The sequence below is a fragment of the Loxodonta africana genome, chromosome 17 (assembly GCF_030014295.1).
Source record: "Loxodonta africana isolate mLoxAfr1 chromosome 17, mLoxAfr1.hap2, whole genome shotgun sequence".
NCBI lineage: Eukaryota > Metazoa > Chordata > Mammalia > Proboscidea > Elephantidae > Loxodonta > Loxodonta africana.
In genome coordinates, this window is record NC_087358.1 from 30,939,654 (window position 1) to 31,011,742 (window position 72,089).

Genomic DNA, 72,089 nt, shown 5'->3' on the forward strand with positions numbered 1-72,089 from the left:
AGTGGTTACCAGGGGTGAGAGAGAGGGAGAAACAGGGAGGTCTGATTTCGGGACATTGAGTTTGTGTTAATTGTGGTAGAATAATTTGGAAAAGGATAGCAAGAATGATCGCCCTACTTGAAGAATGTGCTCTATGTCACTGAATTATACATGTAGAAATTGTTGAGCAGACACAAGTTTTGTTGTGTATATTTTTACCATGAGAAAAAAATACCTGTAAGCAATCAAAAAACAGTTATCGTTTCATTTAATAAATTGAATGTTTACTTTCTCTACTTGACAATGGGCTTCCTACTTGCTGGGAGAATATTGAACTAGAATTTTTCAGAGCCTTAACATTTCATTTGAATTGTCATCATCATCTCCTTCCTTCCCTCGCCTCACTGAAAAAAGATAAGAAAATCACTCTTCAATGGTTAAGAATTATAATCAAGAAACTTGAAGCTGACAAACCAAGGCTCTTAAAAATATTTGATTCAAAATCTAATTTCTTGATATTATCTCATTCTTCTTTTGACATTCACATATTTTATATGTGGGAAAACCTTGTGGCGTAGTGGTTAAGTACTACGGCTGCGAACCAAAGGGTCGGCAGTTCGAATCTGCCAGGCGCTCCTTGGAAATTCTATGGAGCAGTTCTACTCTGTCCTATAGGGTCACTATGAGTCGGAATCAACTCCACAGCACTGGGTTTGGTTTTTGCTTTTTTTATATGTCTCAAGATATTGTTAAGTTAAATTATACTGCTACCTATTAGCTGCATTAGGCTTCAGCTCTTCATATGTTAACTAAAGATAATAATAGCATCTGCTTTATAGGAAAGTAATAAGAATTAAATTAATCAGTATAGCTGAAAGTACTTAGAACAGTGCCTGGTACATAATAAGCATTTAATGAGTGTTTTTATTGCTATTGTCATTATCAATGACACAACAAACCCAGTGCCGTGGAGTCGATTCTGACTCATAGCGATTCATAGGAAACCCTGGTGGTGTAGTGGTTAAGTGCTACAGCTGCTAACCAAGAGGTCGGCAGTTTGAATCCACCAGGCATTCCTTGGAAGCTCTATGGGGGAGTTGTGCTCTGTCCTATAGGGTCGCTATGAGTCCAAATCCACTCGACAGCAATAGGATCACTGATGCAAGGAGTGCAAAAGTCCAAACATCTCTGCCCAAAGTTTTCTATCTTTGCTTGGTGATATGTCCAATGGAAAACATTTGTCAAATCTGACTGAAATCTCAACGCTGACAAGAGGAATAACTGACAATTAGAACTACATTACTAAATAAGTTAGATGGATTGAACAACTTTAGTTAGGTGTGCATTGCTTACATAAAACACTTTCTCAACGTCTGCATTATTTGGGGAAAAACAACAGTATTTAAAACCTTCCTTTTTAGACTTTTAAACTCCATACTGTGCAATTAAAAAATAAGGAAATTTCCATAGTAGTATTTTTGTGTCTCGTTTTTAATCACTAAAGTATTTTGTCAGACACCTGGAATGAAATCGTGTCCCTCTGACGGGGGTGCTATGTAGGCCACCCTCAGGCTTTCTTCCCATCTGTGGTTTTCCCATCTTGCTACTTCACTTGCTTTCTAATAAGCCCGGGGTGTAAAGGGTAAGCATGCTGTTACATTGTGGGGACTGCAACCAATATCACAAAACAATATGTGTATAAGTTTTTGAATAAGAAATTAATTTGAGCTGTAAACTTTCACCTAAATCACAATAAAATTATATGTATATAATCTGAAAAATAGAAAGGAAGCATAAATGGAGGGGAAAGACACTACATGAAGATCTACAAAGAACTGACTAACAGAGACTGAAAAGAGACAAGGACTTTCCCCAGAGCTTACAAAGAGAGAAAGCCTTCTCCTAGAGCCAGTGCCCTGAATTCGGACTTGTAGCTTCTTAAACTGTGAGAAAAAAAAATTTTCTGCTTATTAAAGCCAAAAAATAAAAAGCTATATTCTTTCCCCCACGTTCCTCCAAATCAACGATGTGACTTTTTTGCTCATCAGAGCTCTAGACAAAGAAAACCTGCATTTTGATTGGCAATTGCTCCCTTCCACATTAAGTTCTGGGTTATGAGAAGAGAGAGAGATTATGTAGAAACGGTCCAGAATCACTAACTGATTTTAAAAAACAGAAAATCAGAGTAGTTTATGTATTGTGGCATCTTTAAGATGATCCTTGCTTTATTGTTGATCTGGTTTTTCATTTGTTTTAAAGAATAATATGTTACTAGAAGCACCATTTCTAGTGTTCCTGCATCACCAGCTAAACTGTGGTGTTGAATTCTTCCCAATCCATGAAATCATCAATGGAGCAATCCCTCAAATGGCTTGTTGGAAGAACTGGATACACGTGGTCAAAGCTTTTACAAATTACATTCGTAAAATATGCCACTTAGGAAGACAAAAAAGGAAAGGGTGAAAGAACACAATTGAGTCTCTTTGTATCTAGGAGAAAAGAGAAAACTTTGCTAAAAATTTACATTAGTTAGGTTTAGTTTTGATAAAAGTAAATATACTTAAGGTTCTTAATAAAAAAAAATGTACCTAAAATTAAATTTTTCAGTAAATACATTATGTGGCAAAATAAGGAAACTGGTAAAAGACAAAAGCAATCTCTGCAAAATATTTTGCCCTTTTATATTATAGTATCTGCCATCAGTTTTCATCAAAATTTCCTGAAAAGTGAAATTTAAGATATAGCAAAATCTACTAACTGTTTGAAAAGTATTTTCAAGCCTTGAATAAAAAGAAAGAGGACAAGAAGTGTTGGGAAAATTTGCCATTGAAGAAAATTATCCATATTCTACTGACATCATAACACACATCGGAATAAATTCTTATGCATCAAAGATATAACTGTGAATATTAAAACCATGAAGAAGTAATATCTGGGTAACAGAGCTCTTGTAAGTCACAAAATCTTTCCACCACATCAAAACAAATTTTAAAAAATCAATAAATGTTTAACTACTAGGAGAAATTTAATTGCTACAGCTCATAGAAGTCAACATAAAAACATTGCGGGTCAAGCCAAATGGGAAAAATAGTTACCATAAGCATGAAAATGGATTAATATCTTTTAAGCTCTTACAAGTCAAAAAAAAAAAAAATTCCAAAAAGAAACGTGAAGCAAAAAGCATCAGGTAGTAATTTATTAAAGTTAAACATGTCTTTCTATATATGCATATATGTACAAATTTATGTACATATATGTATACATTTTGAATATACAAACTTGTTAATAAAAATGTAAATTAAAATGAAGAGAGCACTTTGCAGCAATAAAATTAGCAGTAATTAATTTTTTAAATAGCATCAAATGTTGGCTCAGGGGTGGTATGATTAACAATCTAATGTAATATAATGACAGTGTAAGTTTCCATGACCTTACAAGAACGTAATTCATCGGTTTTAAGTCTTTGAAATTTCCAGAGCTTTCGCCTGAAAAGCTTTCCCTTTAGAAATCTGTCCTAAAATAAAGAAGCAAAGAACAATGTAAGTACTGAGATTTTCATATGTAATTATTTCTAAAAATGAAGAACGTAGGTATTTATTACTAAGGAAATGGCTAAATAAAAAACATCCGTACTATGAAATATTATATAAGCACTAAGTGATGCTGCCAGAAACTTTTTAATGAGGTGGAAGAATGCTCATTATATATTATGGAGAAAACAGGATGACACAATGTATTGCATTTTTTTTATTTATATTAACATATAATACTTTTCCCAAAACAGAACTTTCTGCATTACATCTCTGCACTTCCAAACTATAAACTACTGGAGGGAGAGACACAGACACACACAGACAAATTTCTCAGTCCTTGTCATAGTGCCATAGTGTGTAGCACACTTTCCATGCTCAGTAAATGTTTTTCAATCCCTTGAATGGGACAAGGCAAATAGTACTTATAAAAAGTGTGTGATAAAAAGAAATTCATCAAAGACTCAGCAATTGTGTGATCATGGACCTTTTCCTTTTTTTGAGTTTTTTACAATAAACATGTATTTCATAAGATATTCAAGAAATGTTTCTAGGTGTATATCCAAACAAGTTGAAAATGTATGTTCACGTAAATCCTGCAACCAAATGGTTAAAACAGCCACTTTATTCATAATTGCCCCAAATTGGAAGTTATCAAGATGTCTTTCAATAGGTGAATGGATAAACAAACTGCGTATATTCATACATTATTGTTGAAGTTGTTAGCTGCACTCAAGTTGGCCCTAGACCCATGGTGACCCCCCCATGCACTAACGGAACAAACTCTGTCTAGTCTTGCACCATGTCCATGATCTACTGGGGATTGGACTGTTGGGATCCATAGGATTTGTATTAGCTGAGTTTTTCAAAGCAGATCACTTTGTAGGGCTTTCCTTCTAGTCCATCTTAGTCTGGAAGCTCCATTGAAACTTGTCTAGCATCATACAAACATGCGAGCCTCGAACAACAGATAGATGATGATTGCCCACAAGGTGCATTGGCCTGAGTAAAACCTGGGTCTCCCACAGGGAAGGTGAAAATTCTATCACTGAACTATTATTCTCCTCTGTGTACCCATACAATTAAGTATTACTCAATGATAAAAAAAAGAAATGAGTTATCAAGCTACAAAAAGACATAGAGGCTTACATCCATATTGCTAAGGAAAAGGAGCCAGCCTGAAAAAGCTACATTCTGTACAATTCCAAACATATGACATTCCTGAAAAGGCAAAACTAGAGAGACAGTGAAAAGATGTATGGTTGCCAGAAGTTTAGGAAACAGAAGGGGGAGATGAATAGGTGGAATGCAGGCATTTCGGGACCAGTGAAACTATTCTGTATAATACTCTAATGATAGACGCATATTATGTATTTCTCAAAACCCATAGAACTGTACAACACAAAGGGTGACCCCTAATATAAACTATGTATTTTAGTTAATAATAATCTACCGATATTGGTTCATCAGTTGTAACAAATGTACCACACAAGTGCAAGACTTCAATAATAGAAGAAGCAGTGTGCAGAAGACAAAAGGAATATATGGAAACTCTCCATACTGCACAATTTCTTGATGAATCTAAAACTGCTCTGAAAAATAAATCCTATTTTTAAAAAATGAAGTGAGAGCAATAAGATCTTAAAAATATTCCGAACCTCAGTAGAAGACTGAGAAGATAAAATTGATAAAATCTTGCAGAAAACACATTTAAGAAATTAAAATAAGCAACTCAATTACCAACTGGAAAGATATGTTACGATAGCAGGCTGTAAAAAATAAGAAAAATTTGAGCAAGCTTTGCTTTCTTTTCTAGGTGTATAAACTTCACATTGCTGATGCAGTACAAATTGATATTTACAAAGTGGTTGGACAATTAAGAAATGAAAGACTGTGTGTTACCACCGTGTTTGGGTACCACCAACAGACAAAAACTCAATAGCTTCAGTCACAGTCCTTTAAATTACAGCTTAAAGACACCTATCAAAAAACTACAGATCTACAAAGGGAAGCAAACTAACAAACACTGGGTGAAATAAATAACCTTCAGGTTGAATCCTGGAGTCCCTGACTTACATGACTGCTGTTCACTCACAGAGAGGAACTTGAGTTCCAGTAGAGGTAGTTTGGTGCGTTCAAAAGAGAATTAAATCAGGAGGCAAGATAAGTTCTCTGCCACTCCCTGCGTGATTTTTGCAAAGGATTCAGCATGTAGCCTTGGTTTATTCCCAGCAAACGGGAAAGATAGAACTTCATCTGCTTCAAAGGAGCCCAATCTCTTGAAATATCTTCTAGCTAATTTATGGGTTCATTGCAACACCTGAGTTTCTTAATAAGTTTAAGAAATTCTTAGACTAGAATATTCACATTCAAGATACAAAAACAAAATGCACTGTTTTTAAAAGCCTTCAGTGAAGTGAAATGATGTCTTCATAAGCCAATACATACTTCATGGACAATACTGTGTATTATTTTTGCACTCATATTAATTTAATGAGCACTTCTGCTTGGTGCAGATTGGCTAATACATTTTTCATTTCCTATAGTTTGGGTCAAGCCCCTTAGCAATTGGTCCCTGGACAATTTTAGATTAAATGCAGTTTTTTATGGAGGCTAAGTAATTTGTGTTACTAAATAGTCAGTTTATGAAAGAAAATTTCTAATCTGATATTTGTGTCAGATAATGTACCTTGGAGGGTTGCCATCTGGTTCATGTATTTTTAATAATTTCAAGACTAGGTTACTAGAGTTCAGATCTATGGTGTTGTTTTATTTAGTTGGGAGTTAAAATCAGTCACCGTAAAACCAAATCACAAACTCTGTGTGAGTGGAAGGGATGTGGGATGCAGACGCACGATTTCACATGTAATGGGAGCATGTTGCTTTAAACAATATTTACACTCAAATGTAAGTTCAAGCAGAAATCAACAAAAAGGGACATTTTCTTTTAGCAATTTTATTAGCTATGAAATTTTCTAATACTAGGACATTTTGATTGAAAAAATATTAATACTAAAGATTTATAAAAGTGTAAGGAAAAGTTGGCAGGCTCAAAGTAGCATTGAAACTCCTTAATGAACTTTGTCAAAGAATATTAAACCTTCTAAGTAAGTATGTCGAGCACCCTGTATGCTACATTAAATCTTTCAGATCACTGGACAAGTACTGTGTTTTTTCACAAATAATGTGCACACTTTATTAACATGCCCACACATACAATGCGCATAGCACACCTAGGAAAATAATGTGTGAGGGGTTGTGTGGCTGACAAAAAAAAGCACGTAACATGCTTGTTATTTGCATAAAAATATGATGTTTCACTAAAGGGCATCTCAACTGACTTAAAGAATTAATGCTACTTACAAAATGATTCTTTCCTGTAAAGAAAATCAGTGGGAAATACAAAAATAATACCTTTTTGTGGTCTTGCCAACTGTTTTCTGGGTAGCGATATCAATTTTGTGTTAATTTTCTAAATTTCCTCCTTTCCCGATAATATCTTTTCGGAACTCATTATAAAATGTAGTAACAAATTTCACTTTATCTAAGTGCAGTTTGAAATTAGTAAAAAAAGGACAAAATACGTGTTCTGAAATCATTAAGTAAATCATAATTTTTCAATTGAAAATGAGAATATTTTAAAAATTCTAAGCATTACCATTTAGTATATTTCAGCATGGTTACCAAATGTCATGGATTGAATTGTGTCCCCTCAAAATACAGGTCAACTTGGCTAGGTCATGATTCCCAGTATTGTGTGATTGTCCACCATTTTGTCATCTGATGTGATTTTCCTATGTGTTGTAAATCCTACCTCTATGATGTTAATGAGGCAGGATTAGAGGCGGTTACATTAATGAGGCAGGGCTCAATCTACAAGTTTAGATTGTATCTTAAATCAATCTCTTTCTTTTTCCTTTTTTTATTGTGCTTTAAGTGAGTTTACAGTTCAAGATAGTTTCTCATACAAAAATTTACACACGTGTTGTTATGTGACTGTAGTTGCTCTCCCTATACTGCGACAGCACACTCCTCCTTTCCACTCTGAATTTCCTGTGTTCATTCAAGCAGCTCCTGTCCCTTTCTGCCTTCTCATCTTGCCTCAGGACAGGAGCTGCCCATTTAGTCTCATGTATCTACTTGAGCTAAAAAGCACAATCCTCATAAGTATCATTTTATGTCTTATGGTCCAGTCTAATCCTTGTCTGAAGAGTTGGCTTTGGGAATGGTTTTAGTTTTGGACTAACAGAGAGTCTGGGGGCCATGCCTTCAGGGTCCCTCCAGTCTCAGTAAGACCATTAAGATTGGTGTTTCTACTAGAATTTGAGTTCTGCACCCTACTTTTCTCCTGTTTCGTCAGGGACTCTCTGTTGTGTTCCCTGTCAGGGTGGTCATTGGTAATAGTCAGGCACCATCTAGTCCTTCTGGTCTCAGGCCGATGGAATCTGGTTTATATGGCCCTTTCTGTCTCTTGAGTTCATATTTTCCTTATATCTTGAGTGTCCTTCATTCTTCTTTGCTCTAGGTGGGTTAGAACCAATTGATGCATTTTAGATGGCCTCTTGCTAGCTTTTAAGACCCCAGACACCATTCACCAAAGTGGGAGACAGAATATTTCCTTTTTTTTTTTAATTTATTGTGCTTTAAGTGAAAGTTTGCAAATCAACTCAGCCTCTCATACAAAAACCTACATACACCTTGTTATGTAACCCGTAATGAGACAGCACACTCCTCCTCTCCATCATGTATTCCCCATGTCAATTCAACCAGCTCCTCTCCCCCTCTGCCTTCTCATCTCCCCTCCAGACAGAAGCTGCCCACATAGTCTCATGTGTCTACATAAGCCAAGAAACTTACTCCTCACTAGTATCATTTTCTGTCTTATAGTTCAGATCAATCCCTGTCTGAAGAGTTGGCTTTGGGAATGGTTCCAGTCTTGGGCTAACAAGTCAATCTCTTTTGAGATATAAAAGAGAGAAGTAAGCAGAGAGAGGAGGACCTTACACCACCAAGAAAAAAAAGCCAGAAGAATAGTGCATCCATTGAACCCATGGCACCTGCCTTAAGAAGCTTCTAGGCCAGAGAAAGATGGATAAGGACATTCCTTCAGAGTCAACAGCACGAGAAAGTCATCCGTTGGAGCTGACACCCTGAATTCGGGCTTCTAGCCTACTAGACTGTGAGAGAATAAATTTCTGTTTGTTAAAGCCATCCACTTGTGGTATTTCTGTTACAGCAGCACTAGATAACCAAGACACCAAAGAAATACATTTTTGTATCTACATTAGCCACCCCTTTCTGTCAGTTTGTCATACTGTGGGAGCTTGCATGTTGCTGAGATGCTGAAAGCTATACCACTAGTATTTTAAATACTAGCTGGGGCACCCATGATGGAAAGGTTTCAGCAAAACTTCCAGACTAAGACAGACTAGGAAGAGGGACCTAGCAACCTACTTCTAAAAAATTGGCCAGTGAACCTTATGAATAGCAGCAGAACATTGCCGGTATAATGCCAGAAAATGAATCCTTCAGGTTGGAAGACACTCATAATAAGACTGGGGAACAGCTGCCTCCTCAAACTAGAGTCAACCTTAATGATATGGATGGAGTCAAGCTTTCGGTCCCTTCATTTGCTGATGTGGCATGACTTAAAATGAGAAGAAACAGCTGCAAATATCCATGAATAATCAGAACCTACAATGTTTAATAATGAATCTAAGAAAACTGGAAGTCATCAAAAATGAAATGGTACACATAAAGATCCATATCTTAGACATTAGTGAGCTGAAATGGACTCATATTGGTCATTTTGGAAAGGAAAATCATATGGTCCACTATGTCAGGAATGATAAATTAAAAAGGAACAGCATCACATTCATCATCAAAAACAACATTTCAAGATCTATCCTGAAGTCCAACACTGTCAGTGATAGTGTTGGATACCTACAAGGAAGACCAGTTAATACAACTATTATTCAAATTTATGCACCAACTACTAATACCAAAGATGAAGAATTTGTAGTTTTTACCAACTTCTGCAGCATGAACTTTATCAAACATGCAGCCAAGATGCATTGATAATTACTGATGATTGGAATGTGAAAGTTAGGAACAAGAAGAAGGATCTGTCCATGGAAAATATGGCCTTGGCGATAGAAATGATGCTAGAGATTGCATGATAGAATTTTGCAAGACCAACGACTTATTCATTGCGAATACCTTTCTTCAACAACATGAGCAGTGACTATACACGGGGGCCTTGCCAGGTGGAATACATAGGAATCAAATCGACTACATCTGTGGAAGGAGACAATGGAGAAGTTCAACATCATCAGACAAAACAAGGCCAGGGGTCAACTTTGGAAGAGACCATCAATTGCTCATATGCAAGTTCAAGTTGAAGCCGAAGAAAATTAAAACAAGCCCATGAGAGCCAAACTATGACCCTGAGTGTATCCCACCTGAATTTAGAGACCATCTTAAGAATAGATTTGGTGCACTGAACACTAATGACTGAAGACCAGACGAGTTGTGGGGCAACATCAAGGATATCATGCATGAAGAAAGTAAAGGTCATTAAAAGGACAGGAAAGAAAGAAAGGACTAAAATGGGTATTAGAATAGACTCTGAAACTTGATCTTGAATGAAGAGCAGCTAAAAAGAAAGGAAGAAATGAAGTAAAAGAGTTGAACAGAAGATTTTGAAGGGCACCTCAAGAAGACAAAGTAAAGTAGTAAAATGAAATGTGCAAACACCTGGACTTAGAAAACCAAAAAGGAGGAACAAGCTCAGCATTTCTCAAAATGAAAGAACTGAAGAAAGAATTCAAATGTACAGTTGCAATATTGAAAGATTCTATGAGTAAATTATTGAATGACGAAGGAAACATCAAAAGAAGATGGGAGGAATACAGAGTCACCTTGCCAAAAAGAATCGGTCGACATTCAACCATTTCAGGAGGTAGCATATGATCAAGAACCGATGGTACTGAAGGAAGAAGTCAAAGTGGCACTGACGGAATTAGCAAAAAACAAGTTTCCAGGAATTGATGAAATACAAGTTGAGATGTTCCAACAAATGGATTGTAACACTGGAAGTACTTACTCGTCTATAACAAGAAATTTGGAAGACAACTAAACTGGAAGAGATTCATGTGCCTGCCCATTCCAAAGAAAGGTGACCCAAAGGAATGTGGAAATTATCAAAGAATGTCATTAATGTCATATGCAAGTAAAATTTTTCTAAAGATCATTCAAAAATGGTTGCAGCAGTACATGGACAGGGAACTGCCAGAAATTCAAGCTGAATTCAGAAGAGGACAGGGAACAAAGGATATCATTGCTAATGTCAGATAGATCGTGGCTGAAAGCAAAAACTACCAGAAAGATATTTACCTGTGTTTTATTGACTACACAAAGGCATCCGACCATGTGGATCATAACAAATTATGGATAGCATTGCAAAGTCTGAGAATTCCAGAATACTTAATTGTGCTCACACAGAAGCTGTACATAGACCAAGAGGCAGTCATTTGAACAGGACAGGGGGATACTGCATGGTTTAAAATTAGGAAAGGTGTCAGTGTTGTATCCTTTCACCATACTTATTCAATCTGTATGCTAAGCAAATATTCCAAGAATCTAGATTACCTGAAGAAGAACTCAGCATCAGTAGTAAAGGAAGGCTCATTAACAACCTGTGATATGCAGATGACAGAACCTTGCTTGCTGAAAGCAAAGAGGAATTGAAGCTCTCATTGATGAAGATCAAAGATTGCAGTCTTCTATGGATTACACCTTAACATAAAGAAAACAAAAATCCTCACAATGGGGCCAATAAGCAACATTATGATAAACGTAGAAAAGGTGGACGTTGTTAAGGATTTCATTTTACTTGGATCCACAACCAACACCCGTGGGAACAGCTGTCAAGAAACCAAACAATGTATTGCATTGAGAAAATCCTTATGCATCACAACAGAATATTGCCCAATATAGTGTTGGAAGATGAACACCCTAGATTGGAAGCACTACACCATAGACATAACAATGGACTTAAGCATACCAAATATCATGAAGATAGTGCTGGATCAGACAATATTTTGTTCTGTTATACATGAGATTACCATGAGTCATAGCTGATTGATGGCAACTAAAAATAACAATGACGTTTAAAAGCATAAAGACAAATTACATTGATTGAATCAAAGATGCAATCAGCAAATGTTTGCAGCGGGAACTCACCTATTTCTTGAACATTCTGGTGAATCTAACATGAGGTTTCCAAATCTACCAAGGGAATATGACTGGTTTTCCTACATGTTTGCTTCTCTCCTTGAACAAAGATAGCTAATAGGTCATATCATGTATTTCAGTTCTAATCAACTACAGCATCGTGTTCAGGATTCTGATTCAACAATAAGTAACATCAAGAGTTACAATGATCATTTGGCTATATCTGCCCTATGTGCAGGAAAAGGAAGCAACAGTCAAACATTTGCCACATCTCTGCCATTACCAATATTAAGAAAAGGGCATGACAGAAATGGTGGTGATGGGCACAGGAAGAATGGAGACAAATTAGTTTCCAGGTAGTGTGAGTCTAGTAAGCTTAATTAGCTATTTGCTGTTTGTAATGAGGGAAACCTTACAGCAAAAGAGAAGCCACCTTGAAATCTCCTCTTCACGAACATGAGGATTAATTTTTAATCTTCTTTTAAATAATGAAACTTCTGCAAATAACTTTTCAGTTATTTCCCCTTGTAGATTTATATCATAACTGTCCTCCAATATTTCAAATGTGATACATAAAAGGCTTTACTTTGTCCTCCTCAGTTCATGGTGAGTTTAGCTGACATGAACAAGCACTATAAATGTAACTACACCGGTTAATATGTTCCATTTGTCAGCAGCCCTAATGGTTGCAAATAAGAAGTGTTAACTACTACTGTCTGTTAAATGAGATAAAAATATAACTAAAAATTAAGAGTCATATCCCTCAAGAAAAGTAATTCTTAAATGGAATACACATATAAACCTGAAATAACTTTCATATCTTCTCAAGCAAAACTAATTTATTTTTCTTTAAAACATGTAATTTACTAACAGCTCTATAATCACAGCAATTCTAACATGAGCACAGATGACATGTTCCTAACTTTTTAGTCTAGCAGCCCATTGAACCAATCTTTTTGTATTGTTGTTATTTAGATCTTGATTTTAATATTCACATATCCTGAAAGAACATGACTGGATAAATTGTCTTTTACCCTTTGGAAGATCTTCATATACAACCTATGTATCCATTTTGAAGTAAAATCAACCCATAAATTAGCATTATAGCATGCATACTACAATTTTCAAGGCATATGTCAGACTTGTGGGAAAAAATAATTCATTACGATGCCTGAGAAAATGGCTCCTGAATCCATCCGCCCAGATCTTCTCAGTTTCATATCCATGTTTCCAACTTTCTGGTGGACCTCCCATCAAAATTTTATGCTCCTATTTTTATCACTACAGTATCACTGACCACTTCTAACCAGAAAACTCTATTGTTTTTTATTCTCTTCTATTTCTCCCATGCATAATAACTCACCAAGTCCTTTGTCATAATATTATTACACCCATTATTCCTTTTCTTTTGTGGCCTCTGCTTTAATCACCACACCAAATCAGGAGGACAAATCTAGTTATAAATCCCCTTCTACACTCTCTAAGGCACGAAAAGCACACAATAGATATCAAACCCATTACCCTCGAGTCAATTCCGACTCACAGCACCCCTATAGGTCAGAGTAGAATTGCCACATAGGATTTCCAAGGCTATAATCTTTATGGGAGTAGACTGCCACATCTTTCTTACATGTAGCAGCTGGTGGGTTTGAACCACTGACCTTTCAGTTAGCAGCCAAGCACTTAACCACTGTGCCACCAGGGCTTCTTAAAATAGCTATCAGGTATATAAACTCCTGCCAGGCTGCATTTAGCACTTCAGCTTAAAGACCCCAAATCTTCACATTCAACCCATGTATGCCTTTGGAAGTAAAAATCAATTCACAAATTAGCATTTACAGCATAAATACTATGATTTTCAAGGCACATGTCAGACCTGTGGAAAAAAATAATTCATTATGATGCCTGAGTTCTATCATGAAATAGCTCTCCCTATCCATTGTCACCACTAGTAGTATACTAACCTCAGAAGCCAGTTTTAGAAGCTAACTGTAGTGATACCAGGCACTGATCTTCATAACAGAGCTGTGAGAAATTTTTCAGGGTTCCATGAAGAAATGGCTGAGTCTACAACTGAGGCAGGAGATATATGAGATGAGCCTGGAACGCCTTGTAGTACTGGAGGGTAAGGAAATGTTCCCCCAAAATTCACAATAATGGGGATGTGTCAAAAGGACATGGGATCCAACTGAAAGCTCCCAATAGCCAAAACTACAACAACGTGAGCAATAAAACAAAGAAAGATTATAACCCACAGTGTGAAATAAATACCTATAAATTCATAGAAATATAAGTAAATGTTGGAGGAAATAAGTTAGTAAGTAAATAAATGAATAACTATAGACAAATCTCTCATTCAGGGCAATTCCAAGTTGATTTATGTGGATACTTCAGCACCAAAGAGGTAGAGCACTACTCCCCATTCCCTAAGGGTGAGCTGCACATAGAAACTTCCTTTTAAAAAGCACAATATGAGAAGAGGGAAATAAAGAGTAACTTCACAGTGGACAAACCTGAAAAACACTGCCTCAGCCAGGAGATCAAAGTTAACATCAACAGCAATAAGTCAATTTGGTAGTATGTACCCTTGATATGATGGAATGAGAATGGTGCTTTACCTCTGTGATCTTCCTCCCCCAAACCCATAATCTCAGTCTAATTATGTGAAAAACACAAGACAAATTCCAATTGAGACACATTCAACAAAATACCCAGCGAGTACTCTTCAAACTGTCAAGATTATCAAGAAAAGTCTGAAATATCGTACAGGCAAGGAGGGCCTAAGGAGATATGATGACTAGATGAAATGTAGTACCCTCAATGAGAAAACAAACAAATGTGAGATACTGGAGGACCGAAAGGATATTAGGTAAAAATGTTAGGTAAAAAAATCTGAATAAAGTATAGACTTTGGTTAATAGTCATGTATCAAAATTGGTTCATTAGTTATAACAAATGTAGCTTACTAATATGAGATGCTAAAAGTAGAGGAAACTGGGTGAGGAGTATAAAAGAACTTTCTATACTATCTTTGTAATGTTTCTGCAAATCTAAAATCATTCTAAAATTTAAAATTTATTTTAAAAATACTATTTCTTTCTTTTAGATGGCCATTCTCTTGACTCAGTGCCAACTTTCTGAAGGGGGCACAGCAGGAGACACACTCCAAGAAAATCAGTTTGAGCAATCAATGAGTGAAAGAAAAGATGTCAAAGTTAAATATTTCCCAAAGTCTTAGGCTGGGTTATCTAAAGGAGCAAAACCAGTGAAGTGTGTGTATATATATATGGAAACCCTGGTGGTGTAGTGGTCAGCAATTCATACCCACCAGGAGGATTTACCTCAATGAAATGGCTCACGTAATTGTGGAGGCTGAAAAGTTCCAAAGCCATGGGTCAGGATTTGGGCCAGAGGCTTCTCCTGACACGTGGTTGCAGGGGCTGATGAACCCAAAATTGGCAGGTCAGGCAAAAGGCTGCCAGCTGGCTCAAAGTGTTGTGGGAGCTAGTGAATCCCAAGATCTGCAGGTCAGGTAGAAGGCTGCTTGCCTATGTCCCAAGAACTGGAGGTCAGACGATGACAAGTTGGATGCAGGATCCAGAGAGAGCTTTGTCAAAACATCCATATACATTAGATTCAGGCCACACCCCCAAGGATATTGATTGGCTTTCAACTGATTGGCCTTTCAACTGATGGGCTGCTCACATCAGATCACAAAATGGAGGAGGACTACATACCTGCCAAACTACTGAGAATCATGGCCCATCCAAAGACACATAAACTTAACCATCACAGTCTACCCTTTGTCAGCTTGGCACCTGTACACATCTCCTTAAACAGTACGTAATCTCTAAATAAAGGCAATTATAAAGTCATACTTGCACCTAACATGATACGACTAATAGATATAAAACAGGAAACATTAGCCACGTTTACATCTTATATTTTATCATAAGTAATGTAATAAAGGATGGAAGAAAACAAAGATGTTATATACATACACACACACACATAGGAGCCATGATGGCATCGTGGCTAAGAGCTTGGCTGTTAACCAAAAGGCCAGCAGTTTGAATCAACCAGCAACACCTTGGAAACTTTATGGGGCAGTTCTACTCTGTCCTATAAGGTCTCTATGAGTCAGAATCAACTCGATGGCAATGGGCATATACACATACACATTACACATATAACAAAAACAAAACAAGAAATACTAAAAGCAATTACAATCCTCATTTACACAATTGGTCATATGGTCATACCTGGCTCATGTGGTTGTGGAGATTGACAAGTTCCAAATCCATGGGTCAGGATGTGGGCTGGAAGTTTCTCCTGACTCACATGTTTCCAAGGGCTGACAAACTCAAAACTGGTAGATCGGGTGGAAAGCTGCTGGTTCACAGTATTGTGGGTTGGTGAATCCCAAAATCTTCAGCTCAGGCAGAAGGCTGCGGGCTCATGTCCCAAGAACTGGAGGTCAGAGGATGACAAGTTGGATACAAAATCCAGAGGGAGCTTTTCCAGGACATCCATATACATTGGAAGCAGGCCACATTTCCCAAGAAAGCTGACTGACTGCTCACATCAGATCACAAAATGGAGGATGATCACATAATATCTGCCAAACCACTGAGAACTGTGGTCTACTGAAGTTGATGCCTAAACTTAACCACCACACCCAGTAAAGGTGTTCCAGGAAAAGGGAACTTTGTACTAAAAGAGGCCTGGGGAAAAAAGCAAAGATGTTTGGGATATTCAGATCTAGATTTTAAAAGTTTATTTTACTACAGGTCTTCTAAAACATTTTAACAGAATATTATGCCTTTTGAATATCCATGTGAAGGATTTTGTATGAGGCATTTCTCAAACTTACTTTTAATATGAACACTTTCTCACTAGGAAATTTTAGAAAAGTCTGGGAGAACGTGAAAAATGCAACCTCATAAATATCACCATAGTCACATCACCCTCAACTTTAGGAGCACAGGGAGGAGAGGTCAGGAGGCTCAGATCCTAGGATGCCCAGAATTTCAGATTGGTCCTGATTAGCAGAGAAAAATTGGGCTTCCTGATGTGTTCTTCTAGAGGAATAATCCTTTTAGGGATAACTTTGTGCATCCTTAATGTCTCCATCAAAAGAGTCTTGTCTATCCAGTAGTCTCTGCTTACAGAAACCAAAACTAAGTTTTTTTCTGTTTTTGTTTGTTCATTTTGAGTTAATTTTGAGTTGTATTTTCCTTTCACTCTCCTAACATAAAGAAGGAAGAGGCTTAGGTGAGAACTTTATTGCCTGTAAGTACCTCATGTCCAAGGAACAAAAGTCCCTGTAGAGTTGACGTGGGAGTGTAGGTGAAATATATATGGAAGTGATGTTCATGCTCCCATTCCCCACCATTCACCCAGCTCCCTTCAGTCCTCCATACCGATACATGCTTCTGTCCTGAGCAGTAAACTATTTCTGATTTTGCAGGATTCATTTCCAAATGCAAAGCAAATATTGGCCCATATTTGCATGTTCTGTCTTAAATAAACAACAGATACAATAGTAGCAAGAATAATTGTACTACGTTTCTAAAAATTTCATAAGGAGAGGTGGGGCCAAGATGGCTGACTAGGTAGACACTACCTCGGATCACTCTTGCAACAAAGACTCAGAAAAACAAGTGAATCAATCACATGCATGACAATCTATGAACTCTGACCATTAAACACAGATCTAAAGAGTTGACCTGAGTGACAGAGACTGAGAACTAACAACCAAGGGGAAGCAGCAACTGTTTTCGGAGCCTGGGGCCAGCGTCCCAGTCAGGAAACCTTGGCTCCGGGCTTTGGATTGGGCGCAGGGGAGCTGAACACAGCACCCTGAGATGGCGCAAAAACGGGGAGCAGCCCTAGCCACCTGAACTGACCTCGGGGGAAGCCCAGCCAGTGCACATAGGCAGCACAGCGATGCGGCTGACAGGATGAGAAGTCACCAGGAGGCAGTAACTGGTTTTGGAGCCGGAAGTGCAGCGTCCCAGCTGGGAAACTTTGGTGCTGGGCTTTGGACTGGGAGCGGAGGAACTATCCACGGCTTCTGAGACAACACAAGCACGGGACGCGGGCCTGACCATCGGGGACAACCTCTACCCACCCAGCGCACACAGTCGATGCGCCCCTCGGGAATCTCAGATAAAAGAGTCATCCCAAGCAAGATAAGTAACTTTGTCTATATTCTGGGGTGCTACTCTCCCCTGTTTATCTGAACCCTCCCCTCCCCTTCCCAGGCGGCTTCATTAACATTGGAATTTCCTGAGCCAGAGGGAGAACTGCTCCGCGCTTTTTCTTTTCCTTTTTTTTTTTTGTCTTTTCCTAACCCATTCTTCCGGCCTGAGAGAAGCAACCACAAAAAACCCAGGGACCAAAAATCCTTCCCTAATGGGACTAAAAACACAGAACCAGCTCCAGCCAAGCTTATGTGATCCACAGTCTCGGGCTTTCATCCCTGCAGGGAACAAGGTGGCTATTATAATGCAAAGGCATTTCTGATAGGGATCTGACTGCAATTGTTTTAGCGGATTTACTGGAAAGACAAATTTCCCAGGTATGATATCTCTGCGCATTCAACAGAGCCCTCACTGACCCACAACAGGGAACTGAGGGCTGAAGCTCCCCCCAGACCACCTAGCCTCCTGCCTTAGTGGTCTAAGGAGGGTAACACCTACCAATCTGTAGAGGTACTTGCATTGGGGGCCTAAGGTCTGGTGCACACAACTATCACCACTACTTCTCTAGGTGGACCCAAAATCAGATTCTACTCAAGAACAGTGAATGGACTCAGGCTTATATATCTGGTAACAGCCCAAACCAGCTGGTAATAGGACATAAGTGATTCAAGGGCTACAACAATCAAGACAGCTCAATCTATTAGCCCATCTACGTATATTGAAAGAAAACAAAACAAGAAAAGACTCAGTGAGCAAATATAGAATAAATCACTACAATATCTTAGTGATGGCTCGGAGACAGCAGTAGATATCAAACCACATAAAGAAGCAGACCATGACTGCTTGTGCAACTCCCCAAACTAAAGAATCAAAACCTTTCCCAAATGAAGATACAATCCTGGAATTGCCAGATACAGAATATAAAAAACTAATTTACAGAATGCTTCAAGACATCAGGGATGATCTCAGAAATGAAATAAGGCAATCTACAGAAAAAGCCAAGGAACACACTGATAAGGCAGTTGAAGAACTCAAAAAGATTATTCAAGAACATAGTGGAAAAATTAATAAGTTTCAAGAATCTATAGAGAGACAGCATTCAGAAATCCAAAAGATTAACAATAAAATTACAGAATTAGACAACACAATAGGAAGTCAGTGGAGCAGACTCGAGCAATTAGAATGCAGACTGGGAGATCTGGAGGACCAGGGAATTAACACCAATATAGCTGGAAAAAAAATCAGATAAAAGAATTTAAAAAAATGAAGAAACCCTAAGAATCATGTGGAACTCTATCAAGAAGAATAACTTGCGTGTGATTGGAGTCCCAGAACAGGGAGGAACAACAGAAAACACAGAGAGAATAGTTGAAGATCTGTTGGCAGAAAACTTCCCTGACATCACGAAAGAGGAAAGGATATCTATCCAAGATGCTCATCGAACCCCATATAAGATTGATCCAAAAAGAAAATCACCAAGACATATTATCATCAAACTTGCCAAAACCAAAGGTAAAGAGAAAATTTCAAAAGCAGCCAGGGATAAAAGAAAGGTCTCCTACAAGGCAGAATCAATAAGAATAAGTTCAGACTACTCAGCACAACCATGCAGGCAAGAAAGCAATGGGATGACATACACAGAGCGCTGAAGGAGAAAAACTGCCAGCCAAGGATTATATATCCACCAAAACTCTCTCTGAAATATGAAGGCGAAATTAAGACATTTACAGATATACACAAGTTTAGAGGATTTGCAAAAACCAAACCAAAGCTACAAGAAATACTAAAGGAAATTGCTTGGTCAGAAAACCAATAATATCAGATACCAGCACAACACAAGCTCACAGAACAGAGTGCCCTGATATCAACTCAAATAGGGAAATCACAAAAACAAATAAAGATTAATTAAAAAAAAAAAAAAAACAACACCCAGAACAGGGAATCATTGAAGTCAATATGTAAAAGATCACAATAATCAAAAAGAGGGACTAAATACAGGTGGCACAGAACTGCCATATGGAGAGGGATACAAGGCGATATAGGACAATACAAGTTAGGTTTTTACTTAGAAAAATAGGGGTAAATATTAAGGTAACCACAAAGAGGTATAACAACTCCATAACTCAAAATAAAAACCAAGAAAAACGTAACGACTCAGCAAACATAAAGTCAAATACTATGAAAATGAGGAACACATAATTTACAAAGAAAAACTTCTCAGCACAAAAAAGTAAGTGGAAAAATGAAATTCTCAACAACACACATAAAAAGGCATCAAAATGACAGCACTAAACACATACTTATCTATAATTACACTGAATGTAAATGGACTAAATGCACCAATAGAGACACAGAGAGTCTCAGACTGGATAAAGAAACGCGATCCGTCCATATGCTGCCTACAAGAGACACACCTTAGACTTAGAAACACAAACAAACTAAAACTCAAAGGATAGAAAAAAATAGATCAAGCAAACAATAAGCAAAAAAGAGCAGGAGTAGCAATATTAATTTCTGATGAAATAGACTCTAAAGTCAAACCCACCACAAAGGATAAAGAAGGACACTACATAACGATAAAAGGGACAATTGACCAGGAAGATATAACCATATTAAATATTTATGCACCCAATGACAGGGCTGCAAGGTACATAAAATAAATTTTAACAGAACTGAAAAGTGAGATAGACACCTCCACATTTATAGTAGGAGACTTCAACACACCACTTTCAGAGAAGAACAGGACATCCAGTAAGAAGCTCAATAGAGACACGGAAGACCTAATTACTAAATTCAACCAACTTGACCTCATTGACTTATACAGAACTCTCCACCCAACTGCTGCAAAATATACTTTTTTTTCTAGCGCACATGGAACATTCTCTAGAATAGACCACATATTAAGTCATAAAAGAAATCTTTACAGAATCCAAAACATTGAAATATTACAAAGCATCTTCTCAGACCACTAGGCCATAAAAGTGGAAATCAATAACAGAAAAATTAGGGAAAAGAAATCAAACACTTGGAAACTGAACAATACCCTTCTGAAAAAAAGACTGGGTTATAGAAGACGTTAAGGAGGGAATAAGGAAATTCATAGAATGCAACGAGAATGAAAACACTTCCTATCAAAACCTCTGGGACACAGCAAAAGCAGTGCTCAGAGGCCAATTTATATCGATAAATGCACACATACAAAAAGAAGAAAGAGCCAAAATCAGAAAACTGTCCCTACAACTTGAACAAATAGAAAGTGAGCAACAAAAGAATCCATCAGGCACCAGAAGAAAACAAATAATAAAAATTAGAGCTGAACTAAATGAATTAGAGAACAGAAAAACAATTGAAAGAATTAACAAAGCCAAAAGCTGGTTCTTTGAAAAAATTAACAAAATTGATAAACCATTGGCCAGACTGACTAAAAAAATACAGCAAACAAATAACCCAAATAAGAAACGAGAAGGACCACATCACAACAGACCTAAATGAAATTAAAAGAATCTTATCAGATTATTACGAAAAATTGTACTCTAACAAATTTGTGAACCTACAAGAAATGGATGAATTCCTGGAAAAACACTACCTACCTAAACTAACACAATCAGAAGTAGAACAACTAAATAGACCCGTAACAAAAAAAGAGATTGAAACGGTAATGAAAAAACTCCCAAAAAAAAAAAGCCCTGGCCCGGTTGGCTTTACTGCAGAGTTCTACCAAACTTTCAGAGAAGAGTTAACACCACTACTACTAAAGGCATTTCAAAGCATAGAAAATGACAGAATACTGCCTAACTCATTCTATGAAGCCACCATCTCCCTGATACCAAAACCAGGTAAAGACTTCACAAAAAAAGAAAATTACAGACCTATATCCCTCATGAACATAGATGCAAAAATCCTCAACAAAATTCTACCCAATAGAATTCAACAACATATCAAAAAAATAATCCACCACGACCCAGTGGGATTTATACCAGGTATGCAAGGCTGGTTTAACATTAGAAAAACCATTAATGTAATCCACCATAGAAATAAAACAGAAGACAAAAACCACATGATCTTATCAATTGATGCAGAAAAGGCATTTGACAAAGTCCAACACCCTTTTATGATAAAAACTCTCAGCAAAATAGGAATTGAAGGAAAATTCCTCAACATAATAAAGGGCATCTATGCAAAGCCAACAGCCAACATCACTCTAAATGGAAAGAGCCTGAAAGCATTTCCCTTGAGAACGGGAACCAGACAAGGATGCCCTTTATCACCGCTCTTATTCAACCTTGTGCTAGAGGTCGTAGCCAGAGCAATTAGGCTAGACAAAGAAATAAAGGGCATCCGAATTAGCAAGGAGGAAGTAAAATTATCTCTATTTGCAGATGACATGATCTTATACACAGAAAACCCTAAGGAATCCTCCAGAAAACTACTGAAACTAATAGAAGAGTTTGGCAGAGTCTCAGGTTATAAAATAAACATACAAAAATCACTTGGATTCCTCTACATCAACAAAAAGAACATTGAAGAAGAAATCACCAAATCAATACCATTCACTGTAGCCCCCAAGAAGATAAAATACTTTGGAATAAATCTTACCAAAGATGTAAAAGACCTATACAAAGAAAACTACAAAGTACTACTACAAGAAACTAAAAAGGACCTACTTAAGTGGAAAAACATACCTTGCTCATGGATAGGAAGACTTAACATAGTAAAAATGTCTATTCTACCAAAAGCCATCTATACATACAATGCACTTCCGATCCAAATTCCAATGACATTTTTTAATGTGATGGAGAAACAAATCACCAATTTCATATGGAAGGGAAAGAAGCCCCGGATAAGTAAAGCATTACTGAAAAAGAAGAAGAAAGTGGGAGGCCTCACTCTACCTGATTTTAGAAGCTATTATACAGCCACAGCAGTGAAAACAGCCTGGTACTGGTACAACAACAGGCACATAGACCAATGGAACAGAATTGAGAACCCAGATATAAATCCATCCACATATAAGCAGCTGATATTTGACAAAGACCCAGTGTCAGTTAATTGGGGAAAAGATAGTCTTTTTGACAAATGGTGCTGGCATAACTGGATATCCATTTGCAAAAAAATGAAACAGGACCCATACCTCACACCATGCACAAAAACTAACTCCAAGTGGATCAAAGACCTAAACATAAAAACGAAAACGATAAAGATCATGGAAGAAAAAATAGGGACAATCCTAGAAGCCCTAATACAAGGCATAAACAGAATACAAAACATTACCAAAAATGATGAAGAGAAACCAGATAACTGGGAGCTCCTAAAAACCAAACACCTATGCTCATCTAAAGACTTCACCAAAAGAGTAAAAAGACCACCTACAGATTGGGAAAGAATTTTCACCTATGACATCTCCGACCAGCACCTGATCTCTAAAATCTATGTGATTCTGTTAAAACTCAACCACAAAAAGACAAACAACCCAATCAAGAAGTGGGCAAAGGATATGAACACACACTTCACTAAAGAAGATATTCAGGCAGCTAACAGACACATGAGAAAATGCTCTCGATCATTAGCCATTAGAGAAATGCAAATTAAAACTACGATGAGATTCCATCTCACTCCAACAAGGCTGGCATTAATCCAAAAAACACAAAATAATAAATGTTGGAGAGGCTGCGGAGAGATTGGAACTCTTATACACTGCTGGTGGGAATGTAAAATGGTACAACATCTTTGGAAATCTATCTGGCGTTTTCTTAAAAAGTTAGAAATAGAACTACCATACAACCCAGAAATCCCACTCCTCGGAATATACCCTAGAGAAATAAGAGCCTTCACACGAACAGATATATGCACACCCATGTTTATTGCAGCTCTGTTTACAATAGCAAAGAGCTGGAAGCAACCAAGGTGTCCATCAACGGATGAATGGTTAAATAAATTGTGGTATATTCACACAATGGAATACTACGCATCGAAAAAGAACAGTGATGAATCGGTGAAACATTTCGTGACATGGAGGAACCTGGAAGGCATTATGCTGAGGGAAATTAGGCAGAGGCAAAGGACAAATATTGTATAAGACCACTATTATAAGATCTTGAAAAATAGTATAAACTGAGAACACATACTTTTGTGGTTACGAAGGGGGGAGGGAGGGAAGGTGGGAGAGGGTTATTTACTGATTGGTTAGTAGATAAGAACTACTTTAGGTGAAGGGAAGGACAATACTTAATACACGGAAGGTCAGCTCAACTGGACTGGACCAAAAGCAAAGAAGTTTCTGGGATAAACTGAATGCTTCAAAGGTCAGCAGAGCAAGGGCGGGGGTTTGGGGACTATGGCTTAAGGGGACTTCTAAGTCAATTGACAAAATAATTCTGTTATGAAAACATTCTGCATCCCACTTTGAAATGTGGCGTCTGGGGTCCTAAATGCTAACAAGCAGCCATCTAAGATGCATCAATTGGTCTCAACCCACTTGGATCAAAGGAGAATGAAGAACACCAAGGTCACACGATAACTATGAGCCCAAGAGACAGAAAGGGCCACATGAACCAGAGACTTACATCATCCTGAGACCAGAAGAACTAGTTGGTGCCCGGCCACAACCGGTGACTGCCCTGACAGGAAGCACAACAGAGAACCCCTGAGGGAGCAGGAGATCAGTGGGATGCAGACCCCAAATTCTCATAAAAAGACCAGACTTAATGGTCTGACTGAGACTAGAGGGATCCCGGCGGTCATGGTCCCCAAACCTTCTGTTGGCCCAGGATAGGAACCATACCCGAAGACAACTCATCAGACATGGAATGGACTGGACAATGGGTAGGAGAGAGATGATGATGAATAGTGAGCTACTTATATCAGTGGACACTTGAGACTGTGTTGGCATCTCCTGTCTGGAGGGGAGATGGGATGGTAGAGAGGGTTAGAAACTGGCAAAAATGTCATGAAAGGAGATACTGGAAGGGCTGACGCATTAGGGGGAGAGTAAGTGGGAGTAAGGAGTAAGGTGTATATAAGCTTATATGTGACAGACTGACTTGATTTGTAAACTTTCACTTAAAGCACAATAAAAATTATTATAAAAAAATTCATAAGAATATGATTGGTTACTAACTAGATGGGTTTGCTTCTTACAATGTCACTGCAATTCTTCTATCAGCAACTAACAAGATTGTGATTTTTTAGGCTTACAATGGTAGAGCACACGTAGATGGCAGAGGATGAGTCACTTAGGAAGGGGTTGGAGGGGTAATGTTTAATGCCATTGAACCAAAGAATGGACAAGACCTCAGAACCAAAAAAAAAAAAAAAACAGATCAAGAAGAGGTCATCACCTTTGCCCCCTCTCATTGATCTGGAAGTTGAGAGATGCAGATGTGTAAAGGATGATGGGTGTTAAAGTTTTCTGATAGAGACAGACAAGGACACAGTGAGGTAGGGAGCTTGTCAAGTGTTTATTCTGCCCATGGGAATGGAGCATATCTGGCAATCTATGGCCCACAGGCCAAATTTGGCTTTTGCAAAGGTTTACTGGAACACAATCATGACCATTCATTCATTCATTGACTACTGTCTGTGAATGCCTTCATGCTACGACAGCAAAGTTGAGTAGTTTTAACAGAGAGCATGGCCCACAAGCCTAAAATACTTACTATCTGGCCCTTTACAGAAGAAGTTTGCCAAGCTCTGATCTCGAAAGCAATATCCAAACTGGATTATTTAGAAGATTCATGATATTCTCTATGATTGTTTTCCTTTATATTTCTGATTTTTGGGGTAAGCGATACACAAAAACATTCGACTGTGTCTCAATGACATTAGAGTAAAACAAGAACAAGTTTCTTTCTCTAAACTTTGATCAGAAAATAAAAGAACCTGTTGTACTGCTAGCAGCTATAATAAGGATGGTAAACCATTCCCAGGGACGGGGTAACCTCCCAGGGCAGCCACACATCCACCACAAGATTCTCCTCTGTAGCAACCTGAGAAGGCAATGTGTCTTTATATAGTCTGCCTGTGACTTTAATTTATCATTTTTAATATATTTCTCACCTACTTGGAAACACTGGTGGCATAGTGGTTAAGTGCTATGGTTGCTAACCAAAAGCTTGGCAGTTAGAATCCACCAGGTGCTCCTTGGAAGCTCTATGGGGCTGTTCTACTCTGTCCTATAGAATCTCTATAAGCTGGAATCAACTCAACGGCAACTGGTTTGGCTTGGTTTGGGTTTTGGTTTCACTTAAGAAAAAAAATTAAGGAAAAAAAAAATCCCCAAACCAAACCTGGTAACACCGAGTCAATTTTGACTCATAGCAACCCTATAAGACTAAGTGCCTCATGGGGTTTCCAAGGTTGTAATCTTTATGGAAGTCAACTCCCACGTCTTTCTCCCTCAGAGCATCTGGCCAGTTTCAATGGACTACCTTTTGGTTAGCAGCTAAGTGCGTAACCACTGTACCACCAGGGCCCCTTAAATTAAGGAAGGTTATAAAGGTAAAAGAGGACAGTGGTGGTTCGGTGGTAGAATCCTCACCTTCGGTGCAGCAGACCTGGGTTTCATTCTGACCGGTGCATCTAAGTGCAGCCACCACCCATCTGTCAGTGGTGGCTGCCTGTTGCTATGGAGCTCCCGGACTAAGACAACTAGAAAGAAAATCCCCGCAATCTCCTTCCAAAAATCAGCCAATGAAATTTCTCTCTATTATAAAGGTCTAATCTCATTCTAAGGAGCCCTGGTGGTGCAATCGTTAAACATTTGGCTGCCAGTCAAAAGGTTATGCTTCAAACCCACCAGCCATTCTACGGAAGAAAAGTCCTGGCCATTTGCTCCCATAAAGATTACAGCTTAAGAAACTCTTTGGGGCAGTACTACTCTGTTCTATAGGGCTGTTATAAACTGGAATTGACTCAATGGCATACAACAAAAACAATTTTAAAAAAACACATATAAGATAGAGTTGTAAAGAAGATTGTGAAAGAGATCAAAATCACAGAATAGCTTTTTACTTAGAATAAATAACATTCCCAGTTGGCCACATATTTAGAACACGCTTGCTTCAAACCCCTGTTGCTAAGACTAAATTAACTTAATCAAGACACTGCCTGGCAGATGGTAATCATATTTACGACTCAAGTTATAAATTATACCCCCAGCCTCAATCAGAAATCTACGAATGGCTATCATTTCTGTTCAGCAGTGCTAGCTCTTATTCTCTCATTCTTTGATCAAACATTTATTGCACAGCTGCTTTAAACAAGGTTCCTGTTCTGGAGCTTGTATTCAAGGAGCCACATTCACACCAAAGGCTCTTCTGCAGTTTTCCCTGTGCATCTAGTGGGCTCCTCAGAGAAGCAGCAGTTCTTCTATCTTGTAACTCACTTACTTGTAAGTGCAAGTTTTCAAATGTAAAAGAACATTATTGACAAAGTCCAAAAATTCTATTTTCTCAATAGCGAAGAGCTCAGAAAAAATTTCACCTGTGTTCCCTGACTTCAAAAATGAGCTTAGGGAAGTAGAGCAAACAGAAGCAATCAAAGCAAAAGAGATATATTAGATACTTGATATAAGATATTGTTTCTATTTTGTTAAGGGGGATGTTAGATAGAAAAAAAAGAGACCTCAGTGGGAGAAGCAGAAAAGTATGCATTGTCTAAAGGGATAAGAAAGGTCGGAGAAGTTAATGGGAAAGCTGTGAAGTAACTACTCAACCTACCTGGGGAAGCATTATACAGAGAGCACTTTAATGGTGTCTTCTAGAAAAGAGGGATAAATGGACTCAAGAAGTGAAGATTTCTGCCAGTCAAGATATCACCATTCCTTCAACAACTAAGAGTGCCATTATTGCTATGGCAAAGTGAACTGGTCCCCAAATGATCATTTTTTGGAGCGTTACTTATTCATCCTGTGGGTAGTTTGGATTCAGATGCCCTAAAAGTCAACCTCAGAAGGTGAGGAGACCTGCACACTTCAAAATGTACAGCACCTTGACTGAAACACAATTACTGACTAGAAAGCTTTCTATTATCATTTCAGATTGTTAAAAAGAAATATTTTATATTTCCTTTCAAAATTGCTGGTGAAAATTAGCATGGATTAACATAAAAGCCCTTTGCTTTTGAAGCAGAAAACCCATTCGGATGTGTCACGTTAAGGTTGTCAAATGCATTCTGCTTTGCCAAGGAGAAACAGGAAGAGTTTGTGAAGGAAAGAGCTGGTGTGCTACACTGAGTTTCCAAGGAGCTTAAGAGAGAGTCAGGGTGGAAATTCTGGCTAAAGTGAATGCTTTTGAAAGGAAAGAAGAATGAGAAATGAATGCCACCTCATATCCTTTTAAGGACACAGAAAAAAGATATAATGTAAAAGACAAGAGGGAAAATCATCAAGCCAACACTCAATTTAATGTTCTAGTCATTCAACCAAAATGTATTGAGCGCCTATGATAATAAAGGCTGATTATTTGTTTAGGTGAAAGGAAAAAACCACAAGTGGATTGTATTTTTCCTCCTCTTATTATAACTCAAACCTAGCTTTCCATTTAAAGCTTTCTAGTCTATACCTAAGAGCCCTGGTGGCATAGTGGTTAAGAGCTCAGCTGCTAACCCAAAGGTCGGCAGTTTGAATTCACCAACAGGTCCTTGGAAATCCTATGGGGCAGTTCTACTCTTTACTATAGAGTCGCTATGGGCTGGAATTGACTCGATGGCAACAGGTTTGATTTTGGATTAGTCTATACTTAAGGAGCTCTGGTGGTACAGTGGTTAAAGCAAAGCACTCCACTGCTAACCAAAAGATTGGCAGTTTGAACCCACCAGCTGCTCTGTGGGAGAAAGATGTGGCAGTCTGTGAAGATTACAGCCTAGGAAACCCAAAGGGGCAGTTCTACTCTGTCCTATAGAGCCACTATGAGTTGAATGGACTTAACAGCAACAGGTTTTAGAGTCTATACTTGATCTGCAGAACCAAATACATTTAAAGGTAAGTGGTTACTTTCATATAAAATTAGTCACTGAATAATTATTGAAAAGCCATGTTCATAACTGTAAAAAGAACTACAAAATTCTTTAAAATGCCTTCCATGCTGAGGAAACGTTTATATCCTCTAGGGTATCATTTTTTCAAACAGCTCTCAGGCTTGCTAGGCTTTTGTACAGGTATTCAAAAACAAAGCAAGGTTCCAAATGGTTTTGGGAAATTCTATAATTTGCTAGAGGGTACATTTGATTCATTCCTTTTAACTTTTCTGCCTCCATACTACATTTTCATCCACACCACGTCACTCTGCAGTTTTCCCCAAAGCAAGTGAAAAGTGAATCATTTATTTAGTAAATATTTATTGAATAGCTTGTAGTCAATAGAGTGCCTGACAAATAGTTGGCACTAAAAAAAAAAAAAGGCATTGTATGCATCTTGAGTAAGTCCTCCATTCTGAGGACTCCTCGTATCCCTTTAAGGACACAGAAAAAAGGTATAATGTAAAAGACAAGAGAGAAAATCATCAAGCCAACACTCAATTTAATGTTCTATTCCTTCAGCCAAAATGTATTGAGCACCTGTGACACTATTTTTGCAAAAACAAGCAAAACAAAAGTCCTGCCCTTGAGCTTCTCACAGTTAAGTGATGAACAGGATTACAGAATTCCATGTTTTCAATATAATTACTATGATAAAAGCAGGCACAGAGGAGGGACATCTCACTCAGACTGGAAAGGGAGATCAAGGAAGGCTTTCTGAGAAGGTAAAAATGAAACTGCGCGTTGAAGGATAAAAAGTTATCATGCAAGTAAGAAATATGTAGATCAAGGAGACCCTTCAGCACAGGCAAGGGGCTGCATTTATGCAGGTGAGTGAGATTTCTTATAATTATATTTCAACACTCCCACCCAATATGGATTATTAACTACCAGACTAATTTAAAATTTGCTTTATTAGCACTTGATTTATAAGCAGAACATTGTTATAAACTGAATTATGTCCCCCCAAAATATATGTTGTAAATCCTAACCTCTATGCCTGTTGTTATAATACCATTTGGAAATGGGTTTCTTGGTTATTATGTTAATGAGGCCAAATTAGTATAGGGTATATCTTGAGTCAATTTCTTTTGAGATATAAAAGAGGTTAAACAATCAAGGGAACAAGCAGAGATGAGGTAAGAGACATGCCAAGCCACATAAAGATCGCTCAAAAGCAGAGGCTCAAAAGAGACAAAGACTTTCCCCCAGAGCTGACAGAGAAAGAAAGCTTTTCCTGGATTTGGACTTCTAGCCCCCTAAACTGTGAGAATATAAATTTCTGTTTGTTAAAGCCACCCATTTGTGGCCTTTCTGGTATAGCAGCACTAGATAATTAAGACAAACATTAAAATTCCTTCAACATCCATTAAACAAATATTTCTTGAGCCTAGCTTGGCCACACAGTGTTATCTCCTTTTTTTTTTTTTTTTTTTCCTTCCTGGCTCTTTTTACATAGTTTTCTCCCCCATCTTTACCCAATTTATCCATTCATCAAGGCCCATTTGCTCGAAAGCCACCATTTTAATGACACCTTTGCTGATACCTCAAATTCTTTTGAATCCCCAGTACGCTTTCTTCGTACTCCCTTCTTAAAACAGCTATATTTTGCCTCATATAAATATGTTTATAGAGGACTTTTTGTAAGGATAAGAATTGTATTTCATTTCTCTTTTTATCCTATGAAAGACTAGTAAAATGCTTTGTATCACCACCTTTTGTTGAATTGAGTTGACAAGATTGTTCCAAGAATAAATCAAATACACGCATGGGTCAATATTGTCCTTATTTCCAGGTCTAATGTGTGTACATATATTTGCATATACAGATTCTTACATAAAATAACCACCATCACCAAAATTTACTATTTATATTATTTTTCTCTATAGTCACTTATCTATAAAAGGAACTGAAGATCCTAGAGAAATAAGCCTTTGGAATCCATGCTAGAAGGTTGTGCAATATGAGTATCATTATGGAGTTTGACCTAGTTGAGATAGGTTCTTTATTATTTGTTTGCACAGAACACTATAGGAGCAAGAACTAATGAGTGATTAATATGATTGAGGAATATAGAATGGGTAAATTTTGAGAACACCAAGTTATGTCTCTCCCTTTCACTTTGCAAAAAATAAATTTTTATTATGATTAATCACACCTTTATCATCGATGAATAGCAAATATGCATATGGTTGTGAGTCTAGAGCCCATAAATAAGTTTCTTGAAATAATTATTTTCATGGCTGTTCTCCTAGTAATTAACTTCCCAGACTCTGAATGCCTTGAAAGTTGTGCTCAGTAACTATCTGTGGCAACTCATAAGTCACTCCCTAAACCTAGAAGGGAGAGCAAAAGAATAGAGTATGTGATGAAAAATGCAGAAGGCAGGTTTCTTGTGGGATGCTTCCTCTATTGTCTTGATTTTTTTAATTACGTGACTTTATCAGAGAAAAAGAAACTAAATATAAAAAGATTAAAAATTTACCCAGCCAGAACTCTAATTCTGGAAATGGCAATATAAGGAGTTCGGGTAATTCCCTCCACAGAAAGCAAATATAAATATAGGCTAAATTATCATAAATAACTATTTCGGAACATTAGAAAGTGACAACAGGCAGACAACCTAAGAAGTGTTCGCTGAGGAAATATTGCTATTGTATCAGGTAAGAACAGCAAGTTGGTGGGCCATGTTGCCTGGCAGCATTCCCACACTTCTCTCCTCCCACCTTTAGCTTTGGCTGCAAAATCCAACAGCTTCACTGTTCAGAGGTGATGTTCTTGGTTTGTGGTGGTCAGTAGAACAGCTAGAACTTTAAGGGGAAATTTTCAAAGTGAGGGAGTCATAGAAGGGCTGAGATAATAAACTTTCCACATAGCACAAGCTGATTCCTCAACTATGCATTTGTGGGAGACCCCAGGGATCCCAGCAAAATTTAAAAGCCTGAGGATACTGGTAAGCTTGCTGAGACTGAATATGTTCTTAAAACAAAGTTGGGAACAGAGGCTGGAATCCTTACTTGTTTAAGGTATCTGGGTATAATCTCTTCTCAGTTCATTTGCTAACCACTAAACTATCCAGGCCCAAGGAAAACCGATAGGCAGCCAGTCTTAAAAATAATTCTGACCAGAGACTCCCACAGCTGCACACTGTGAGTGGTACAGATATTGTAGTTTAAATCTAGAAAGTTAATTGACTCATAAAACAAAAAAAGTCAACAAGAACAAAGCAGAACCTAGATTCAAAAAAAATTACTAGACATTCAAGAAAATGGAAGTGAGACCCATACTTTAGAAAAAAATAATAATAATAAGTAAATAGAAACTGACTCCAAGAGGGTCCATGATTGAATTTAAATACAGTTATAAATATATTTAAATAAAGAAAAAAATTCTACCATGGGTCAACAAATAAAGTATCTCAACATAGAAATAGAAATTATGAAAAGAACCAAACTGAAGTCCTAGAGATAAAAAAAGTATAGTAACTGATTTTCTTTTTTTAATTTAATTCAAATGCTCAACAGCAGGTTGGAAGTGGAAAAAGAAAGAAATCAGTTAACTTGGACATAGATCAATCAAAATTATCCAATTCAAAAATCAGAAAGGAAAAAAGATATGACAAAAACAGAGCCCTAAAGATTTGTGAGAAAATATCAAGCATTCCAACATATGTATCAGATGAAAAGAGAAAGAATGTGCCCCCAAAAAATAAAAATTGAGGAAATAATGGTTTTTAACATCCTAGAATTGGTGAAAAACATTAACTTACATTCTAAGAAATTCAATGCACTCCAATAGGAAACATACACTTATCTAAAAACATCATATTCAAATTGTTGAAAGCAAAAGATAGATAATAAATCTTGAAAGAAGCAAGAAAAAAAAAACAGTACATCATACATAGGGAAAGAACAATATGAGTAACAATTGATCTTTCATCAGAAACAACAGAGGCCCAAAGACATGGAGATAATATATTCAAAATGGTGAGAAAAAAAGAACAGTCTACCACAGTTCTCATATACGGTAAAACTAGTTTTCAGAATTGAAGACAAAATAAAGACATTTCCAGATATCAAAACCAATGAGAGAATTAGCTGTTACCAGACCCATACCACAAAAAACACTAAAGGAACTATTTAAGGCTGAAGAAAAATGACACCACATGGTAACTCAAACCTATAAAAAAAGTAGGAATTAATAGCTTCAGATATGCTAATTATGCATATACGAAAGAGTCTGTACATATTTTTTCTCTTCTGCTTATTTCTTTAAAAGATATATGACTGCTTAAAGCCAAAATAACACTATAATGTTGAGTTGTAACATATACAGAGGATATATATACACGCACATATATATAGATACTTTGCACCAATATAGCTCCATTTCCTTCCTCCTTCTTTCCTCCTCCACATACATGCAAAAGAAGAGGAAGAAAATGGAGCTATACTGGTACAAAGTATCTATATCTTTCCAGAAGAAAGTCAGTATTAACTTCAAGTAGACTGTTAAAGATTCAAGGACAAGGAAATATAGTTAAAAAGACAGCAGAGAATAAAATGGTATACTAAGAAGTATTTTTTTAAACAAAAAATAAAAGTACAAGAGTAGAACAAAAATCAACGAGATAAATAGAAAGCAAATAGCAAAACTGCACATCTAAATCTACCCATATTACTCATTGCAGTAAATGTGAACGGACTAAAGATTTCCATCAAAAGATAAAGTTCATCAGACTGGATTAAAAAAGCAATATCCAACTATATGCTGTATACAACAGACACCTTTAAATTCAAAGTTACAGTTAGGTCGAAGGTAAAATAATGTACACAGTAATCATAAGAGAGCTGGAGTAGCCACACTAATATAAGACAAAAGAGACTTTAAGACAGTAATTTTACTACAAAGAAAATACAGATCATAATGACGAACGGTTCTATTCAGTAGCAAAATATAACAATAGTAAATATATATTGAATTAATAGTCTTAAAATATGTAAACAAAAACTGACAATTTTGAAAAGTGAATAAATAAGCAATTTTAGTGTTAGAGATTGAATTGCATCCCCTCAACATTGTATGTCAACTTGGCTAGGCCATGATTCCCAGTATTGTGTGGTTGTCCCCCATTTTGTGATCTCATGTGCTTTTCCTATGTGTTTTAAATCCTAACCTCTATAATGTTAATGAAGCAGGATTAGAGGCAGTTGTGTTAATGAGGCAGGACTCAATCTATAGGATTAGGTTTTATCTTGAGTCAATCTCTTTTGAGATATAAAAAGAGAGAATTGAGCAGAGAGGGGAGGGACCTCCTACCACCAAGAAAGCAGAGCCGGGAGCAGAGTGCATCTTTTGGATGTGGGGTCCTTGTGCTGAGAGGCTCCTAGACCCAGGGGAAGACTGATGACAAGGACCTTGCCCTAAAGCCAACAGAGAGAGAAAGGCTTACACTGGAGCTAGCACCCTAAATTCAGACTTCTAGCCTCCTAAACTGTGAGAGAATAAATTTCTGTTTGTTAAAGCCAAATACTTGTGGTGTTTCTGTTATAGCCCGCCCAATATATATAAAAAAAAAAAAAACATAGAGATTTTAATATTTTCCTTCAGTAAATGATAAAACAATTTTAAAATAGAAAATAAGTAATAATATAGACTACTTGAACAACAGTATTAATATGGCCTAATTCACATCTGTAAAATTCTTGACCCCACTTAGGAAGAAGACACAAGTTATCAATATCAAGAATGAAAGAGGAAATGTCAAAGCAGGTCCTATAAACATCAAAATAGATAATAAGGGAAAATTATGAACAAATTAATCCCACAAATTTGATAACTTAAACAAATTCCTTAAAAGACACAAATTAACTAAATTGTCTCAAGAAGACATAGAAAATCAGTATGGAAATTGAATTAGTGATTTAAAACATTCCCACAAAGAAATACTGAGCTCAGAAGGATTTATAGGTGAGTTCAATAAAATAAGAAAAAAATAATGCCAAATTTCCACCAACTTTTTCAGAAAATAGAGGAGGAATCTATCTCAATTCATTTTATAAGACCAGTATTACCCTGACACCAAAGCCAAACACACTTAAAGAAAACAAAACTGCCAACAACACCCCTCATGAAAATAGACACAAAATCTTTAATAAATTATTAACAAATCGAATACAGCCACATATAGAAGTTAATACCCCATGAACATGTGGGTTTTCACCAGCACCACAAGGCTGATTTACATCTAAAAATCAGTTAATGTAATGCACCTATTAACAATAAAAGTAAAATCCATAGGGTTGCCTCAAAAGGCACATAGATAGACTGTATGTAACTTCTAAAACTATGAACGTTCTAGAAGAACACATAGAGATAACCTTTGTTTCTTTGAGATTGGAAAATATTTTTTAGATAAAAAACAAAACCTTTTTTGTTTTTTATCTAAAAAATATTTGAACCATAAAAGAAAACATTATAATTTGAACTTCATCAATACTTTTGTTAACCCAACGGCTCTTAATGAAAAAGAAAAATATATTGATAGAAAATATTTACAAAGCATATATCTGACAAAGGACTTATATCCAGGATATATATAGGACACTTATAATTGCATAAGGCACTCCTTGGAAACTCTATGGGGCAGTTCTACCCTGTCCTATAGGGTCGCTATGAGTCGGAAATGACTCGACAGCACTGGGTGGGTATAATTGCATAAGAAGACAATGAACTCAATAAAAATGGACAAATGATTTAAACGGATACTTCACACACACATACCAGACATATGAATGCCAAAAAAATGCAAATTAAAACTACAATAAGATGCCATTACACACCCACTAGAATAGCTAAAATTACAAACACTGACAATACCAAATACTGGCAAGGATGTGGAGCCACAGACACTCTCATACATTGCCGGTGGGAATACAAGATTTTACAGCCACTTTGGAATCAGTTTGGCAGTTTCTTCAAGAGCTAAACATAAACCTACCACATGTATCAGCAATTCCACTCGTAGATGCATATCTAAGAAAATGAAAACATTTATCCACACAAAGATTTGTACACAGATGTTCATGGCAGCGTTATTCATAACAGCTAAAAAATAGAAACAAATGTTCATCAATTGCTGAATGGATTTTTTTTTAATGTGAAATAGCCATGTAATGGAATGCCTAATCAGCGATAAAAAGAAACAAACTGCAGATATAAGCAACATGATTGAATCTCAAAAGCATTATACCAACTGAACGAAGACAGACATAAAAGCATGCACACTAAATGATTTCATTTAATGGCATTCTAATACAGGCAAATGCTATGGGATCACTATGAGTTGGAATCGACTCCACAGCCAAGGCGTTAATACAGACAAAGCTATAGCAAAAGAAAGTAGACCAGAAGTTCCAGAGTTTGTGGGTAGAGTGAGGAGTTTGACTGCAACAGGGCATGGAACCACTTTTTTGGGTGATGAATGTGTTTGTTCTAAAGCTTGACTATGATGATGGTTGTATAACTTTATGCATTTACTAAGATTGAACTGCATGGTTAAAAGGATGTGTTTTCCAGTATATAAATTACACCTAAAAATTTGTAAATAAATAAATAATGTTATGCTAAAAAAAAGTACTCTCGGCTTTAATTCAAGTCCCAAAATAAAATGAAATAAAAATATTTTTTGTATGTCATACTGCTTTTAACAAACTGATAAAGAAATTATACCTCTGATGAGGGAGGATGCTACTAGGTAACTTATCTATTATGTAAAATATTATATATTTAGTTAAAGATGGAAATCTAATATTTGTCAATTGTCTTGAAAACTCATATTCCTAAGACATGATAAAAACTTTGGCATGATTTAAGGAAATATAATGGAGAGAGATGACAAGAATTTCAGTGTCCACCATATAGGGAATCAGATACAAGATAAAAACAGTGGGGCTGGAAATATTTATGTATCGAGAAATCTTTAGCTCCTCCAGAAAAGAAGGAAAAGACAGAAAGGAAACCAGGAAATAAAAGCTGGTAGCCAGGAAACCAGAAAATTGATCACTGGAATTTAAACTACCCTTTCACTGATTTCAATTCTATTTTCCTGAGTGGTGAGGAAAGAACACATATTTGAGCAAGTGTATGGGCAGCCCTGTTAAACAGTTGGGCAATTATAAAAATGACACACAGGAAATGACTTCAGGATATTAGAAATGGAAATATGCAGGGGAAAGAAGTTACTAGGCAGGAATATTCTAATATTAGCCTCCAGTTAAAACTCTATTTTCAAATCTCATTACCAAAAAACTCCACAGTACATTCGCTTCCTGTTGCTCAGAATTGCGTTATAGAAATTTTTTTTCCCCCATTCAACTGATCATGGAGAGCAAAGGTCTGTCTTATTCAACCAGAATTTGTTGTGAATTCAGAAGTAGAAAGAAATCTTTAAAATTAGCTTATCTTTTTTTTTTTAATTGTGCTTTAAGTGAAAGTTTTTGGTTTGATGTGTTTTCATTTTCATTTGATTCTAGGCATTTTTCTTTTTTCATCTTTGATTTCTTCTATTATCCAGTGGTTTTTAAGCAGGGTCTTATTCAGTTTCCACGTAATTGATTTATTTCCTTGCTCTTCCTGTTGTTAATTTCTACTTTGATGGTGTAGTGATCAGAAAATACACTATGTATTATCTCGATGTTTTCTGCAAAAAAATGAAACAGGACCCATACCTATACCATGCACAAAACTAATTCAAAATGGATCAAAGACCTAAATACAAAACAAAACAACATAAAGATCATAGAAGAAAAAATAGGATCAATGCTAGATGCCCCAATACACAGCATTGATAGGATACAAACCATAACTAACAACACACAAACCCCAGAAGATAAGCTAGATAACTGGGTTCTTCTAAAAATTAAACATCTATGCTCATCAAAAGACTTCATCAAAACAACAAAAAGGGAACCTACAGGCTGAGAAAAAATTTCAGCTATGACAAATCCAACAAAGTTTTAATCTCTAAAATCTACAAGAAAATCCAGCACCTCTGCAAAAAAAAAAGACAAATAATCCAACCAAAAAACAGGCGAAGGAAATGAACAGACACTTCACCAAAGAAGACATTCAAGCAGCTAACAAACACATAGGGAAATGCTTGTGAGCACTAGCCCTTAGAGAAATGCAAATCAAAACTACAATGAGATACCATCTCACCCAGCATTACTGGCATGAATCAAAAGAAACAGAAAATAACAAATGTTGGAGAGGCTGCAGGGAGACTGGAACTCCTATGCACAGCTGGTGGGAATGCAAAATGGTACAACCATTCTGGAAAATGATATAGTACTTCGTTAGAAAGCCAGAAATAGAAATACCATATGATTCAGCAATTTCACTCCTAGGAATATATCCTAGAGAAGTAAGAGCTGTCACACGAATAGACATATGCATACCCATGTTCATTGCAGCATTGTTCACAATAGCAAAAAGATGGAAACAACCTAGACGTCTATCAACAGATAAACGGATAAACAAATTAGGGTACATACACACAATGGAGTATTACGCAGCAACAAAGAGCAATGACGAATCTGCTAAGCATCTCACAACATGGACGGATCTGGAGGGCATTATGCTGAGTGAAATAAGTCAGTTACAAAATGACAAATACTGTATGAGACCACTACTATAAAAACTCATGAAAAGGTTTACACACAAAGATTAAAACAGAGTCAGAGATATAGGCTTGCTTTAGTGGAAAGAGCCTTAGACTTGGAACCATAGGTTTGATTCAAGTTCACCTGATTTCCTGGCTACGTATAGAAACACACAGCCCTCTGTGCGTGCTTTAAATATAACACCTAGTCTCTGTAGTCACTTCTGTATTTGTCCTCCTCACCTCCCAAGACTGTAAGCTCCTTGGAAGCAATGATTACCCTTGTTAAGAGAGTGTATGGTGAGATTTCATCTCCTGTACTTTGTACATGTTATCAAGAGGAACCAGTCACTGGAGAAGGACATCATGCCTGATAAGGTAAAAGGTCAGCAAAAAAGAGGAAGACCCTTGATGAGATGGATTGACACACTAGCTGCAACAATGAGCGCAAACCTAAGAATGATTATGAGGATGGCGCAAGACCAGGCAGTGTGTCATTCTGTTGTACATAGGGTCACTGTGTGTAAGAATCAAACTGACAGCACCTAACAACAAAAACAACGGCATGACTCGTGGAATAAGTGACAGTAAACAAGTCATTTCACCTCTGAGTTTCATTTTCCCACTAGAAATTGCAAAAGAAAATAGCTCCTTTTCAGGTTATTATGATGTATGCAAACATAATAAGAAAATTCATCATGAGGAGGATGACTGCACATCTTTATTACTTATATTCATCCAACAATTAAAAAAAAATCTGATATAGCACAACAGTTCACGTTATAACAAGTAGCACTTTAATGAAAATCTATGTACAAGAAAATAATTTCAACCTCTAGTTGACAGTCTATTTATCCAAACAATGGAGGAGCAGATAAATCCAGAAAAAATATACTTTGGGTGATTCTTTCAAATTTGTAATAACAGTACTCGTCTGGCAGCCAGATACAAAAGGGCAAGTTGCCATTTATTTGTAGTCCCATACTTTCTTAACCTGGGGATAAAAGAAGCTGAATATGAACCACATCCCCCACAGGAAACTAACAAGAGTTTTTCTAAAGACACACAGTGAAGGGTTGGGTGTAAATAACAGCCATCGATTCATTCATCTAGTCTCCTGTCCAATCCACACATTCATCCGTATTCAACAATGCTGAACATTCATTCAACAAATAATACATTCTACAAATATGTTTTGAGTATCTACTAGGTGCAAAGGAAAAAATTGAAAATTGAGACACACTCTGTACTTTACAGGCACTCCCGAGTGATAGGGGAAAACATTCCTGAACCCGTGTGCTCAGGAGCCATGCTATTTATTCCAATAATTAGTATGCGTGCTACATTTACTGCTGTAGAGAATTTTGTATGTTTATTAGAGTGCATTATTTGCAAGTGCAAAATTTTACTCTGATCAGATCACAAAAATATTCTTAATATGGGCCATTAATGTCACTTGAAAAGTTTCTTTTCTATAGTGATATTTCCAGTGAAAAGTGTATGCTTTAAAAGGGTTTAAATTATCTACTCACTAAGTCATTAGCCAGTTATGTATAAAATAATGGATAAATATATTTCTAAATGATCCAAAGTTAAAAATATGTATTAGATTTCAGTGCCAGATACAAAAATATTTCATAGTTATTAGGGACGTTACATGAGAAATATGATCCCATTGCCAATGGGCTACTGTCAACAAACATCTTCTTTAACTTTGTATCCCAATGTCTAGCACAGTGCAAGCCACAGAGCATGTTGAATGAATGAATGAACTAATGACAAATATTGGAATGGTAGCAGCCAGGATTTATAAGAGGAAACTAAATACAATGGAAAAGAAACTAATATCAGTCTAATTAGCTGTTGCTTCTAGTCCTCCTCTGTAAAAGTATGTTGTTGTTCTTGGTTGCCATGGAGTTGGCTCCGACTCATGGAACCTATGTATATAATAGAAAGAAGCATTGCTCAGTCCTGTGCCATCTTCTTGACTGTTGGTACATTTGAGTCCATTGCTACAACCAGTGTGTCAATCCATCTCCTGGACGGCTTCCCTCGTTTTCACTGACCCTCCACTTTACCGAAGAGGATCTCCTTTTCTAGTGATTAGTCTTTCCTGATGATATGTCCAATGTAAGCAAGAAGAAGTCTCACTATCCTTGCTTCCAAGGAGCATTCTGGCTGTACTTCCTCCAAAACTGATTTGAAAGTATAGTGAAGTAAAAATAAACTGGAATTTGGAGCTCAAATCCAGACTATACCAATTGGGCAAATAACTTATCCCTCTGAAATCCCATTTATAAATGGGGATAAATATGTAATGAGTAAAAACAGCTATACAAGCCTGACACATAGGTACAGTTCCACACATTTGCATTGATATTTTAAGAAACAATTTTGAATTCCTAGGAACCAAAACCATGCTAATATGCAATGAGAATAATACCTAAGACTCTACCCAAAGTCATTCATCCAAAGGTGTTTTCATACAATTAACAATATTGTTAAAGACATTTAATAAAGAAATGTAGTTGTAGAAGAAAATGTTCTGTTTTCTTCTCTTGAATTAGTCACGCACTCTCAAACTCTCTTGGTGTGATATGAAGGACATATAAAGTTATACCTGGCTCAAAATACCTTCTTTATCAGTCTACCTTGGGGCCTGGAAATGCCAGCATTCAAACTACTTGTTTGGATAAAAGTGTTACTGTCAAAAGCTACTGCCAGAGGTTAATCCCTGACTTCCATTCTAGATAGATCTGAGTTCCTGCCTTAACCCACGCCCTCTGCTTGAAACAAATGACAAAGACAAAAAAGAGGTCAAAGGTAAAAACAGTGAGACAAAATTGGTTCAGAAAAAGTATAATATCTCATTGAATCAAATACAAAACAAAAATAAAGAGCCTCAAGTCCAGGTTCCATGGACTCCTGGGCAAGCTGCAGGCAATAGTAATGGGGAGCTGAGCTTCTGGTGGCAATGTGGAATAAAAGATTTCATGTGAGATGGGAGACAAGAGTCAAGCTCATTGTTTGAAGCTAGGGCCCAAGTAAGACTTTCCTACTCATGAAAAGAGACTGAAAATTTCTCAACCTGAGGCTATGATTTTACTGGAAACCCTGAGCCTTGGGAGGTGGCGTAACAAAGATAAGCCCATTGTGGACTGAAGTGTCAACTTGGCTAGGCCATGATTCCCAGTATTGTGCGATTGTCCACCATTTTGTCATCTGAGGTGATTTTCCTATGTGTTGTAAATCCTGCCTCTATGATGTTAAGGAGGTAGGATTAGAGGCAGTTATGTTAATAAGGCAGGACTCAATCTACAAGATTAGACTGTACTTTAAGTCAATCTCTTTTGAGATATAAAAGAGAAAAGCAGCAGAGAGGCATGAGGACCTCATACCACCAAGAACGTAGTACCAAGAGCAGAGCATGTGCTTTGGACCTGGGATCCCTGCACTGAGAAGCTCCTAGACCAAGGGAAGATTGAGGACAAGGACCTTCCTTCAGAACCTACAGAAAAAGAAACCCTTCCCCTGAAGCTGGTGCCCTGAATTTGGACTACTAGGCTGTGAGAAAATAAAATTCCCTTTTTTAAAGCCATCCACTTGTGGTATTTCTGTTATAGCAGCTCTAAATAACTAAGACACAGTCTCACAATCAGAAGCTGAGACAAGTGACCTGCTGGCTCTGTGATGGGATTCACAGTGTTCACAGTATCATCGTAGAACAAGAGCATGAATATGGGTACTGGGAGCAGACTTAAGGCAACAGAAAGTATGCTAAAAATAAAAGTAGAGTCAGAGGGAAAAAATTACAATCCAACCTCCTGCCACGTACAAAAATAAATTTCATACATTTCAAAAGCCTAAATTAAGAGAAAAACTTAAGACTTTAAGAACAAAGTACACAAGAATATCTTTATAAATTTGGAGTGATGTTTCACAACATTAAATAACTGAAAAAGGTCAGGTTCAGAAGCTATTTTGAAAGTGAAATCGATGGGCCCTGAAAATGTATTCGGAAATGAGAAGTGGTCATGATGTCTCCAATATTTTTGACCTTAGCAACAGAAAAGTAAGATGCTGAATGACAAGTTGGAAAAGACTTCCAGAGGAGCAGCCTTGAGAAGGAATATGAGGAGCTATCTTTGGGAAAATTATGCTGAATTCCTATTAGATATCCAAATGGAAATGTGGAATAGCCACTTGGATATACATCTTGAGCTCTGGGAAGAAATCAGGTCAAAGAATGAAATCTGAAAGTCAGAAGCTTCTGGATATTACTTAAAGCCATAGAAGTAGATGAGGTGGCCTAGAGAATGAGAATAGTTAGGGAAGAAATAGTGAAGGAGTAAGTACTGAGGAATTCCATCATTTAAAGACTGGGAAGAGTAGAAAGAACAAGTACAAGAAAATGGGAATAAATGGCCAAGAACAGAGGAGGGACCCCAGATATTTTGTCCTAGAATTGAACTAGAATGTTTCAAGAAGGAAAACCATTAATTGTATCAGAAGTTTCTAAGACATCAAGAAAGGACACAGAATTGATCCCATATTTTGCAATACATATGGAGGTCATTGGTGACCATGACAAAGGGAAGTTTCAGTGGAGAGATGTAGATGTGAGTCTGAGTAATCTGAGTAGAACTGACAAAAAGAAGAGAAGTGAGGAACAAGTTTATCTAAAGTGAACAGAGAAATTAATCAGTCAGTAAAGAGAAAGAACAGGAAGAATGCTTTCAAAGATGAAAATATCACATTTTTGTGCTGATAGGAATGTTTCACCAGAGAATATAGTGGGTCGAATAGTGTCCCCCTAAAATTCATGTTTACTCAATACCTCAGAATGTGACCTTATATGGAAATAGGGCCTCTGCAGGTATAATTAGTTAAGGATCTCAAGATGGAATCATCTTGGATTTGGGGTGGGCCCTGAATCCAATGTCCGGCGTCTTTATAAGGAGAAGACACAGACACATAAGGAAAAGACCACGTGAAGATGTAGGCAAGGTAGCAATTATGCTGCCACAGGCCAAAGAACATGAGGATCCACTATAAGCTGGAAAAAGAATCCTCCCCTGGAGCCATTAAAGGGAGCAAGGCACTTCCAACACCTTGATTTCTGACCTCTGGCCTCCAGAACTTCCCCCACCCCCCAGAGAACTATGAGAGAATAAATCCTATTGTTTTAAACCTCCAAATTTGTGGAAATTTGTTTTAACAGTGCTAGGAAACTAATACAGAGAGGAAGAAGTTGATAAGGTAAGAGAGAAAGAGAATAAAATTATAGGTGTAAAGTAAGGAAAAGAAGGAACTGAATTCAGTACAGAAGGATATTTTGGCTTACTAAGAACAGAGCAGTTCTCCTGTCATAGCATATATTTTGTATCTATATTCTAACTTTATAGGGAGTTGCTGTCTACTTTGATTTTATTTTTAAGACGTTAAGATGACTAGTTGAGTCTTATAATATGTGCATCTCCATAAAGTATCTCACATATTTAGAATTTACATCTCCCTCCCCCAGGTCAGTGTCTGGCTCATATACTCAATAGTTAAAACAGCCAATCCTACGGAGATCATCTAACTTTTTGAAAAGGAATTTTTTTTAATTAGTTGTTCCAGAAACTATACTTAAAAAGTCACAAACAATTCATGGTTCTGTAGCTAGAGCTATCTGAGCTGAATTAAAATCTGATGCAATGCTTGAAGGCTTAAGAAGATTCCCCACAAAAACAGATTAGAAAGTAATGTTATTGAGCGTGTGAAATTGAGTTTGGGGTCAATGCTGACTTGAAAAATCTTTTGATTTTTTTATTTGAAAAATCTTAAATTTTTCAGGTGTGACTACAATGCAAAAGCCCCTATAGTAAGTTAATTTAAAAAGCATTTCTTTGTTTTCGCTTCCATATATTTTTTCTTCCATTTTTTTGGTGAGTTACCCATATACAAAATACATTGGTATAGTTTGGGATAAACAAAACCTTTGGTGTTATATCTAGAATGGCATACATACTTCCTCTTTTACTTTCACTTGAAATAACATAACTATTTTTTAAACAATTTGTACTGAAGTGATTGGAAAATTACCAAATAACATAAAAATATCCTACATAAAACTCTGAAAAAAATTCAATTGGAAAATTAATTTATGCTACTTGCTTTGAAGTTTTAGATTATCTAAGATTTTATTTGAAAGTCAAAAGCTTAACAATTGTCAGTAATGATGTACAATTTAACATCTATCAATTATTTTCCTCAGAATTATGAAGGTTTCATTTAAGCAGCTCAAAAACTGAAAAGTTTCTTCTTTTATAAATAACTCTAACCAAGCTAGGAACTAGAAAAGTATGGTGATTTCAATTTTTCTTATTATATCTTCACTTCTGTAGTTCACCTTCTCATGCAATTAAGCAGAACTGAATATTGTATCATTTGTAAGACATGTGAGCTGTCAGATGCTACCTTGTCAAAAGCCTTCACATAGTGCATATTTCTCTGCAGTTCTTAAGCCCAAGCCAAGAATCCATCCATGAATTTGTTTTTAATCAATGTATGAGGGATTGTTCATAAAAACTATGATACTCCCTTTACTCCCTCAAGTAGGATAACCCTGAAACACATGTCTACACTGTTTCCCAGAGTTCGGCAGCAACAGTAAGCTCCAGCTCTTAAGAGTGGTAATTTGCTTAATAATGTATCTTTTATTGGTTCCTAAACTCCCCTGTTTTACTTCCCTACTTCCTTATGGGTGTTTCTTGGGATCACCACCCAAATAAACCATTTGCACTTAGGGAAAAAAAAAGAAATGTGGTACTCATTGGGCCTCTAACCAGATCGCTTGACCTAGGGCCAGATGCTTCAGGAAACAGTTGAGAAATACTTTTTGTCTAAATACTTCAGTCATACAGTGCTTCAGAAAAGTCTACAGTCTAGCAGTGAGTTGAAGGGTTGTAAATAAACCCAGTGAGTACACGTTCCTTAGTTGTCAGTTCAAGTAATGTTTTCCTTTGAGCAGGAAGGAATACAAATATAAGATTTGGCTTAAGGTTTCAAGGAATAAATTTTGGCCAATCAATGGCTATTCTTGCTATTCTTCAAAGAAAAGATATGTCTTCATCCTTGGGAATCTAAACTATACTTTTCGTGTTACCTCGTTTTCCATAGGTACTGAAGGAAGAAGTCCAAGCTGCACTAAAAAAGGCACTGGCAAAAACAAGGCCCCGGGAAGTGACAGAATACCAACTGAGATGTTTCAGTAAATGGATGCAGTGCTCGAAGTGCTCACTCATCTATGCCAAGAAATTTGGAAGACAGCTACCTGGCCAGCTGACTAGAAGAGATTCATATTTATGCCCATTTCCAAGAAAGATGATCCAACAACATGAAAATTATCAAACAATATCATTAATAGGCAAGCAAAATTTTGCTGAAGGGGGCAGAGCCAAGATGGCGGACTAGGCAGACACTACCTCAGATCCCTCTTACAACAAAGACACGGAAAAACAAGTGAATCGATCACATACATAACAATCTACGAACCCTGAACAACAAACACAGATTCAGAGACGGAGAACGAACTAATACAGGGAAGCAGCAATTGTTTCCAGAGCCTGAAGCCAGCGTACCAGTCAGGTATGGCACAAGCACAGAGAGCTGCTCCACCCCCCTGAACTAACCCCAGGAGGGGTACCAGCCAGTTCCACGGGCGGTGTGGGACGCAGCCGGTAGGAGAAGTCCCCGGGAGGCAGTGACTGGTCTTGGAGCAGAAAGAGCAGCGTCCGAGCCAGGGAACCGTCCCGCAGGGATTTGGACTGGACGCAGGTACGGCATAAACACGGAGAGTTGCTCCACCCCCCTGAACTAACCCCAGGAGGGGACCAGCCGGGTCGCGCGGGCGGCGCGTGGGACGCAGCCGGTAAGAGAAGCCCCTGGGAGGCAGCGACTGGTATTGGAGCGGGGAGAACAGCGTCCCAGCCGGGACACTCGGTCACGGCACAAGCACGGGGAGCTGCTCCACCCATCTGAACTAACCCCGGGAGGAGGCCCAACTGGTTCTCGGAGGTGGCACGGCCACGCGGCTGGAGGGACGAGAAGTCCCCGGGAGGCAGCAACTGATTTTGGAGTAGAGAGTGCATTGTCCCAGTAGGGGAGCCTTGACGCTGGGCGTGGGGCTGGAAGCGGAGAATCTGACCGTGACTCCAGCGGGCCAGACCCCCCGGGGGCAATCTCCACACAGCCAGCACGCATAGGCGACGCGCCCCGCGGGAATCTCAGATATAATAGTCATTCCAAGCAAGACAAGCAACTCTGGCTATATTCTGAGGTGCTACTCTCCTATGTCTCTGTTCCCTCCCCCACCCTCCCCAGGCGGCTTCATTAACATCTGAATAGCCTGAGCCAGAGGGAGAACTCTGATAGGGATCTGACTGCATTTTTTTTTTAGCGGATTTTCTGGAAAAACTAGTTTCCCAGTGATGGCTCGGAGACAACAATCCATATCAAACCACTTAAAGAAGCAGACCATGACAGCTTCTCCAACCCCCCAAACAAAAGAATCAAAATCTTTCCCAAATGAAGATACAATCCTGGAATTATCAGATACAGAATATAAAAAACTAATTTACAGAATGCTTAATGATATCACAAATGAAATTAGGATAACTACAGAAAAAACCAAGGAACACACCGATAAAACTGTTGAAGAACTCAAAAAGATTATTCAAGAACATAGTGGAAAAATTAATAAGTTGCAAGAATCCATACAGAGACAACATGTAGAAATCCAAAAGATTAACAATAAAATAACAGAATTAGACAACGCACTAGGAAGTCAGAGGAGCAGACTCGAGCAATTAGAATGCAGACTGGGACATCTGGAGGACCAGGGAATCAACACCAACATAGCTGAAAAAAAATCAGATAAAAGAATTTAAAAAAATGAAGAAACCCTGAGAATTATGTGGGACTCTATAAAGAAGGATAACCTGCGGGTGATTGGAGTCCCAGAACAGGGAGGGGAGACAGAAAACACAGAGAAAATAGTTGAAGAACTCCTGACACAAAACTTCCCTGACATCATGAAAGACGAAAGGATATCTATCCAAGATGCTCATCGAACCCCATTTAAGATTGATCCAAAAAGAAAAACACCAAGACATATTATCATCAAACTCACCAAAACCAAAGATAAACAGAAAATTTTAAAAGCAGCCAGGGAGAAAAGAAAGCTTTCCTTCAAGGGAGAATCAATAAGAATATGTTCTGACTACTCAGCAGAAACCATGCAGGCAAGAAGGGAATGGGACGACATATACAGAACACTGAAGGAGAAAAACTGCCAGCCAAGGATCATATATCCAGCAAAACTCTCTCTGAAATACGAAGGCGAAATTAAGATATTTACAGATAAACACAAGTTTAGAGAATTTGCAAAAACCAAACCAAAGCTACAAGAAATACTAAAGGATATTGTTTGGTCAGAGAACCAATAATATCAGATATCAGCACAACACAAGGTCACAGAACAGAATGTCCTGATATCAACTCAAATAGGGAAATCACAAAAACAAACAAATTAAGATTAATTAAAAAAAAAATACACATAACAGGGAATCATGGAAGTCAACAGGTAAAAGATCACAATAATCAAAAAGAGGGACTAAATACAGGAGGCATTGAACTGCCATATGGAGAGTGATACAAGGCGATATAGAACAATACAAGTTAGGTTTTTACTTAGAAAAATAGGGGTAAATAATAAGGTAACCACAAAAAGGTATAACAACTCTATAACTCAAGATAAAAGCCAAGAAAAACGTAACGACTCAACTAACATAAAGTCAAACACTATGAAAATGAGGATCTCACAATTTACTAAGAAAAACGCCTCAGCACAAAAAAGTATGTGGAAAAATGACATTGTCAACAACACACATAAAAAGGCATCAAGATGACAGCACTAAAAACTTATTTATCTATAATTACCCTGAATGTAAATGGACTAAATGCACCAATAAAGAGACAGAGAGTCTCGGACTAGATAAAGAAACATGATCCATCTATATGCTGCCTACAAGAGACACACCTTAGACTTAGAGACACAAACAAACTAAAACTCAAAGGATGGAAAAAAGTATATCAAGCAAACAATAAGCAAAAAAGAAGAGGAGTAGCAATATTAATTTCGGACAAAATAGACTTTAGGCTTAAATCCACCACAAAGGATAAAGAAGGACACTATATAATGATAAAAGGGACAATTGATCAGGATGACATAACCATATTAAATATTTATGCACCTAATGACAGGGCTGCAAGATACATAAATCAAATTTTAACAGAATTGAAAAGTGAGATAGATACCTCCACAATTATAGTAGGAGACTTCAACACACCACTTTCGGAGAAGGACAGGACATCCAGTAAGAAGCTCAACAGAGACACAGAAGATCTACTTACAACAATCAAACAACTTGACCTCATTGACTTATACAGAACTCTCCACCCAACTGCTGCAAAATATACTTTTTTTTCTAGCGCACATGGAACATTCTCTAGAATAGACCACATATTAGGTCATAAAACAAAGCTTTGCAGAGTCTAAAACATCGAAATATTACAAAGCATCTTCTCAGACCACAAGGCAATAAAACTAGAGATCAATAACAGGAAAACTAGGGAAAAGAAATCAAATACTTGGAAAATGAACAATACCCTCCTGAAAAAAGACTGGGTTATAGAAGACATCAAGGAGGGAATAAGGAAATTCATAGAAAGCAACGAGAATGAAAATACTTCCTATCAAAACCTCTGGGACACAGCAAAAGCAGTGCTCAGAGGCCAATTTATATCGATAAATGCACACATACAAAAAGAAGAAAGAGCCAAAATCAGAGAACTGTCCCTACAACTTGAACAAATAGAAAGTGAGCAACAAAAGAATCCATCAGGTACCAGAAGAAAACAAATAATAAAAATTAGAGCTGAACTAAATGAATTAGAGAACAGAAAAACAATTGAAAGAATTAACAAAGCCAAAAGCTGGTTCTTTGAAAAAATTAACAAAATTGATAAACCATTGGCTAGACTGACTAAAGAAATACAGGAAAGGAAACAAATAACCCGAATAAGAAAAGAGAAGGACCACATCACAACAGAGCCAAATGAAATTAAAAGAATCATTTCAGATTACTACGAAAAATTGTACTCTAACAAATTTGAAAACCTAGAAGAAATGGATGAATTCCTGGAAAAACACTACCTACCTAAACTAACACATTCAGAAGTAGAACAACTAAATAGACCCATAACAAAAAAAGAGATTGAAACGGTAATCAAAAAACTCCCAACAAAAAAAAGCCCTGGCCCGGACGGCTTCACTGCAGAGTTCTACCAAACTTTCAGAGAAGAGTTAACACCACTACTACTAAAGGTATTCCAAAGCATAGAAAATGACGGAATACTACCCAACTCATTCTATGAAGCCACCATCTCCCTGATACCAAAAACAGGTAAAGACATTACAAAAAAAGAAAATTACAGACCTATATCCCTCATCAACATAGAGGCAAAAATCCTCAACAAAATTCTAGCCAATAGAATCCAACAACACATCAAAAAAATAATTCACCCTGATCAAGTGGGATTTATACCAGGTATGTAAGGCTGGTTTAATATCAGAAAAACCATTAATGTAATCTATCACATAAATAAAACAAAAGACAAAAACCACATGATCTTATCAATTGATGCAGAAAAGGCATTTGACAAAGTCCAACACCCATTCATGATAAAAATTCTTACCAAAATAGGAATAGAAGGAAAATTCCTCAACATAATACAGGGCATCTATGCAATGCCAACAGCCAATATCACTGTAAATGGAGAGAACCTGAAAGCATTTCCCTTGAGAACAGGAACCAGACAAGGATGCCCTTTATCACCGCTCTTATTCAACATGGTGTTGGAAGTCTTAGCCAGGGCAATTAGGCTAGACAAAGAAATAAAAGGTATCCGGATTGGCAAGGAAGAAGTAAAGTTATCACTATATGCAGATGACATGATTATATACACAGAAAACCCTAAGGAATCCTCCAGAAAACTACTGAAACTAATAGAAGAGTTTGGCAGAGTCTCAGGTTATAAAATAAACATACAAAAATCACTTGGATTCCTCTACATCAACAAAAAGAACATCGAAGAGGAAATCACCAAATCAATACCATTCACGGTAGCCCCCAAGAAGATAAGATACTTAGGAATAAATCTTACCAAGGATGTAAAAGACCTATACAAAGAAAACTACAAAGCTCTACTACAAGAAATTCAAAAGGACATACTTAAGTGGAAAAACATACCCTGCTCTTGGATAGGAAGACTTAACATAGTAAAAATGTCTATTCTACCAAAAGCCATCTATACATTTAACGCACTTCCGATCCAAATTCCAATGTCATATTTTAAGGGGATAGAGAAACAAATCACCAATTTCATATGGAAGGGAAAGAAGCCCCGGATAAGCAAAGCACTACTGAAAAAGAAGAAGAAAGTGGGAGGCCTCACCTTACCTGACTTCAGAACCTATTATACAGCCACAGTAGTCAAAACAGCCTGGTACTGGTACAACAACAGACACATAGACCAATGGAACAGAATTGAAAACCCAGACATAGATCCATCCACGTATGAGTAGCTGATATTTGACAAAGGACCAGTTTCAATTAACTGGGGAAAAGATAGCCTTTTTAACAAACGGTGCTGGCATAACGGGATATCCATTTGCAAAAAAATGAAACAGGACCCATACCTCACACCATGCACAAAAACTAACTCCAAGTGGATCAAAGACCTAAACATAAAAAGGAAAACGATAAAGATCATGGAAGAAAAAATAGGGACAACTCTAGGAGCCCTAATACAAGGCATAAACAGAATACAAAACATTACCAAAAATGATGAAGAGAAACCCGATAACTGGGAGCTTCTAAAAATCAAACACCTATGCTCATCTAAAGACTTCTCCGAAAGAGTAAAAAGAGCACCTACAAATTGGGAAAGAATTTTCAGCTATGACATCTCCGACCAGCCCCTGATCTCTAAAATCTACATGATTCTGTCAAAACTCAACCACAAAAAGACAAACAACCCAATCAAGAAGTGGGCAAAGGATGTGAACACACATTTCACTAAAGAAGATATTCAGGCAGCCAACAGATACATGAGAAAATGCTCTCGATCATTAGCCATTAGAGAAATGCAGATTAAAACTACGATGAGATTCCATCTCACACCAGCAAGGCTGGCATTAATCCAAAAAACACAAAATAATAAATGTTGGAGAGGCTGCGGAGAGATTGGAACTCTCATACACTGCTGGTGGGAATGTAAAATGGTACAACCACTTTGGAAATCTATCTGGCGTTATCTTAAACAGTTAGAAATAGAACTACCATACAACCCAGAAATCCCACTCCTCGGAATATACCCTAGAGATACAAGAGCCTTCATACAAACAGATATATGCACACCCATGTTTATTGCAGCTCTGTTTACAATAGCAAAAAGTTGGAAGCAACCAAGGTGTCCATCAACGGATGAATGGTTAAATAAATTGTGGTATATTCACACAATGGAATACTACGCATCGATAAAGAACAGTGACGAATCTGTGAAACATTTCATAACATGGAGGAACCTGGAAGGCATTATGCTGAGCAAAATTAGTCAGAGACAAAAGGACAAATATTGTATAAGACCACTATTATAAGATCTTGAGAAATAGTAAACCTGAGAAGAACACATACTTTTGTGGTTACGAGGAGGGGAGGGAGGGAGGGTGGGAGAGGGTTTTTTATTGATTAATCAGTAGATAAGAACTGCTTTAGGTGAAGGGAAAGACAACACTCAATACATGGAAGGTCAGCTCAATTGGACTGGACCAAAAGCAGTTTCCGGGATAAAATGAATGCTTCAAAGGCCAGCGGAACAAGCGCGGGGGTCTGGGGAACATGGTTTGCGGGGACTTCTAAGTCAATTGGCAAAATAATTCTATTATGAAATCATTCTGCATCCCACTTTGAAATGTGGCGTCTGGGGTCTTAAATGCTAACAAGCGGCCATCTAAGATGCATCAATTGGTCTCAACCCACCTGGAGCAAAGGAAAATGAAGAACACCAAGGCCACACGACAACTAAGAGCCCAAGAGACAGAAAGGGCCACATGAACCAGAGACCTACATCATCCTGAGACCAGAAGAACTAGTTGGTGCCCGGCCACAATCGATGACTGCCCTGACAGGGAGCACAGCAGAGGATCCCTGAGGGAGCAGGAGATCAGTGGGATACAGACCCCAAATTCTCATAAAAAGACCAAACTTAATGGTCTGACTGAGACTGGAGGAATCCCGGCAGCCATGGTCCCCAGACCTTCTGTTGACACAGGACAGGAACCATCCCCGAAGGCAACTCATCAGACATGGAAGGGACTGGTCAGCGGGTGGGAGAGAGACGCTGATGAAGAGTGAGCTAATTATATCAGGTGGACACTTGAGATTGTGTTGGCAACTCTTGTCTGGAGGGGGGATGGGAGGATAGAGAGAGAGAGGGAAGCTGGCAAAATTGTCAAGAAAGGAGAGACTGAAAGGGCTGACTCAAGAGGGGGAGAGCAAGTGGGAGTAGGGAGTGAGATGTATGTAAACTTATATGTGACAGACTGATTGGATTTGTAAATGTTCACTTGAAGCTTAATAAAAGTTATTAAAAAAAAAAAATTTTTGCTGAAGATCATTCAAAAGCAGCTGCAGCAGTATATTGACAGGGAACTTGCCAGAAATTCAAGCCGGATTTAGAAGAGGACGTGGAACCAGGGATGTCACTGCTGATGTCAGATGGACCTTGGCTGAGAAGACCAGAAAGATGTTTACCTGTGTTTTATTGACTATGTTAAGGCATTCGACTATGTAGATCAGAATAAATGAATAGATAACATTTTGGAGAGTGGGAATTCCGAACACTTAATTGTGCTCATGAGGAACCTGTACATGGATCAGGAGGCAGTCGTTGGAACAGAACAAGGGAATACTGATTGGTTTAAAGTCAGGAAAGGTGTGTGTCAGGGTTGTATCCTTTCACCATACCTATTCAATCTGTATGCTGAGCAAATAATCTGAGAAGCTGGACTGTATGAAGAAGACTAGGGAATCAGGATTGGAAGAAGACTCATTAACAACCTGTGTTATGCAGATGACACAACCTTACTTGCTGAAAGTGAAGAGGACTTGAAGCACTCACTGAGGAAGATCTAAGACCACCGCCTTCAGTATGGATTGCACCTCAGAATAAAGAAAACAAAAATCCTCATAACTGGACCAATAAGCAACATCATGATAATCTCAGAAAAGTTTGAGGTTGTCAAGGATTTCATTTTAATTGGATCCACAATCAACACCAATAGAAGCAGCAGTCAAGAAATCAAAAGATGCATTGCATTGGGCAAATCAGCTGCAAAAGAACTCTTTAAAGTTCTGAAAAGCAAAGATGTCACCTTGAGGACTAAGGTGCGCCTGACCTAAGCTTGGTGTTTTCAGTCACCTCATATACATGAGAAAGTTGGACAATAAATAAGGAAGAACTGACACCTTTAAATTGTGGTGTTGGTGAAGAATATTGAATACACCATGGATTGCCAAAATAACAAATCTGTCTTGGAGGAAGTACAACCAGAATGCTCATTAGAAGCAAGGATCGTGAGACTATGTCTCACATACTTTGGGCATGTTATTTGAAGGGATCAGTCCCTGGAGAAGGGCATCATGCTTGGTAAAGTAGAGGGTCAGCGAAAAAGAGGAAGAGCCTCAACAAAATATATTGACACAGTGGCTGTAACAATGGGCTCAAGCATAGCAACAATTGTGAGGATGGCTCAGGACCAGGCAGTGTTTCCTTCTGTTGTGCATACAGTCCCTATGAGTGGGAACAGACTCCAGGGCACCTAACAACAACATTGAGAAGTAACTAGTGCCCCCTACTGGGGGGCAAGTGATTGACAACCAAAAGTTAGCCATTCCTCAAAACAGTGGTTTCTCACCTACTGTGTAGGATCCAACTGCCAACCTTTTTGGTTAGCAGCCAGAGATCTTAACCACTGTGCCACCAGGGCTCCTACTGTATACGGTTGTTCTTGTTAGGTGCCATCAAGTTGTTTCCGACTCATAGCGACCTTATGCACAACAGAAGGAAACACTGCCTGGTCCTGAGCCATCCTTAAAATCGTTGTTATGCTTGAGTTCATTGTTGCAGCCACTGTGTCAATCCACCTCATTGAGGGTCTTCCTCTTTCCCACTGACCCCGTACTTTGCCAAGCATGATATCCTTCTCCAGAGACTGATCCCTCCTGACAACATGTCCAAAGTATGTAAGATGCAGTCTCACCATCCTTGCTTCTAAGGAACATTCTGGTTGTACTCCTAAGACAGATTTGTTCGTTCTTTTGGCAGTCCATGGTATATTCAATATTCTTCGCCAACACCACAATTCAAAGGAGTCAACTCTTCTTCGGTCTTCCTTATTCATTGTCCAGTTTTCACATGCATATGATGTGATTGAAAATACCACTGCTTGGGTCAGGCACACCTTAGTCTTCAAGGTGACATCTTTGCTCTTCAATGCTTTGAAGAGGTCTTTTGCAGCAGATTTACCCAATGCAATGCATCTTTTGATTTCTTGGCTGCTGCTTCCATGGCTGTTGGTCGTGGATCCAAGTAAAATGAAATCCTTGGCAACTTCAATCTTTTCTCTTTGTCATGATGTTGCTCATTGGTCCAGTTGTGAGGATTTTTGTTTTCTTTATGTTGAGGTGCAATCCATACTGACGGCTGTGGTCTTTGATCTTCATTAGTAAGTGTTTCAAGTTCTCTTCACTTTCAGCAAGCAAGGTTTTGTCATCTGCATAATGCAGGTTGTTAATGAGTCTTCCTCCAATCCTGATGCCCTGTTCTTCTTCATATAGTCCAGCTGTATGCTAAAAAAAACTAAAAAACTATGCCATCGACACTAAGCACTTAAAATTTGGTGAATGGCTCTAAATGAAAATGTTAAATAGAAATTCCTCTTATCAACAAATTTAAAAAAAAAGATGTTTATCCTTAGCAAGGTGATACAATGCTTGAAGGAGCTAAGAAGGGATGATACGAAAATTCCTTCCCTGGAGATTTCTAAGAAGAAAGAAGACTCTAACCTGGAAACGTGTTTGGATGAGACTGTTTTCCAAAATCCTTCCCTTTCTATTATTTATATTTTTAAAACTTCATTTAAGGAGATCTGGTTCTGGGTTAGATGGGGCAAGCACACGCCATCTTGTCTACCCCACTGAACACACCTAGAGCAGCTATTTTGAGGACTCTGAAAAGAAAAGGATAGCAGGCAGATTGGTGAAGAAGACTAGAGCTCAAAGTAGCAACAAATCTGTGGTGAGTATATCATTTGTTTTCCGCCAGTACCCCAGCCAGATTCAGGGCAGCCAAAGAACCTGAATTGGGCATCTAAGGACCCCACTCAAGGAGTCGGGGTCCTCCCTTCTTTTTTTCTCTTTAAGGAAAAAAAAATTGTCAAGAAATCAAGCGACATATTGCACTGGGAAATCAGCTACAAAAGACTTCTTTAAAGTGTTAAAAAACAAAAATGTTACTTTGAGGACTAAGGTGTGCCTGATCCAAGCCATGGTTTTTTCAGTAGTCTCACATGCGTGGACAATGAGTAAGGAAGACCGAAGAATTGACGCCTTTAGTTTGATGAAGAATATTGAATATATATCATGGACTGCCAGAAGAACGAACACACCTGCCTTGGAAGAAGTGCAGCCAGAATCATCCTTAGAAGTAAGCATGGTGAGACTTCGTCTCATGTACTTTGGACATGTTATCAGGAGGAACCAATCCCAGGAGAAGGACATCATGCTTGGTAAAGTAGAGGGTCAGTGAAAAAGAGGAAGACCCTCAACGTGATGGATTGACACATGGATTGACACATGGCACCAACAATGGGCTCAAACATAGTAATGATTGTGAGGATGGTGCAGGGCTGGGCAGTGTTTCATTTTATTGCACATAGGGTTGATATGAGTCAGAACCAACTGGATAGCACCTAACAACAATAGTTCCTGGGCTCTGTAGATTTGTATGTCCAAGGCCTTTTTTAGATGTTGCCCCTTTTAATACCATGAATCAATGTAGTCAACGGGCTGAGCCCTGGCTTTGAGCTCAGACAGATTTATTTTCAAATTGCAGCTGTGCCACTCAGAAGTTATGTAACCTTGACCGTTATTTAACCTCTCTGAAATTCCTTTTCCTCATCAGCACAATGATAATAACACCACATTATAGGACTCATAGGCAAATCACACCCCTGCGGTTGCTAAAAGTTTTTAGTCCAGGAAAATGCAATGTTTCTGAATTAGCGCATAAAATGGAATACAATTTCTGTTATAACTTCCTCATTTAAGGTGTCAATTATACCAGTTCTTCAGTCAAATTTTAAGGACTAAAATTTTCAGAAAAATGTGCAGATATAATTCTCACGCATGCTCCTCTCAGGTTAATTCTCTAATTTACCCTCCTGTGCACAACAAAATAAGGTCAAAGACACAAAGTCCTTTGATTAAAATCTTGTCCTTGGCATTCAGATTGGCCTAGACATTTTAGTTGCTTCAAAATTGCTCATGTGATATAGATTAATATCCTACATAACTTGTTAATTTCCTTTTCAAAAATAGTCCTAAAATTTTCCTTTAAATGTTTCAAAGGAATTATTGCCCCAATTGGCACTTCAAGCGGATAGACTGGAATGATTCGTAATGTCCCTTCCTGCTCTGACATTCTATAATTCCATATTTGTGGGATTTTCAGAATCTAGAAATGCAGAAGTTTTTTATTCCCTAGTGAACCCTAACTAAATAATTAATCCCTGTTTCAAGGAAAATCAGGGACATGTGTGTGCAAGGATGAAGCAAATTCTTTCATAATCAAATCATGAGCTTCTTGAAAACAAGCACCACATCTCTTATTTCTTTTCTACTTTTCATAGCATATATTTGGAGCCCTGGTGGTGCAGTTGTTAAGAGTTTGGCTTCTAGCCAAAAGGTCAGCAGCTCAAATCCACCAGCTGCTCCTTGGAAACCCTATGGGGCAGTTCTACTCTGTCCTACAGGGTCGCTATGAGTCGGAATCGACTCGATGGCAACAGGCACTAAGCACCATTGAATTCTCAGATTTTCACAATCAGTCTCAATTGCCAAGTGGCCAAAGCTTGGATGTTGTATAGTTTCAGTAGGTATGGGGTTAAAATTCACAAGGTAGACCTGTGGATTTTCGCGCTGTTTTATGATAAAGTAAAATAGCATACCATAGCAGACATTGCATAAAAGTTTACTTTCTTTCCTGTGATTTATTCAGGAGGAATCTAGGTGGATCCATGAATAGAGTGTTATTCAATTATAACAAAAGCTCTTTTGATCAGTAGATGCATAATAACACTCTTCAAAACCACAGTGATTGTCTTATTCATCTGTTTTCCTATATTTTCCTTCTCACGTAATTACTCTCTACTTTCCATTTGGATGTATTATACCTTTTTCATCATCTCAAAAGAGGATTGCAGCTTTCCATGAACACCATTTAAAACCTAGCAATCACCTCACCAAGAGAGGTATTCAGTGAGGGGAAAAAAAAAAATACATAAGGATTGGGCCAATTTTATCACTGAATGAATCCTTTTAAAAAAAACAAAATGTTTATCATTTCTACCTCACCTAGTTTTGATTATCTTCCACAATGTCTCCTTAAGAGTGATCATGAAGAAATTGACATCCTGAATATTCATAGCTTTTATACAACATATAAGGATGTCCCTGCACAACTAAAGGAAGACTACGCTGATGCTACTAATATCTGTTGGTCGTATGCAAGCAGCTCAATGAGCAAGGCCAGCAGGACTAGCAAAGCCCATTGACAATTTACATTCAGACTGTGTCACCATCTATGCAAAGTATCTAGAAAGAATACCGGTCAACTCAAACAAGCCAAAAACAAGTGTGTGAGATATATGTGTGTGTGCACGCATGTGCATGTGTGTGTGTGTATGTGTATTTTTCTCCCAAACCAATTTGTTCAAGTGGCTAGGACCTCTAGTTTCCAATGTGTATATAATAATTTCAAAAACATCAAGTGCATAGAGAAATAGTATGACTTCAAAAACTTCTCTTTCACTCACAAATACCTGTGAAGGAAAGTTAGATACAACTCCAATCTTAGAAGTTGGTTTTATACTGGATGGTCACTTGGGGCCCCAGGTAACTGTGTATGAAGTACGTTGAAGCTAGCAGTTGCTTGTTACCAATGGTATCTCTTGATGTTCTTAACTCTGGGTGTTGATTTTTTTTTTTAATCAAGACTATACTTCGTCTCTTCAAACAAATTAAGAAACTTAAAAAGAACGGTATACGAGGCTTAGAGTCCATAATAATTCTAAAGAAACTAAGCCTCAAATTTCTGCCAGCGTTTTTCTGTGCACACAACCAAGAGCAGTTGGCAATAATTTGGGGCATGTTAACAGTTTAAATTGTACTGTGTTACAAGAACAGAAGGGAACTGTCACCATTCAAAGCCACCTAACACCTCACCATAGCTATATATACCAGGAAATTTTTTTTTTAATTTATAGTTTACATATTTTAGCAAGTACATTCTAAGAGTAGGGTTCTATTACTCTGGGAAGTGTACAGCTTAAAAAGTATACCTATAATGTTTTCAGTTTTTACTATATTTCAGTTTTTTTTTTTCTTTTTACTTCAGTGTTTCACATGAGTTACAGAATGACTGGAAGAGACAAATCCACTCATCTCCCCATTTCTCACCTAATATACCCTGTAAACAACAACAGTAACAAAAATACAGTTTCCATTGAGGTGATTCCTACTCACTTGGACCCCATGTGTGTCAGAGTAGAAAGGTGCTCCATAGGGTTTTCAATGGCTGATTTTTTGGAAATAGACTGCCATGCCTTCTTCTGGGTGAATTTGAACTACCAAACTTTTGGTTAATAGCTGAGTGCTTAACCATTTGCACTGCCTAGGGGCCCAGTATACCCTGTAGGGTTGAGTTAAGCTCTCATCTTAATTAGCCAAGGGAAGAGAAACATCTCAGAAGTGAGATGGGCACACAGAGTAGGAATAAAGGCAGCTCAGTGAAGCTTCCCCAGCTACTAGCTCTCCATGGAAGGAAGAGTAAGTATACTGTACATATAGATCAAACTCTAAATTGAGGATATTACCTATGTCAAGAAATGATGAAGATTAAAAGAGAAAACTCAGAAACAAGAGAGTCAGCCTTGATTTAGCACTCACACAGCCTCCATCCATACCAATTTTAATGTATGTCTTCAGTTGTATCTACTTACTCCATTTGCGATGATACCAAGAAATTTTCCAATTTTGCTATGACACAAATCTTTTCTACTCAGAGCTTGTACCATTCTAGGAAACTCTATACTACCTATCAAAGTATTTCCATTAAAGAAAACTTTGGCAAACTCTGGGCATGCTTGTATCTTGAACCATACTCAGAATCAGTAAGATCATATCCTCTTCTGGGAAAACAAACTTAAATCAATGCCAGGAATCCTCAAACACAGCTCTGCCACCCATTCCTCAGCCTTCTGGAAAACCTATTTCCCTGCATATATTGTATTCAATTCAATTGAACAAAATTTTTTAAAAACCTAGTATGTGCTGGGTGCTGAGGCAAATGATAGTTAGGAAAAGAGGCATGTCTTCCTCCCTGTTCAGGAGTTTGGCAACCAAAAAGCAGTACAGTTAATTACATAACTGCAAACTGTAAGAAGTGACATGAAGGAAAAACAAAGCATGCTGAATTAGGAGTAATGAAGGATATCTCTAAGGAAGTTTGGAAATGATAAGTTTGAGTTTGGTAAGCCAAAAAGAAGGGTATGAATATTCCAGGCTATATCTGTAAAGGGCTGAAACAAAGAGCTGCTGTGGGAGGAGTGAATGGCCAACATGGCTGGAGCACTGTGAACACTGGAAGCGCAGTGCTAGGTGAGGATGGAGACCAGGCAGGGGCCAGTCCCTTACTGGCCACATTAAGGACTTTTAGTTCTTTTCTGAGGGTACTAGGAAATGATTGAAAGTCTTTAAGCAGAGGAATGACAAGATTTTATTTACCTTAAGATATAACCAGTGTGGAAACCCTGGTGGTGTAGTGGTTAAGTGCTATGGCTGCTAACCAAAGAGTTGGCAATTCGAATCCGCCAGGTGTTCCTTGGAAACTTTATGGGGTAGTTCTACTCTGTCCTATAGGGTCACTCTGAGTTGGAATCGACTCTATGGCACTGGGTTTGGTTTTTTTGGTTTTATACCAGTGCAGTATACAGTTTCCATTGAGTTGATTCCAACACATAGCGACCTCATGCATGTCACAGTAGAATCGTGGTCTGTAGGGTTTTCATTTGAGAAGTAGATCATCAAGCCTTTCTCCTAGTCTATCTTAGTCTGGAAGCTCCACTAAAACCTATTCAGCATCATGGTACTGACAGGAGAGGTGGCTGCATTTGAGATCCATCAGCAGGGAATTAAATCCAGGTCTCCTGCTTGGAAGGTGGGAATTCTACCACTGAACTACCACCGCCCCTTAATAAAGAAATAAAAAACAACAACAACAGCTGCCATGGAGTTGAATCAGTCTCATGGAACCGCCTTGTGTGTCAGAATAGAACTGTCCTCCATAGGGTTTTCAGTGGCTGATTTTTCTAATATAAATCACTAGGCCTTTCTTCTAAGGTATCTCTGAGTGGACTCCAACCTCCAACATTACAGCCACCGAGTGTGTTAACTGTTTGCATCACTGTAGAGACTCCCGTTAAGGTATAAGTAGTATGAGCTGACTGTGGCTACAGTACAGAGAATAGGCGGCTGAGGGCACAAAAGTGGAAGCAGGGATGGACATCAGTTACAATGCTACTGTAATAGTTCAGTTGATGGATAATCATGTACTCAGGTGGTAACTATGCAGCTAGAAGGGAGAGACTGAGATATATCATGAAAATATATATTTAGTAATGGATTATATGTGGGATGCCATGGGGGAAAAAAAAAAGAGAAAGAAATTCAGAATGATTCTCAAATTCCTGGTTCTCTAATTTGGTCTTTACAACTCTATGATATGGATAATGTTATCTCTCATCTTACAAATTTATTTATGTATTTAACAAGTGTTTTTCCAGAACAGCAGTTTAAAGTGTCGGTGATCCGAGTTTGAATACTGGCTCTGCCTCTTAGTGGTGTGACCTTAGCAAAGTTCTTAACCATAAGTAGAAGAATCCTCAAACACCATCCCGGGCCACTTCTGAGGTGTCTGAGAGGCTGAGAGTTAAGGAAAACAGATGGAATACATACCTATGAAGCAAATTTGCTCCTTAAAGATTTGATCTTGCATCACTGACATACTGAGTGATACGAAATCCTATTCCAGAGGGTTGACTTCTCTGTTAATAAAGGTTACTGTGTTCCTTAGGGATGAAAGGGTATTTCAGAAAGGTCTTCTTGGGCCTATAAAAGAAGAGGACAACACCAATCAATTAGTCTATTTCAGAGGTGGAGACTGTTACAGCAGAGTTTACAAATTTTGGTATCTAAAGGGTAACAGGTGAAGTGGAGTGGACCTACTCTAAGAATTCTGATATTCCGATTCACTTTTCAAGTCTACAAAGGGACATTTAGTCTCAGGGTCAGAAACACAATATGGAGTGGTAGAGACTATATTTAACTGGAAAGAATGTGCCTGGAATAAAGAGGTCAGTAGATACTCATTTCCAGCTAATTGTTTCCACAGCACCTAGGTGTGTGTTTTTGTTTTGTTTTAAGAATCCAGAAATCTGGCTTTTATGAGAACTCTCTTAACATTTAAATGCTGGCTCAGTTTTTTAAACAAAGTCTTTTAAATAACACGAGTCAAATAAAAACCCATCTGAAGGCCAGATGCAGCCCCCTGGAAGCCAATTTGGAACCCCCGATTTCCAGTCTATCTACTGGCCCTCTGTGAGATCAACTAACTAGGAAGGAATGAGCAGGATGGAATTGAGACGAGAGCAATAAAACAGGCCAGTGCTGGCACAGAAACCCAGCCTCACCCAATGAGCAATATTCCAGACAGATGAGCTTCCGCTGAGCATGAGTGAAGGCAAAGGAATGGAGATGTGAAGCCAGAAGAGAGAGACAATTCAATCACTTCTTTTTATAATTAATCACAGGTTTTCTGAGGAGAAGGGATATCTATCTTTTATACGTATTCTGAATTTATCAAGTACAAATTAAGTATGCCAGATTAAAAATCATTTCCGAGTTTCTTTGATCTGCTGAATGGAATTCTTTGTAAATAATGAAACTAATTTTCTCACACATTAAAAAAAAATGCCCTCAGAAGTGTTGCTTTCATTTAATTTGGGCAATGAGAAAACACTGCTGCCTAAAAATAAATCCAAACACTCACGTAACATCTAAGAGGTTCAGAGTAAAAGCAACAACTTCTCTTTGTCCCAATTTCCTCAACTGTTCATAATGCTGATCTTGCATACTTGTAAGGGTGAACTTCATAGTATTTCACCTAAAGTCACTGTTCAAGGAACAGAAAAACCAAACCAGTTGCCACCAAGTTGACTCTGACTCCTGGTGACCCCATGTGTGTCAGAGTAGAGCTGTGAGCCACATGGTTTTCAATGGCTAATTTTGCAGAAGCAGATCACTAAGACTTATTTCAGAGGATCCTCTGCGTGGATTTGACCCACCAGCATTTTGGTTAGTAGCCAAGCCCTTGACCATTTGCAGCCACTATAAATACTACCACCACATGCAATAGTTAGTGCTGAAAGGTTCAAGGTCTGTGTTGAGATAGATACAGAAGATACAATGTATACCTGGCAGTGAGATCTGATTCTTGTTCCCCAGTCCTGGGGAGCCTAGGAGTAGTAGAAAAGGAAGGGGAGGCATCAGGAGAGAAGGCATGGCCCTTGCAGGTCCAGGGCAGCAAGAATAATGGAGATGGGAATGGAAAACAAGCAGACAGGTGCGCAAGGATGCTAGAAAGGGCAGAAGAAGAGACTTTCTCACATAGAGCATCTCCAGGTTTCAGGAGTGAGGTGTAATGCCAGTGACCAAAAAAACAAACAAACAAAAAAACAGGTCAGATGTGGTATATCTCAATATCCTGCTTTCTGGCGGCCCGTATCATAGACCCTCTGCCACGTTACACAGAGAAGCCCTGAGTCTGAGGGGAGCACAATCAACCTGCAGTAGTGACAGACTGCACCAACAGATGGCGCCCGCTGCTTTTCTTTCCTATCTCAATAAAACGCCCCGTGAGAGAACAAACAACTGTAACTCACAATTTACGGAGTTGATTTCATGTGCTCTCACACTTTATCTGGTTGTAAAGTCGTTTAAGATGGCCCATCTCAATTTTTCTTTTCTTCACCCTAACCCTTAAAATGGTTAAACCAGATTATAGACAAAGTTAGGGGCTCTACCTCTGAATAGTATATTTGTAAATTCAAATCTATTCAGTAAATACTTTTTGAGCACCACATATGTACAAAGCTCTGGGGAATACAACTGTGAACAAAAACTCCTAAAAAATCACCTGTCTTTTAATAGGGAACCTAAAGTCGAAAAAGGAGAATGTTGACGGGTGTTGGGGTTGGTAACCAATGTCACAAAACAGTATGTGTACTAATTGTTTAATGAGAAGCTAGTTTGTTCTGTAAACCTTCATCTAAAGTACAATAATAAGAAACCCAGAACCCAGTGCCGTCCAGTGGATTCCGACTCATAGCGACCCTATAGGACAGGGTAGAACTGCCCCACAGAATTTCCAAGGAGCGCCTGGTGGATTCGAACTGCAGACTCTTTGGTTAGCAGTCGTAGCACTTAACCACTACTCCACCAGGCGTAATAAAAGAAAAGAAAAAACAATCACCTGTCTTCATGGAGCTTACATTCTAATGTAAAAACAAAAGCTTGGAGAAATCATTGCAAATACAAATACGCTAGAGAAATGGAAATACATTAACTTATTTGCACTCAACCAAAAGTTACAAATTAGGCATGCAGGTGTAAGCATACCTCTGTGAATTTTTAAAGGAGGTAAGGTACTTTTCAGAATGGAGAGAATGTCATTTAAAAAAAAAAAAAAAGATCTCTCAATACATAGAAAGAAGTTGAAGATTAAAAAACAAAACAAAACAAAAAAAAATCCTCTTTCTGTACTTTTTTTTTTTTTTTTTTTTTGCCCAAGAACTGCCCTTCTTACCTTCCAGGCAAATAGATGGTTCTTCCTGGGGCCCTTTAGGCTGCATGTTGCTGAGCACAGGTGCAGCTGACAGGAACCATTACTGCTAAATCACTGTTTTCATCTCATTTTTAAGGTATAATTTGCATCCAATCTATAAGAATCCCCTTAAAATGATTGCACAAAAAAAGTCCGCATCTAAAAATAAAGGCGAATGTGTTTTCCCTTCTGGTATTTCAAGTTACCTAAAAACGAAAGTAATTAGACAGTGATTGTCTATCGCTCTTGAAATCCTCATTACACAAAACCTCGTTGGGTGCAGACTTTTGAAAACTGCACTTTTTCTTTTAGATATTTTACAGTCCACCTCCCCCTGCACTAATCATTTTAGATTCATGAAATTTCACTTTTTCGATCCTCAGAGACACAATGGCTGCTTCTCCACTGAGCTGTGTTAACCCAACACGAAGTAGCTGCTCAAGGTGATGTAATTAACAAAGGGCAAGGCTCCTTAAAGGTGACGTTTTGAGTCACACAGATTTCTTCCAAGGCCAGGTGTCTGTCTTAACTCAAATGATTTTTTCTCCTCCAAAGTTGGGAAAGCAATCCTTGGCAAGCAAATATCTCAGGAGATGTTCCAGCAAGTCAAGGATGATGCCGGAGACCCTTTATCATTTCTCTTTGATGTATTCCAGAAAAGATAAAAGCACAGGAAACATCCAAACTCAAAAACCATGAGGCTCTCTGAACTTCAGCAATAATCCTAAAATAGAAAAAAAAGCAGCTCATTTTATACAGCACATTTGAATTCCTGAGAATTTTCCAGCATCTTCAGATGAAGCTTAAACCATCCATTGAGCATGTAAGTCAAGTGTTTAATTCTTGGTAAACAATTTTTCCTGGAAAATCCGAGTAAAAGTCAACAGTGCTTGAAAATACTTTTGAGTTTCTCCTGAGGCAGGTTATACATCAAGGCTGAATAGTTTGGTTTAGAGACCTTAAACTGAAATTCGTAAAGGAAAATAACAGAAAACCAGTCACTTAGGTTTAGACTGAAGCTATAATCTCGATCTCTTAAGATTTTCCAGGTAGCACTAATTGTAGTGCCTTGGCTCTATTTGCTATAGGTCCCTTCCTTCCAAGGGAACTCTAGTGGTGCAACAGTTAAGTGCTCAACTACTAACCAAAAGGTCAGCAGTTGGAACCCACCCAGTGGCTCCATGGGGAAAAGTCCTGGCAATATGTTTTTCTTTGAATAAAGCATCTGAACTTTCCAGATATTTCCTTAAAGAAATCCGCCTACATTTTCTTAAACTTATAAAAATAAATAAACAAAGGCCCTGGTAGCACAGTGATTAAAGCGCTCCACCGCTAATTGAAAGGTCTGCAGTTCGAACCCACCAGCCACTCCTCAGGGGAAAGATGTGGCAATCTGCGTCCATAAAGATTACAGTCTTGGAAACCCTATGGGGCAATTCTACTCTGTTCTTTAAGGTTGCTGTGAGTCAGAATGGACTCCATGGCAATGGAAATGGAAACAGAATCTGTGGTTTCCTCCTTCAGGGAGTACATCAGCAAAGACGAGTGAGGATGACTAGCATGAATGGCACAGACAACACTATGAGACACTTAACACCAAGAGCCCATGTTCCCTGTGCCACAGACAGACTCCAGACCACTTGGGAGTCTCCCCAGGAAAAAACGCTCGCAGTTCCTAACATAGCTTCGGGGAGGGGATGGTACATGGTACATGCCCAACTCTGAATAACTGATCTTGTCCAATGCTCTTCTTTTACAGATAATGAAATAAAAATAGGACCAAAGAATTTAATAGTTCAGTAATTTGAAAATTAAAACTAGAATCCAAGTCTCCTGACTTCAAAATTCATGTTTTTTTCCTAAGTTGGGCAGGTTCTTCCTACTACTATGATATGATATATACACATATATTTATTCTATAGAATAATATAATTGTGGAGTACCTGGGTGGTACAGTTAATGTGCTTGGCTGTTAATCAAAAGGTTAGAAATTAGAGTCCACTCAGAGGCACCTCAGAAGACAGGCCTGGCAATTTTCTCCTGAGAAATCCGCCATTGAAAGCCCTATGGAGCACAGTTCTACTCTGACACACATGCGGCTGTCATGACTCAGAACTGACTCCAGAGTAACTGGCTTTTTATCACACGCTCTTGAGTTTGTTTAACTATTCCTTTGGATTATTTTCTTGTTCTTCCTTATACGTGCACTATCACAGTTGCCAAAATGTCTAGTCTGTAGGTCATGAGAAGATGACTCTGCCACTCGTCTCTATATCAAGAATCACATGCAGTATTTGACTAGTTTAATTTCATCCACCTTAAATTCTCATGTGTCTATGGAATGCTTAATTTGATCAATAACTGAAATAATGTATCAGAAATAGGTTTGTAAATTATAAAACAAGATGAAAATATTACATATTTTTATGACTATTATTATCTCTTATCTTACCTGAGCCCTTTTATTAGAAACCCTGGTGGCATAGTGGTTAAGTGCTACAGCTGCTAACCAAAGGGTTAGCAGTTCGAATCCGCCAGGTGCTCCTTGGAAACTCTATGGGGCAGTTCTACTCTGTCCTACAGGGTCACTATGAGTCCTAATCAACTCAACGGCACTGGATTTCGTTTTGGTTTGGTAAGCCCTTTTATAAAGTTCAGCGTTGAAAATAGCATTCATCCACCTTGTCTCAGTTATCTAGTTATCTATCTTAGTTCTATGTATCTAGAAATACCGCAAGTGGATGTCTTTAACAAAGAGAAATTTATTCTCTCACAGTCTAGTTGGCTACAAGTCTAAATTCAGGGCATCAGCTCCAGCGGAAGCTTTTCTCTCTCGGTCGGCTCTGGAGGAAGGTCCTTGTCATCAACCTTCCCCTGGTCAAGGAGCTTCTCAGTGCAGGGATGATGGGTCCAAAGGATGCTCTATTCTCCTGGCTCTTATTTCTTGGTTGTATGAGGTCCCAAGTCTCTCTGCTCACTTATTTCTTTTAGATCTCAAAAGAGATTGGCTTAAGACACAACCTAATCTTGTAGATTGAGTCCTGACTCATTAACATCATAGAAGTAGAATTTTACAAACATAAGATAATCACATCAGATGACAAAATGGTGGACCATCACTCAATACTCGGAATCGTGGCCTAGCCAAGTTGACACATACTTGGGGGAGACACAATTCAATCCTGTTTCATTTCTGAAATTTTCTGAGAATAATTACCAATTCAATTTTTAACAGAACAATCTTTGTTAACTATGGCCTTATAATCTTAGATATTTCTTTCTTTTACTTCATTCTATATTTCCCTCTTTCTCCAGGATCTATTAAAATATAAATTCTAGGTTTACGGCTTTCTATTTGGATCACTATTTCTTTTCCTATTTGTAAAGATGTTTTAAGTGCCACTTATTAGATATGTAAACTTGGACAAATTTAGCAGCTTCACTGAAATCAGTTTCCTAATCTATAAATTAGAAATCAAAACACCTAACTCAAAAAAGTTGCTTTGAGAATTAGCAATTTATTTTTGCCCCAATCTTTCTTATTCCAATTTATTTTTAGATTGAAAATAGTAAAAAAATAAATTGGAAAAAGGAAAATTCTGGGAAAAGACCTACAATACACCAACACTATGCTTATCATTATATAAATACACCTTATTCAGAAAGCTAAAATCCTACTAACTTACTTAGTTTCTTTTCCTACTATAGAGGAGAGTTGGAGTCCTTTGATCTAGTGGACAAAGAGCAAAAGTAACAGCTGCTCATCTGTATCTAATAACTGAGAGGATTAAAAGCAGGAAGACCAAAGGCTCATAAAAACTATAAATAAAAAGATTAAAGAGAGTGATATTTTATTCTATATTAATAATGGTGATGAAACAATAGCTTGCGTTCAAAGATCACTTTACAGCTTATACAACACTTTGGCCTACACTCTTTTATGAAACTTGAGAAAGAGTTGGTAGAACCAACACCAAGTGAGTGCACGGGCATGAGGGGAAAAATTAGATGCTTACACAAACCTATCAAAGAGGAGCTGGACTTTCCCCACAGGCTGAAAATACACGGGGTAACTAGAATACATTGGTGATATTGGGGAGGGCCAGCTCACAGTTCAATCTTAGATATGCATTTTTTAAATGATTAATGTACCTTTACATAGAATGGACTATGGATGGAACAATTTTTACATATATATACGTGTGTGTGTGTGTGTGTGTGTGTGTGTGTGTGTGCCATTCAGTAGATTCCAACTTATGGTGGCCCCATTTGTTACAGAGTTCACTTGAATGTGATCTCTACGGAAACAGATGGCCAGGACTTTATCCTGCGGTGCGGGTGAGTGAGGTTGAATCGTCAACCTTTAGGTTAGTAGTCGAACCCAAACCATTTATGCCACCCAAGGACATATATGGAGAGAGATATATAATTGTTAAAGCAGAAGTTATCAGAGCTGTGATGAGCAAATTCTGCATTTGTTGGGAGCCTGAATTATACGATCTATAATATACCTTCCAACTCTTGGATTCTAGGAATTGATGAAGTGGCAAAATGATTTAAAGAAGTACGAAGGAGGAATCATATTTGACCAAGATCATTTATTAAGCAGAGTCCTTGATTCTTGGAAAATAAGCCAAATCGCCCTCTTAGAAACAGAATTTTTGAGAGTTTAAGAACTTGCATCCAAACTCAGATAGGGTGAATTTTGTACAAGGTATGTACAATTTCAACTACCATCTAATAGCACATCAATTTTATTTATTATTTTTTTTTTTTTTTACTATTTAGGGAGATAAAGGATTGGCAGCCTGCCCTATTGTTTGGGTGACTGAATTTTACAGCAACAGCTATGTACCTACTTAGCAACTGGTGTTTCTTCAGAAACAAAACCACTTTCGGCCATTTTGCCCAACCTGGATATCATTATTCTATCCAACAAAGAGGCTTCCAGAAATTAGATTATTTTTGCAGAAAACACGCCGTGAAAACACAAAAGAATGACTTTGGAGGGGTCCTTTGTTAAATGGATCACGTGCTTGAGTGTTTGTATCTGAAAACAAGAAGCAAAAATACAGATGATTTACAGCAATTGGGTAAATTTTTTTTTAAAGTGGAAAATTTCAGAGACTTTTCCACTGATAAAAAAACAGATATTAACAAAACTGCGAACACCTCAGGAATTTCAAAAATGCTTCACAGGTTTCTAATTATTATAAAAACAAAAATCTTGATTTCCAAGATATGAATAAAATTTTACAGCTGATACTTGGTTCAGGCTCTAGGTTAGCTCTCCACTGGTCAAAAGTTTTTAATGAGGCAACTAAAATTTCTGTTATGAAAGGATATCAAAATTTTATCAACATTCTTTTTTGTGTTTTTATTTACTAAATTATTTCCTCATACAACTCTAGTTGAACTTTAAAATTTTTCTTACTTTTCCCTCAGGACATTTCTATTCACTTATGATTCAACTTCTCCTTTGAAATTCTTTTTTCTTTTTTAATATTCATAACCAGAGCAAAGATGTACTTTAAAGACTAAGGTGAACCTGACCCAAGTCATGGTATTCTCAATCACCTCATATGCATGTGAAAGCTGGACAATGAATAAATAAGATCAAAGAAGAATTGATGTCTTTGAGTTATGGTGTTGGCAAAAAATATTGAATATACCATGGACAGAAACCCTGGTGGCTTAGTGGTTAAGTGCTACAGCTGCTAACCAAAGGTTTGGCAGTTCGAATCTACTAGGCGCTCCTTGGAAACTATGGGGCAGTTCTACTCTGTCCTATAGGGTCACTATGAGTCAGAATTGACTCAATGGCACTGGGCTTCGTTTTTTGATTATACCATGGACTGCCAGAAGAACTAACAAATCTGTCTTGGAAGAAGTACAGCCAGAATGCTCATTAGAAGCAAGGATGGTGAGACTTCTTCTCATATACTTCGGACATGTTATTAGGAGAGACCAATCCCTGGAGAAGGACTTCATGGTTGGTAAAATAGATGATTAGTGAAAAAGATGGATTGACACAGTGGCTGCAACAACGGATTCAAGCATAACAACAATTGTGAGAATGGTGCAAGGCTGGACAGTGTTTCATTCTGTTGTACATAAAGTCACTAAGAGTTGGAACCAACTTGATGGCACCTAGCAACAACCAGAACTGCAATGACTGAAGCGAGGAAAGAAATATTATAAAGATGAAAAGTTTTATTAATTTTATCCTAAATAAGAAAAAAAGTCTTAATACTAACAAATTGCCTCATTTTTTCATCATAAACTTTAATTTTCTAGAAACAGTTTCTAACCAGGTATTTCTTTGGCTTTTTATTTAATAAACAATCATTGCCTAACTACTGTAAACCAGGCATTGCTCTAGGGATACAAAACTACTGGGGCTACAAAGGTGGATAAAATATAGCTCATGCCCTCAGATCCTGACTCTTTAGTTGGGGAGACATCCTTGTAAACAATTAACTTAAGGATGTACACATGCTTAGGCAGACACAAAAGAGGGGAAAATAAGTTTTGGCCTTGACAGGTACATGTAAGTAGATCATTTATATCATTGAGAAACATTTTTATATATCAAATCTGAAGTGCTATTCCTCATGTAGCATTGTTTCTACAGATACTTACAATCAAAATAATTGTTCCTAATGAAATCATTTCATAGGAATATTATTTGCCATGAAAGAAGGCTTCCTGGTGACCAATAAACGTGAAGTGTTCCTGTTCTGTACAAATATCCTATTTTTTATTAAATAGATATTTATTAAAATTAATTTCTTTCTTCAGTAAATATAAAAAAGTAAAATAAAGTTTAAGAATGTATACATTCAACCTTCTACTTCTTGACGCCCCACTAACCTCAAAGCTTTGATCAATATCCCCTCAGTAATCATATCCTCTGCTACCATTACCCAAAACTCAATGGGCTGTGTGAGAAAAAAGGAAACATAGATTAGATAGATAGATGGTAGATAGATAGATAGACCAATCAATCAATCAATTGATCAATCAATAGATGAGTAGACAGATAGATAGACAGGTAGACAGGTAGGCAGACAGAGA